Genomic DNA, 70,317 nt, shown 5'->3' with positions numbered 1-70,317 from the left:
TATTCTCTGAAGATCTGAAGATCTTCAATTTTCATGGCATTCATGCTTGCCATTTGCTTTTTGGACCATCCCAGTTAATGTAAGCATTGCGGTTTAATTAATTGTTACTTCTGAAGCAGGAACATGTCAAGTCTTTAAAATCTTGATTTCATCTTAAGTTGCCTTTGTTCCACACTTTCATCACCATTTATCTTCCTTGGAGAACTGCCTGAGTAGTTTAGCCTGGTCACTTTCTTTATTGCAGATGGTGGTTCCATTGCCGAAGAGAATACCTGTCAGAACAATTCCACAATAATAATGAACAAGGATGCAAGAATTATGTCTACAGAAAATAGCAGCATGGACCTGATGGCTGAGCATAGTGCTGCATGTACTGGAATGGAAAATGCTGATGCTAACGGGGTTCCAGGATCTTTAATTTCGCAAGACAACTCTTATGATGTTGGGAGATTTTTGTATCTTGAGGGAGTAGAATATGTCATGTGGTGTACATATGATGTCCACTTCTATGCCTCTTATGCACTTCTGTATCTCTTTCCCAAAATTGAATTGAGCATTCAGCGAGATTTTGCCAGGGCTGTCTTGTTTGAGGACAGAAGAAAAGTGAAATTCCTAGCAAGTGGTACATGGGGAATCCGTAAAGTCAAAGGAGCTGTTCCACATGATCTAGGAATGCATGATCCTTGGTATGAAATGAATGCTTATAATATTCATGACACTAGCAGATGGAAGGACCTTAATTCTAAATATGTCCTTCAAGTGTACAGGGATTTTGCAGCAACTGGTGACATGTCCTTTGGGAGGGATGTCTGGCCAGCAGTTTGTGCTGCAATGGAGTACGTGGAGCGGTTTGATCGTGATGGTGATGGTCTTATCGAGAATGATGGGTTCCCAGATCAAACATATGATACTTGGACAACTCATGGCGTCAGTGCTTACTGTGGGTGCCTCTGGCTGGCATCTCTCCAAGCCGCAGCAGCAATGGCTCATCATCTTGGAGACACTGCTTTTGCTGAAAAATTCCAGATTAAATTTTTGAAAGCTAAACCTGTGTTTGAAGCCAAACTGTGGAATGGATCATACTTTAATTATGACAGTGGGATGAGCAGAAACAGCCGATCCATACAGGCAGATCAACTGGCAGGCCAATGGTACACTGCTTCCTCGGGATTGCCCTCGCTGTTTGATGACACAAAAATTAGAAGCACTCTTCAGAAGATATATGATTTCAATGTGATGAAGGTCAGAGGAGGGCGTATAGGGGCAGTCAATGGAATGTTTCCTAATGGAAGGGTCAACGACCATTGCATGCAATCTCGTGAAATATGGACTGGGGTAACATACAGTGTTGCAGCCACTATGCTTCTTGCTGGAATGGAGCATCAAGCATTTACTACCGCAGAAGGCATTTTTACAGCAGGTTGGTCAGAGGAAGGATTCGGGTATGCTGTTATCATCTAATTGCTTTGCATAATTGCATTTTTGCCCTTGTGGCCCATTCTCGAGTCATTAGTCATCTTTTATTTTTTGATTAAAATTAGTCATCTTTAATTCATTAGGTTTTATTACAGTCTATTCAGGTTAATCTCGAAAAGCTGCTATGGAATTGGCATCAGGGTTTTTCTTTAAGTTATATATATATAAAAAAGTTAACATATATTAGCTTTTTTTTTCCTGGTAAAATAGCTGTCTTAATAGGCTTTAGCTTATCGCGATCAGATAATGAACCATTTAGTCATGTGGCACTTGTTCTGCATGCCAGCAATAATGTTGGCTTGTCCACCCCCATATTTTTGCCATCATATAAGACCAGTGTTGTATGTGTCAGATGCATGTGAGAGGAAGCATGATGTCTATGATCCTGATGAAAAATTTTTATTAATTATGTTCACACGTGCTCTGAATTTTGGCCCGTGCACTTCTCTTGTTTATCTAACTTTAAGAGAGCAAAAACTGGATTGAGATTATATTTTGCAAAGATGGGAATATTTATCAATCTATGGATAGTGTAAACAGGTGTAGAGTAGGCCATCCATGGCATGAAGATTTTGTTTGTATTTGTTAAAATGATAGAGAGATCACCCTTCTTCCCTTTCATCTGGACTGTAATCAATTACAAGGAAGTCCAGATTACAGGTCACAACCAAGCCCAAAGGAAGGGGTAAAAAAAAGAACGCTTGCAGCCCCGCTGCAAAGCCTTCCCATGGTATTCTGTCTTCCTTTAGGTGTCTTTCTCGTTTCCTCTTTTGTATTAACTCTGTTTAACTCCAAGATTGTGTTAATCACATGATCAACAGATCGATGCCCCATATTATGTTCTCCCATACTTGTAACTGCATTCACGGCGTGTTTTTTTTGTTTTTGGTGTACATGTAGGTACTGGTTCCAGACCCCAGAAGCATGGACAGTTGATGGGCACTACCGATCCCTTGTGTACATGCGTCCGCTGGCTATTTGGGCCATGCAATGGGCCTTGTCACCTCCAAAAGCAATTCTCAAGGCTCCCAAATTTAGTACAGACAGAATCTACACATCGCCGCTTTATGCAAGAACCCTAGATGATGATGGTTTGAGGAAGAGGACATCTAAAAGCAGGTGTTTTCCTAGAACTGTTTGTCACTGTGCTAATTAAGGACATTGGTTGTGGAGATCTCCTAGTGAATGATTCAGAGGAGTTGCTGCTATTATTCTTTGTAGCATTTGGCAGGTGCAGTTAGGACCCATCCATCATGGCCAAGATATTTTAACTGTGTGACAGTTGCACGATATTGCTCATAGAGCTCCAGGATAGTAAATTAACTTCTTAGAGCCCTAATTGGATCTTAGCTTTTGGTGCCATGAGAATCAGAATATACAGCCCATAATTTAGTTCTAGGCTTGAAGATTTTCGTCAAAGTAAAACCTGTAATTATTTAAGGGTGATCAAGAGTCTTGTGGGAAATATTGTAATTTATCTTACAGAATGCAAAGGTTCAGAATAATTAGATCATCTTTCGATATAAAGTATAACATTATTTATTGTGTTGATGTTGTAATATGGTTGTAATTTGTCATGATACATAGCAGTATCTAAAGCAGTCAACCCATTCGCCATAAATTTTGGTTTGATTCATAGGATCGATCCGAGGGAGCCTTTTGTTTAAATAACTTGCAAAGGTTTGATTTTGTTTCTTCGGAAAATGTTATTATTTGATGCAGTAGTGGATGAACAACTGGGAGAAATAATTGTCTTGGTTGCTCCATACTCTTCAGCAATTTCTTGTGCTTATCTCCATATTGAAATGGGAGTTGGAAAAATAATTGAAAGTGAATTCTGTATGTTTACTCCAATATGAAGGAATCAGTTTGATTGTCCTGTTCAGCAATAATGCTATGCTGTATAAACTCTTGCCAAGCGGTCAGATCTTTTGGTATATAAAAATTTTCTGCTAGTCTTGGCTCCGCAAGGGCTTGTACAAAACGGTACATGTTGCTGAGCTAACTCTGCTGTACTTGAAACTGAAACAACTCAATCCATCGGATCGCGTCTATCGATCATCACAGCCCTCCGTTGTCTTATATCAGACAGGCGTCGCGGAGCATTCTCTCTTGAACGTCTCAATCACGAATCTGTACGTAATGCCGAACCCATCCGTTGGCAACACCATCGCACACACGGATGTCACGTGTTCGACCGAATGCCGCAACGAATGATATTATATGCGTAGGTTTGGAATGTGCCCGCGGCCGCTTCGTCCGCTCTCTTACTTCGCAGAGGTTGTTCCACAGGGAGAAAAAAAAACAAAGTAATTACGCGAAGAGGTTGTTTCAAGAACACCACCGCTCGTACACCCACCACCCTCTCGGCGCGAGAGCGCGAAACCCTAGAAATCGCTCGGAGGAGGTAAGAAGGTTTGGTGTTGGTGCCTTTTTTTTTTTTTTGGTATAAAAAAAAGTCTCGTATTTTCATCAAAAGAAAACAAAAGCCAAGGTGGTGTTGTCAACTTCACACAAACGTAAGCTTTCCAATGCCAGTCTTAGTATTTCCTCTTAATACCGTTCGATAGGGCTACGAGGTTTGGTAATAAGTCACCATTGGGGCTGTTGTAGAATTCACGCCTGGAGATCTAGCTTCATAGAGTTAACGGAGGAAGCCATGGTATCTTCCTAATTGGTCTTCTCACTCATCTGCTTTTGCTAGCTACTTGCTACAACCGTTTTTGGGAATGAAACTAGTTCTACAAATGTATTTTTGAAAGTTTTGGTGATTGGCGATCTAGTTGGCTCATCATTTTCATATTTCAACTTCAGACGAACATAAGCTTTCCGATGCCAATCTTTAGCATTTCCTCTTGTTGGGGGGAAAAATGGACCACCCCACAAATACAATTAAAGCGCCCAAATTCGACAGCAAGGCCGAGCTCGTGCAGGCTGCCGAGCTCAGAAAGCCGAGCACAGAAGACTGTCGAGCCTAGAAGGCCGAGCTCCAAAAGCTGCCAAGCTCAGAAGGCTGCCGAGCTCATCCAGGCCGAGCTCAGAAGGCCGAGACCAGAAGGCCGAGCACAGAAGGCTGCCAAGCTCAGAAGGCTGTCGAGCTCAGAAGGCCGAGACCAGAAGGCTGCCGAGCTTAGAAGACCGAGACCAGAAGGCCGAGCACAGAAGGCTGCCGAGCTCAGAAGGCTGTCGAGCTCAGAAGGCTGTCGAGCTCAGAAGGCCGAGACCAGAAGGCTGCCGAGCTCAGAAGGCCGAGACGAGAAGGCCGAGCACAGAAGGCTGTCGAGCTCAGAAGGCCGAGCACAGAAGGCCGAGACCAGAAGGCCGCCGAGCTCAGAAGGCCGAGCTGACCTCAGAAGGCCGACCTCATCGTCCACATACTGCGGCCATGCCCTGCAGCAGCCTCACCGCACCATGCTTTACTTGCCGGCCACGCCACGACATATCAACCAGGGACCGTACCCTACTACGACTGTCAACGTCTCACCATTTTCAAGAATGTATTGCACTGCGCGCCACAAGCAAGCTCTAGTTACACGCCATCTCCTCCCATGATGGAAACGGGCCATCCACGGCAACTCATTACTTCCACGCCCATGTTGAATCGTGACGGTAACCCATTAATTCGTCCAGTCACATTACAGGTAACCTTGGCACTCCCCCTATAAAAGGGGAGCTTCTCCCTCTAAAAAGGAAGGGTTGGGGACTTCTACATACAGTCCATCTCCTTCTCCAAAATTAAGCCCCCCTCTGACTTAAGCATCGGAGGGCCGGCGCCGGAAACCCCGGCCACCGGCTTTTTGTAGGTCTACCGGAGGACGCCGCTCGCCGACGGACCGCCACCCGCCATTCCAGCATCGTAGCTCCTCCTTCTCAGCCGACGGTCGCCCCCGGATCCAATTTCCAGCAACAGTTGGCGCTAGAGGAAGGGCCCGAGTCGTGACCATGAAGCTAAGGAGCAAAGGGGCCTCCAACGCCTTCCGGCGTCCCGCACCAAGTCCTGGACACTCAGTCTAGAACTCGCCACCAAAGCCTCCGGCAGATCAAGTCCCTCAGGTCCAACTAGAGGAGTTCAACCTACTTGTTCAACAAGTACAAGCACTCACTGCGGCCGTTCGAGGCCTACAGCAAGTAGAAGACCACCCTCTATTCCCTCCTCACGAGCATGAGTCCTCAGGACGCCGCTCGCAACGTCATTTTTCTGTAGAGCGTCGCCACCACCAAAGCTCCCACCGAGCTTGACCTTCGAGCCGGGAGGGCTTGTCGCGCATCTATTATCCTGCGAGCTCGCGCCGAAGCCTGACGCCTCGAGCCTGGGAGCACCCATCTGAGGCGGGGCCTGCCCCATGCCGAGCTGCAACAGGAGTCCCACCCGAGCTCGGCAGAAAGGTCGAGAAACTCGAGCGGCAGATCGAGGCGCTCCACAGCCAGAAGGCAAGGCGTGAAGATGACTTTGAGTTCACCACCAAGTCACCTTTCTCTCGCCAGATCGAAGATGAGCCAGTCCCACCGAGGTTCCAAATGCCTCAGATAGAGCCCTACAACGGGACCACCGACCCCCTTGACCACTTGGAGAGCTATCGAGCCCTTATGGCATTGCAAAGGTCCTCGGAGGCCGTGCTCTGCAAAGCCTTTCCTGCAACCCTCCGAGGAGCGGCTCGGCTTTGGCTCTCCGGTCTGAAGCTGAGCACTGTGTCCTCCTTTGAGTAGCTCGGCAGACAGTTCGCTGCCAACTTCGCTGCCAGCCGACGCCAGCGGCGAACATCGGATTCTCTCCTCAATATCAAGCAAAAGAAAGGAGAGTCCCTTAAAGACTACATCGACCGTTTCACCGCTGCAATGTGGAAGGTTCGCGATCTCGACCAGTCAATTGCAATGTCAGCATTGAATACTGGAGCTCGGTCCTACAAATTTGTCTTCTCGATTGAGAAGAGCTTTCCTGCCGACTTTGTTGAAATGTTGGCCCGAGCTCGCAAGTACGCCAAGGCTGAGGAAGCCATGGCCTCTCGGCGAGAAGCAACCGAACGACCTGCCAAGATGCAAAAGAAGCACCCCGAGGAGCGCTCCCAACTAAGCAGCAGATCCCCCTGGCGCGAGGAGAATCCTCCTCGGCCCAAAAGTCCAGCTCGGCAGTGGTTTTTCCTCCAAAAATTCGAGGAATACACTCCCCTCACATCCACTCGAGCCGAGATCCTCATGGAGATTGAGGGTCGGGGCTACCTCCGACCTCCCCCAAAAACATGGCCGTTAGAGTTGCAGAAATACTCGAAGAAGTACTGCCGCTTCCACCGAAATTACGGCCACGACATGGAAGATTGCTACCGGCTCCGTGACGAGATCGAGGCACTCATCCGCCGAGGTCGACTGGGTCGGTTCGTCCGTGACTAAAAGGAGGGAGCCAGAAGAACGAAACCCCAGAGCCCCCTTTATGAAGACCAAAAGGGTGTTGAAACCCCTCATAGCCATACTGTAGTTATTGCAAAGTCTGACGTAAAAGGACTTGTGGATAATAAAAGCACTACGGACATCTTGTTTCTTGATGCCTTCCAATAGTTGTAAAACAACTGGAGAAGATGAGCAACCCTCTGGCCGACTTCACAGAAGGTCCCGTACTGGCGAAAGGGGTTATCGGCCTGCTAATCACGGCTGTGCGCGCGGCCCGAGAGAGTACTGTGAAGCTAAACTTTCTCGTAGTCCAGGTCGGCTCGGCCTTCAACGCTACTATTGGCCGACCAGGCGCTCTCCGAGCTACGGTCCCTATCTGCCACCCCCTCGTGCAGTTCTCCGCTGGCCGAGCTTAATATGGAGAAGAAGACTCTCAATATAGCTCCTATATACTACATGTCGACGACTTTGTGGCCTTGGGGGGCAGTGGCGCAGCCTAGAACTCAACGCCTGCCCCCTAAGGGTCTCCAACGACTCTCCGCCGGTGCTGAGCCAAGTCCTGAGGGACTTTGGAGCTCGGAAGCCGTCAAAATGCCTCCAAAAGGTACAAGACGTTACTTCGGTTTTAAATAATTTCAATATTCAATATATTCCCAGGTTGGAGAAGGCAAAAGCTGACATGCAAAAATCTACATCTCCAACGTCGCCCCGATCTGAGTGGAGGCGCACGGTCGCCAACGGACAAGGTCCGTCGTCTCCGGATATCTACATCTTCAACGTCGCCCCGATCTGAGTGGGAGCGCACGGTCGCCAACGGACAAGGTCCGTCGTCTCCGGATATCTACATCTCCAACGTCGCCCCGATCTGAGTGGGAGCACACGGTCGCCAACGGACAAGGTCCGTCGTCTCCGGATATCTACATCTCCAACGTCGCCCCGATCTGAGTGGGGGCGCACGGTCGCCAACGGACAAGGTCCGTCGTCTCCGGATATCTACATCTCCAACGTTGCCCCGATCTGAGTGGGGGCGCACGGTCACCAACGGACAAGGTCCGTCGTCTCCGGATATCTACATCTCCAACGTCGCCCCGATCTGAGTGGGGGCGCACGGTCGCCAACGGACAAGGTCCGTCGTCTCCGGATATCTACATCTCCAACGTCGCCCCCGATCTGAGTGGGAACGCACGGTCGCCAACGGACAAGGTCCGTCGTCTCCGGATATCTACATCTCCAACGTCGCCCCGATCTGAGTGGGGGCGCACGGTCGCCAACGGACAAGGTCCGTCGTCTCCGGATATCTACATCTCCAACGTCGCCCCGATCTGAGTGGGAACGCACGGTCGCCAACGGACAAGGTCCGTCGTCTCCGGATATCTACATCTCCAACGTCGCCCCGATCTGAGTGGGGGCGCACGGTCGCCAAGGGACAAGGTCCGTCGTCTCCGGATATCTACATCTCCAATGTCGCCCCGATCTGAGTGGGAGCGCACGGTCGCCAACGGACAAGGTCTGTCGTCTCCGGATATCTACATCTCCCTGCTGAGTCGACCACAAGCCAAATAAGGCCACTGAGTCGACCTGAAACACTTAACTCCAACTGCATGAGAGGTACACACTACTTGGCACGCACATCTCCATATATATTTGGCTATATTACAGGATGATCGACGACTGGACTACTTCCTTCGCCCGAGCCAAAAAGCAGCTCAAACTCGGAAGTCGGGGGTAGTGTTGGGGGGAAAAATGGACCACCCCACAAATACAATTAAAGCACCCAAATTCGACAGCAAGGCCGAGCTCATGCGGACTGCCGAGCTCAGAAGGCTGCCGAACTTAGAAAGCCGAGCACAGAAGGCTGTCGAGCCCAGAAGGCCGAGCTCAAAAGGCTGCCGAGCTCAGAAAGCTGCCGAGCTCATCCAGGCCGAGCTCAGAAGGCTGAGACCAGAAGGCCGAGCACAGAAGGCTGCCGAGCTCAGAAGACTATCGAGACCAGAAGGCTGCCGAGCTCAAAAGGCTGCTCGAGCAGAGAAGGCTGTCGAGCTCAGAAGACCGAGCACAATAGGCCGAGACCAGAAGGCCGAGCTCAGAAGGTCGAGCTGACCTTAGAAGGCCGAGCTCATCATCCACATACTGCGGCCATGCCCTGCAGCAGTCTCACCGCACCATGCTTTACTTGCCGGCCACGCCACGACATATCAACCAGGGACCATACCCTGCTACGACTGTCAACATCTCACCATTCCCAAGAATGTACTGCACTGCGCGCCACAAGCAAACTCTGGCTACACGCCATCTCCTCCCATGGTGGAAACGGGCCATCCACGGCAACTCATAACTTCCATGTCCACGTCGAATCGTGATGGTAACCCATTAATTCGTCCAGTCACATCACAGGTAACCCTGGCACTCCCCCTATAAAAGGGGAGCTTTTCCCTCTAAAAAGGGAGAGTTGGGGACTTCTACATACAGTCTATCTCCTTCTTCAAAATTAAGCCCCCTTCTGACTTAAGCATCGGAGGGCCGACGCCGGAAACTCCGGTCACCGGCTTTTTGTAGATCTACCGGAGGACGCCGCTTACCGACGGACCGCCACCCGCCATTCTAGCATCGTAGCTCCTCCTTCTCAGCCGACGGTCGCCCCCAGGTCCAATTTCCAGCAACACCTCTTAACGTTGTTCGATAGGGCTAGGAGGTTTGGTAATAAGTCACTATTGGGGTTGTTGTGGAATTCATATATGCCTGGAGATCCAGCTTCATAGGGTTAACTGAGGAAGCCATGGTATCTTCCTACTTGGTCTTCTCACTCATCTGCTTTTGCTTGCAACTTGCTACAACTGTTTTTGGGAATGAAATCAGTTTTATAAATGTATTTTTGAAAGTTTTGATAATTAGTGATCTAGTTGGCTCATTATTTTCATATTTCAACTTCAGATGAACGTAAGCTTTCCATTAATGCCAATCTTCCCATCCTGGCCTACCCTTGAGAGTGGCAGTGACAGACAATGGGCTCTGTATGATTCTGACCCTTGAGGGTGGCAATGGAGTTTGATCAAACGTGAATCTAACCCCTGAGACTCGCATGCATCCGCAGCAGCTATATGCTGCTCGGCGAGACTTTACACCTCCACCTGGTGTATATCGGGGCCACAGATAGAGCTGGAAAGGATCGTTCTCAGAGAAGGTCAGGCGGCAATCAGGCCTTAGGAGAGCAAAGTATGGTATCCTCACAAGCATGCATCTGTAGATCGTACACAGCCAACACTGCAGAAGATCATCAAAATGATCTGATGAGGCTTGGATATCTACCAGCTCCGGAGGCCGTTCAACTAGAATCTACAATGGATAATCAGAATCAATGTAATTGTTATGCGAATTGGATCGAGTTGCACGAGGCAACTAGATTATATCTATTGCTAACCCGGTTCTAATCACGAAGGGCATGTATCCTCTAACATTTCAATCCGCCCAGTCGAGCAGATGTCAGTGATCAGAGTTGGTGCGTGTCCAAAAGGCATCATATGACTATTGCAGTTGCACCTAAATCTCACAGACTAATAAATGGCTCCAAATTCTTGGACCATATATAGAACGGAAGCTGGCAGATTTGAAGTCTGCGCGCATGTCGAGTTTTCTTGGATCGAGCAGCTAAACGCGGACCAAGACATGGTCTAATTCCATAAATATGTCGATCTAAGCTGACCGTTGTCCGAGCATAATTTAGTTTATCTGGCAGTTACTAGCGAAACACCTCATCCTCGTGCGTTGCAATCTGATGGCCCTTGTGCATCATCCTTCCTTCTTGTTTCTCGCAAGGCGTGGTCACTTCTTTCATGGAGGTCAATGAATCTGATCCGTGGCCCACAGTTTCTGGGTTGAAGTCTAGAAGTGTGTTCTCCGTTCATATTTTCTCTCTTTCTTAATGAAAAAAAGAAGATCGGGCATCAACTTGGCTGCATAAATTTCAGCATGGCCCCATGCTTACCGTGCGGATCATGGCAGCCGTCTTAGGACATCAAGTTGGCCTCTAAATTTTCGGTTAGTAGTTGGTTGTTGGGCCAAGGTGACAGCCCATACAGCTCGACTCCGACTCATTTCCAGACAAGTGGACCGTCGACTCTAGCTTGTCCGGAAGCTGAGATTTTCGCTTTGATTTGGCTGGAACTGCACTGTTTCAACATGACCGAACGGCCGGTCATATAAATTCTCGTGAGATCACTTGATGTGGCTCAATTCTCGCATGACCAACCGATTTAGTTGGAAAGTTGGCAGCGATGAGAGTGCATTAAAAAAGCCCGACGATGCCCTCGCCTCTCCCCTACAAATAGTCTCCCCCCAGCTCATACGAGCCACTCCATAGAATAGAGGAAGAGAAAGGCCGGTCTCATCCTCTCCTATCACCCTCATGGAGCTCTTGTCGCTGGCATCCGCCATCCTTCTCCTCTGCTCTTTATTCCTTGTATGGAGAGTCTTCGACGGGAGGAGGAACCGGAACTGCTACCTCCTCGACTACATCTGCTTCAAGGCGTCGGACAGCCGCATGATCTCCACCGAGCTCAGCGGCGACATCATCTACCGCAACGAGAACCTGGGCCTCCCCGAATACAAGTTCCTCCTCAAGGTCATCGTCAACTCCGGCATCGGCGAGCAGACCTACGGCCCGAAGAATATAGTCGACGGGCGCGAGAATTCGCCGACCCACGAGGACGGCATCTCCGAGATGGACGACTGCTTCAACGCCACGCTCGAGGAGCTCTTCCGCAAGTCAGGCTTCGGCCCGTCGGACATCGACATGCTCGTGGTCAGCGTCTCCATGTTCTCCCCCGGCCCCTCCCTCGCGTCGCGGATCGTGCAGCGGTACGGGATGCGGGAAGACATCAAGGTCTTCAACCTCTCCGGGATGGGGTGCAGCGCGAGCCTCATCGCAGTCCAGCTGGTCAGGGATGTCTTCAGGGTGCGCAAGAAGATGCTGGCCGTCGTGGCGACATCCGAGTCCATCAGTCCGAACTGGTACTCCGGCAGCGACAAGTCGATGATGCTGGGGAACTGCCTCTTCCGTTCCGGCGGCTGCACCATGCTTCTCACCAACGATCCCGCGCTGAAGCGCCGCGCGAAGATGCGCCTCGGGTGCCTCGTGCGCACCCACATCGGCGCCAGCGACGACGCCCACGGCTGCGCGATGCAGAAGGAGGACGACGTCGGGCGCGTCGGGTTCCACCTCAGCAAGAGCCTCCCGAAGGCGGCGGCGCGCGCCTTCTCGGACAACCTCCAAACGCTAGCTCCGCAGGTGCTCCCCGTGAGGGAGCTCCTCCTTTACATCGCCCGGGGTGTTCGGCAGATGCTGAACGGCGGCAGCAAGGACCCGACGGCGGCCGCGAGAGTGAACTTCAAGGCCGGGGTGGAGCACTTCTGCCTCCACCCCGGGGGGGCGGCGGTGATCGAGGGGGTGGGGAGGAGTCTCGGGCTCACCAAGTATGACCTGGAGCCTGCGAGGATGACGCTGCACCGGTGGGGGAACACGTCGGCCAGCAGCCTGTGGTACGTGCTCGGTTACATGGAAGCCAAGAAGAGGCTGAGGAGGAGCGACAGGGTGCTGATGATAAGCTTCGGGGCGGGCTTCAAGTGCAACAGCTGCTTGTGGGAGGTGCTGAGAGACCTCGAGGATGGGGGCGTGTGGGAGGATTGCATCCAGAGCTACCCTCCTCAATCCTTAGTCAATCCCTTCATGGAGAGGTACGGCTGGATCAATGACGGCTGAGCTCTCCATCTGTAGTTCATTACCCTTTTCCTTTCCTTCATGTTTTTGGAAGATGATGAATCTATATATATATATATATATAGATTACAGATGTCTTCATGCGTGGTGTGGTCTTTGTTTTTATTTCTTTTTTCCTTCAATTCCCCCTCTTTGTTTGATTTGTTCGATTACTTTGAATAAGTTACCATTGGACCTATCAAAATCAATAAACAAACAAATAACTTATTATTCTGTTGATTGGGTTGGTGAGGGCTCACCATCATCAGAAGTTGCACGACGTATTATTAATTTTGGGAGTGGAGGTAACAGGGATATCGCAGTTTTGTCGATAACAGCTGATTCGCTGTATCCGGGTTCCATGCAGGGGGGCACCCCACGAGCATAGGTGCTCTGCTCTCGGCTTTTAATTTCAGAAATTAATGCTGGGTCTGAGAGCATGTGTGACCGCATACATCTGTTGTTCTTAGGCTCGACTTGGGTCTTGCCCACATGGTTTCTCCATCAAAAGCTTATGAACATTAGTACACAGCCACTTACTTCGCTATACAAGCACTGTACCGTTAGTCCTTCTTTTTTTGAAAAAAAAAAAAGAAGATTTCCTTTGGATATACTACTTACTGCATTACCGCTTTCTCTGCAAAAAAGATATACTGCATGCCATCCTTAGTTCCAAGGGATTCGCATCCCTCTTGGGACCACGAAAGGACCGATCGAGCCGCAGAACAGAGCGGGGCCACATATCCATGCATGTGAACCACAAAGCTGAGGCATTGTTAATTAGATGATTAATTTTCGAAATTCCGGGATATATATCTACAAAGCTTGCACATAGAGAAGGTACGGAGTGGTTCTTTATCTTATCATTGCCTTAAGGTTTGGAACTGAACTGCAAGCATATATATAATTAAGGATATTGCTAAGAGTTAGCAGTCGAAGGGAGTTTGAACTGTGAAGAAATTACCGGTGCGCACAGAGAAGGAGCTGTGAGGGAGAGAATGCAGAGAATACGCCCTTGACTATATGGAGGATAAGGAATTAGGCAGCCTAGGGACTGATTTTTTTTCTGATCTTATTGTTGAGAAAGGAAAGCAGGCAAAGCCAAGCAGGCAAGTGGGCTGGGGGCAAAGGCACCATGAGAAGCATAGACTTGATGGTTGTTAGACTGTACTAAAAATTTTTATAATAGAATGGAAAAGAAAATGAACAATTATAATTTTTTTGTTAGTGGATCATAAAAAAGGACAAGGAATGCTTTAAGTTTTAACTGATGCTTGATACCTGCAAGACCTGCACAAGATCTTATTTAATGTACTGTCTCGCTTACAGCGTTCTTGAGTCGCTCCCAACAGTAGCGATCGCTAAAAAAAATAAATAAAGTTGCGTGAGATGATTCTATCAAACGAGGGACAGGTCTTGAAGGCACCATAACTGTTATTTATTGGCCTACCGGACGCCAATCTGCTGCAATGCAAGTATGCAACATTATAACCTGGTCCTCGTTTGGCCAAAAGGATATGATACATTGAATAAAAATATTTCAACCATTCGATATTTATTATCATACTTGTAACCCGTCCAATATAAGTATATGTCTTGCAAGTGAGGAAGCAACCGGGGGAGCGAAATTTGGAAGGCAGAGGTGTATTTTTTTCGAATTCCTCATTATAATTGCTATTAAATTAAAAGTTAAATTACATATTATCCTGGTGGCCATAGCTCTCTTCTTGGAAACTAGAGGCTTTAGATATTTAGATGATGCATTCCAAAAAACTAACGGTACACGGTTTAGTACAGATGGACCTTCCATTTTTTCTCTTCTATGTGTGCAAATATAAAATTAATAAGAAACTATAAAATAAAATAGTTGCTTGAACAATAATAAATATAACAGCAACTATCAAATCAGTACAGCTGGTTTTTAAAATCTTAATTTGCCAAATAATTATGAGCGTATGGCTAGAATCAGGGTATATTGGAATGAAAATCAAAATAGCTATATTTTTTTGACGCATTTGGTTTGTACCTCTAATCGAACCTAGAATCAAAATAAAATTTGAATGCTAGAAAAAAAGTATATATTGAATTCGGGAAGATTTGAACATTTTTATTTTTTTCTAAAATCGGAATTGGAATAAGACTTCCTTCAACTAAATGGCTGGGACGGAAGTTATTTGTTTTTATTTTTATTAGAGAGTCACTTTTTTCAACCGAACATGCTCTACCATGTCATGACATACAAAATAAAAAAGAGGAGATTGATTAGCAATGAATCAAATGTACGTTGTTATGTTAATGAAACAGAGAGGCCGGGGTTTACCAGCTTGTCTTGCCGGAAAAGAGATGGACGGCAATAAGGAGGAGAACTAAAAGAATGGGCTTGGAGGATTGAAAGAGAGCCTTCATTGCATAATGTCTCTCCACTGTTTTCCCACATGGAGTATGTCTTCATAGACTCCGGGAAGAACACAGAGGGAGCGAATCTTTTATTATTACTGAAAATATACTGTTCTTTTTTTTTTTTTGTTTTAGGTAAACTCAGAAATTTACTTCATTATTGATAGATATGCATGATTAATGTTCGTATCAGGACAATAAATGCCGCCTCAAGCCATGCAATTCTACCACCTTTCCCCGCCCCTGCCCTCCTCTATTCCCCTGTTTCCTTCTGATCTTATTAATGTCTTCCGGCCCGTGAAGCTGATCTTGATTTGTATTTCGTACACCTTCATCGATGGTTGTTGGTTTTACAACCTTTCATTCCTTTTAGAAAAAGAATATACATGAAGACACTTCCATATTTCAATGCCCACGTTTACTTGTTTATCCAATCAATATCTGCTGATCAAAATTTATTTCCCTCATGCCATTTTTCACAAACGCCCATGGAGACTTTAGGTCTTGGGTGATGTATCACCGAGGAAATGATACTCCAACAGCCTTTCAGGAGAAAAAAAAAAAGAGCATTATAATGTGGGCAATGCCACATTATAACTCAAAAAAATAACTCAAGAAATTCACTCGACCGTCTTCAATCATTCTTATTGCTTCATTATGTAAGACAATTCATAATGCAAATTCAAAGGGAGCAATGAGAATACAACAAACCAACGACTGTTTTTTGAGTTAAATTTTTGAGTACCTATAGTATTTTTTTGCTATAATATATACACAAATCAAAATAACAAAGGAGAGAAAGGGGTAGAGAGATGTAAGTTTTATTATGTTAATAAAATTGCATCCTTATTGATAATTCAGGATTAAAAAAAAAAAGAAGATTGGTAAGACTAGGGCAACGTGCAGCAGTATATCGAATCAATACCCCCAGTATAGCTGTAGAAACTGTCGTGTAATCCTTTGTGGTATTTTATCATGGAGGTGTTAAAAAAAGTATATATTTCTAGAATATGAAGTTTATATTGTTTTGATGTAGTCTTCTGTGCCGCATTGATCTAAAATATAAATATCCATTTTTGTGTAAAAAATGGGGCAGCCCATTAATTATTAATTGAAGAAATGCAATCCTTACATCAAGGATATCAAAATTAAAAGAAATCCATAGAACAAAGAAGTTAAGGGACCTACCATGGAAGGTCAATTAGGGGGACAAAGTAGCTGTATCAGAAGGAAAATGGTTGATTATAAGATAGAGATAGGGGCGACAACATGGTTGATCTTATCAGCTTGCATCTTTCGACATATGAAAAGGATGAATATAGCTAGAAGAACAAATTTGGAGAACTCGAGGAGGGCGTCGGTTGCATGCCCTAATTACACCACTTTCCTACTTGAACTACAATCTTTCATGCTTTGGATATACTCAATGTCCAGGCTTTGGCTTGACTATCATTTTAATTATATTTCGGCCCCTATTGATTAAGCTTTTAATATAAAACTTAATTTTGATGCCACTTTTATATTTAATCCCTGATCTTGCCGTACGTAAACAGGGATAAATATGCAAAACAATGGACTGAAATATGAATAGACACAAATAATAAAATACTAATTAAGGAAGGATTAAATATAAAATGGCGGTCAAAGAAAAGACTGATTTAAATTTTCTATGATGATTTTATTTTTTAAATAAAAATTTATTAAACTAATTTAGAGTAAATACAACCGTGGGAATGAGAAAATAAAAAATCTAACAATTGAGAAGGAAAATTAGATACTAATAGCTACAAAATAGATTCTGCATGAACAACAACATATGATGCCATCTAATTCTTCTCTAAAAATACGGTCTTGCGTCAAAACTTCGAAGAGATGCACCCATATGTAAACAATCCTGCATCAAGGGATAGCTATTGAATTCTAAAGAAGCTGAACCAATCAACCACTTAATAACTATCAAGCAATCACACTCCAAAATGATGCGAGAAGTTTTCAAAATTTTAATTGCACATGATATATCTTCCCATGCAGCTCGCTATTCTGCTATAGGAACTGTAGTTTCAAACAATCTAACTCCACCTGCTACTAGTACTGGACCACTCACACTTCTAATAATGAAGCTAGCTCTTGCCAACTTATCCCTATTCAGGATAGTACCTTAACAGGAATACAGAGCTTCGGCCGGGCCTTAACAGAACTTGTTTGCATCCCCGCGGGCTGCAACCCATGATCCCAAATAATTTTACAGATTCGGATCGGGGTGGGTCGTAAGATTGAAAATTCAAAATTACCTAAATTTTAAATAGTTTAGGTTCGGGTCGGGTTGGGTCTAAATTCAGTAAATTCAGATCCAACCCAGAAAATAGAACGAATCTAATTTTAGAATTTGGTCCGGCCTCATGGATCCTCCAAAATAGGTAGGATTGGGTCTAAGCAGGTTGGGTCGAGTTGGGTTACATGTCAACGCTACCCATTGCAGCTTTAGTAACGAGGCCTCAAAATTCTCTTGGACGTGCAGATCATCGTGCAATATGGCTGGGTGCACTTTGGCATTGGCTCGCAGTCAGAGTGAGCCTCGCTCTCGCTCTTTTCTTCTACACGCAAACAGAACAAAACAACCAAATAGCATCATAATCCACATATCTATCAACTTCTAACAAAACTATTTGAGTCATGAAAACTCACCTCCTTGTGCCTGTGAAGAAGAGATGAGGAGGACAGGGACGAACAGGGCCAAAAGCATGGGCTTGAAGGTTAGGAAATGAGCAATTATTGCAGCAGGTCCTTCGCAGTGCAAGCTCACTGTGACGACTTCATATATATATATATATGTATGTATGTATGTATATATATTATATGTATGTATGTATGTATGTATGAGGAGGACAGGGACGAACAGGGCCAAAGGCATGGGCTTGAAGGCAAGGAAATGAGCAATTATTGTAGCAGGTCCTTTGCAGTGCAAGCTCACCGCGACGACTTCATACATACATATGTATGTATGTATGTATGTATGTATGTATGTATGAAGGAGGGGGGACCGGATGGTTATCTATCTATTATATATGACTCATAATTTTTTTAAGAAAATAAACAATCATATTAACATGCTATTAACTTGATTTATCTTTCACTTAGTAATTTTGTTATTCTATCGTCATAAAGTTTAACCATCCAGCTTATATATGCATTTATATCTATATATTCTGCATCTAGTTTATATCTGTATCCATTTAATTTTAAATAAATATAGATATGAATATTCTAATATTTAATCCAATTTTAGCCTTATCTTTAGTGGATTTTCTGAGAGATTTGCTAAGAACGAAATCTTTGCATCACAATTTAAAAAACAATGAGCCACTATCGCAACAAGTCCTGATTGCTCATTTTGCCAACATATAAGACCAGAGACATGCCCATGGGAATGAACCTAGCTCTATGCTTTTACTTATTGGATTTTCTGAGAGGCTTAAATGCTTTACATCAAAAATTAATAAAACGATGTGATTTCACTTTTTTTAGGTACTTGTTGATGGAAAGTGATTGTATTAGCAAGATTACTCTTGCTGTTTTTGCAAAGAGAGACTTAATACTGGAACATATGTGCATCTAGTCGCATTCATAGACTTCGTGAATCACATCCAACGAATCTCCAGACAAGCAAAATGTTTCCGAAAATTCAATGAGCTAACTGTTGATCTCTCTCTACACGCGTTGTTTGCATCGAAGAATACTGTGCAGCATTTGATGACCGCCATTAGAAGATAGATAGTGATCAAATAGGATGGTCTTAAATTTGGAAATAGGACAACAACCCAGCCATAATCGGACCGGAACAGATGTGCATGCGTCTAGTCGCATTCCTACACCTCGTGAATCAAATCCAACCAATCTGCAGACAAAATGTTTCCAAAAATTTAAGGAGCTAACGGTTGATCTCTCTCTACATATAAGGGATCACACTAGCAAACAGCACGTATCTTCTGTGGTGCACTACTGTTGGCATCGAAGAATATTGTGCAGCATTTGATGACCACCAGTAGAAGATAGACGGCCATCAAACAAGATAGTCTTACATACCATACACGACATGTTTTATTTTTTCTGATGGCGGCCATGCAGCAATCTGCGGTGTAAACAACGACGCACCGGTGAGTATCCTAGGTGATGCGCAGATGGTATCAGTGTCAAATCGAAATACGGTTGAGATTTATATAAACTTAATAATATGATAAAGAAGAAGAAAGCTATCGAAGTCCATTAAAAACAGGAGGATTTTCTTTACTGTAAAATTTTACATTATTCCTAGCATACCGTGCAGGACACAGTATGAATCAGCAAATGCAAGTCTAAATGCCCAAAGGGCAGCAGCAATTGAGATAGATTCCCCGGGAATAGCTGCAGAAACCTGCCTTGTTAATTCCTTTTTTTTTTTTCGGTGAAAAAAATAGGAGGGGAGGGGGAGAGATGAACCTCACCCGCATAGCAGCTCCCACTGGGCCCTCCTTCTACCAGAGAATGTTCGATGCAGGCCGCAAGTTTTCGCGTACCCTCCCCAACCCATGGGCTCATCATCCATGTATGAGTACGTCACCCCAGCACCATCTCGGTACCAGTGGATTAGTAGCGCTCCCACCGGCAGCGTCCAGGCATAGGGCATCCGATCCTCAAATTTAATCGACGCCCGTGCGTTTCGAACTTGGGCCACCCCGGTGGAAGCCAACGCCATGTTCCATCTGTGCTACCACCTTGGTCAGAATGCTGTGCAACATGGCATGGTGCAGTTGGGCAGCGACTCGCAGTGAGCCCCACGGTCGCTCTTCTACGCAAACAGAACAAGCAAACGAGCATCGTAACCATCATATCTAGCTATTTCTAACCAAAACTATAAGAGTCATGAAAGCTTACATTATCTTGTCCCTGGGAAGAAGAGATGAGGAGGAGGAGGAGGAATAGGGCCAGAGGGATAGACTTGAAGGTTCTGAAACGAGCCATTGTTGCAATAGGTCCTTTGCAGTGCTTGCTCACTTTGACCACTTTATATAAGACCAGAAACATGCCTAAGGGAATGAACCTACCTACTGTTACCTACTAGATTTTCTGAGAGATTTGCTAGCAGGGAAATCTTTACGTCAATATGTAGAAAATAATGAGACATTATTGCAGACAAGGACTTGGCAGTGCTTGCTCGTTTTGACGACTTCATATAACAGCAGAGACATGCCCATGGGAACGAACTTCTATACTTTTGCATCAAAATTAAGAAAACTGTGGTTTCGCTTTTCTTTTTTCTGCATACTTGTTGCTGGAAAGTGATTATATGAGCAAGATTGCTCTTGCTCTTGCCGTTTTTGCAAAGAGAGACTTAATACTCAGATCTTTTATGGGACTGTTATTTTGTTTCAGTCCTTGCAAAGGATCGAGTTAGCCTGCCGGTGAGGCCTTGAGGTGGTGTTCAGGGAGACCTTCCCCGGAATCTCACCTCTGTTCGTGTTGGAGACGTATACCAACCATAGACAGGGCTCTGATGCTGCTATGCGTCCAGCGTAAACAGTGGAAAGTAGCTGGGCTGGTGAAATCTGATAGAAACTGATCCTCAAGTCTTCAAAGTTGACGGGCTCCTTCTTGAACTGGCGGTTTAACCTCCCAACCCACTCTATATCTCAGAGCCAGCTTTGCCAGGCGCAGATTTAACGCTGCAACAGGCTACTGATGACTTGGGCTAGGGGTCTCTTCCAAAGAGACCATTGAATAAGTAGGCAAATGGCACGCTCCCTAACCAGTTGCCCTTCCAAAATATGGCTTCTTTTTCCTTTTTTTTTTTTTTTTTTTGCCGCTGCCCAAATGGAATGAGGTACAATTCTAAAAGACCTTCATGTCTCTGCTGATGTCTGTCCAAATTGGGGAGACCTCTACCAACGATCTCCTCTCACTCTTTTTAAACTTTCTTCTAGAGTAGTATGCATTGTTTATCCATTTAAACCAAGGTGCCTCTGGTCCCTTGAGGAATTTCTAATACCGCTATCATTTCAAGAATCAAGAGAGTTTGAGCTTCTAATGGAATTGTTGGAACCAGATAGACCGAATAAAGCTGCAAATGTGCCAATTTGGAAACTTACAAGTAACCGAAACCACCTCTCGGTGAGCTCATTCTACAAATTTATTATTTGGCCTTTCTACAAATCCAGTTTGGAAGGGAGCGACACTGGAAAAAGCTAAAATCTTTCTTCGGCTCCCACTAAAGAACAAACTTCATACAGATGAGGTGTTAACAAAGAAAGGCTGGAGGTTTGGCTTGGATTGTCCCATCTGCGATGCAAACTCCTCCGAAACTGGTGCACGCTTATTTATTAGATATCCATTTGTCAGAAGTATTTGGTTTATTTGAAAGTTACACCCTAAGCTAAGAGGTTGGCCGACAAACCTTCTAGACCTTTGGACAGTGATTATATACTTGAGCATGAATGCAGAGCAAAGCAATATAGAGACAATATAAGCTCGCATGTTATAAGCTGAGATGAATACACAATGATCACATTGTAACCGAACAAGTACTTATTTCCATTGTTTATAAAGCACAGCAACAACCACGGATTTTTTTTTTTTCCTGTTTTATGTTCCTTTTTGACAGAGAGCAAGCCTACATGTCTTATCAGTGAATGGTAGGGTTCTCACCAACGCAGGTTGAGGAAGCAGCAAGCAAGCAAGCAAGCAACTGATGACATTCTCTTATCGGGCTCATTATGCCAGTTTAACAGCAACTGAGCGTGCTTTTAGATTCAGGAACACCGCCCTGATATTTTACAGAAGAACAACATTGTTCAGCATATATATACATACTATTGAACTGACATGCAATCCAATCAGAAAATTATTAGCTCGAAATCATGTGAGAAATTGTGGGGGCACTTGTATACACATGAAGTTACAAGCTACAACTGAAAACCCTAGAATTAACAGTGTTCAATCAAATTCTGAATTTCTCCCTATGTTTTCTTTATCTTTCAGTTTGTATATAGAGGGTTTCCCTCCTATTTTTATCTCAGAATACCACATGCCCTTCAACATAGCGGAATACTCTTTGTGGAGGTGCAAATCTTCGTCAGAAACCAATTATTAAACTAAATATAAACAGTATATGAAATTGAATTTTAAACACCAATTTGGATAGAACCTTTTTGCATTAACAATTAAAATCATGAATTTGCGGCACATACATTAAGATCAGCATTTGCAAAGCATGCACTAAGCATAAACATATTCTATTGACAATATCTCAGTTAAGAATGGCTGCAAGAGCAAGCACATTGCGTCGACCAGGTTGCTGATTAGATATACCGGGACATAGGACGACCCATGACTCATAAACAGTGTACAAGGGAAAAGCATGGATGTCATTACAACCACAGATATATATATATATATATATATATATATATATATATATATATATATATATATATATATATATATATATATATATATATGGGAAACTTGATTCTGCCTTACTTGTTGATGCGTCTGCCTATCTATCTATATATGTACATACTTGATGTGCAAGCACATGCTCTCATGCACATACATGCATATATCTTTGCCTACTCTCTCTCTCTCTCACACATACACACATGCACATGCGCACACGCGAAGCGAGAGAATAACTACGCATACATTCAACAATAAAATGCAAAAACAGGCGCATAAACCAGTTTTTTAAAAGAATTTTATAACCTATGCCCTTAAACAATAAATTTTCAAGTACAGTTGATATGGCTATGTAGAGCAGCAGGCAAACATGTTTATGTATTGATCTATTCGTGACATAATAATTGGAACGGGATAAAGTAGAGAATTCATTATAGATGAAGCAACCAGAGATGAGTGCGAAGGACAGACCAGCATGAAGCAACGAAGCTGTGGAAAAGAACACGGAACTGCAGAGGCATATATTGGTAGTTCACCCAAGAAACTATAGGCCAAAACTGCAAAACAAAGTCCATAAAATTCAGTTCAAATATACACTAGAAATCCAGTGAACACGGTCAAAACCCAAGTAAGGTTCCATTGAATAGATTAAGAAGTACCTTCCATGCGGTCAACTGAACAGTTGGATAATCCTTCCTGACCTTGCTCCTCACTAAACTAAATGGTCTTCCTGCATTTACCAATGGAGCAAGAATAGTGTTGCAGAATTTTTAATGCAGATGCAAAATACTCAATACAATCAAATTTCAGAAGGTTTGATAATAAAACACAGCACTCAGTCAACTCCTTATAAGTAAATGCAATTGCAGCCATGATTACATTCAACCAATGTGCCGACCTACAATCGGAAATGCAGTAGTCTCTTGTCATTCAAACTTAACATTTCGGAATTTACATCCAAGATATATCATGAACTTACATCCAAGTTATATAATTTTCTTCCTCTCTTCTTTCCATTCGAATCTTTCCTCCATCCCTGTTCCTTAATGTTTCTCCCTCGCCTCTTGGGAGAGTCCTTTTGATGTAACCTTTTCATTTCTTAATTAAATTCTGATGGATCTTCCATCTTTTACATAAAAAAAGAAAGGGAAAAAAAGTAACATCAATTGATGAATCCAGTATATCTGCATCTATGTGGGGAAAAAACGTAACCAAATACCGACATTTTTCAAAAGGTAAATTAGCATTATATTGCATGTAGTTGGCTGTATCAGATACAGAGACAAAAGTAGGAATACATGTTCTCCTATATTCTGCAAAGGATGTATACATTCTTAAAGATCATTTTTACATTTAAGTACCTAGAAAGACATCCAGCTAATGAAGATTCTTTCTCTTCCACAATACTCATAAAGAATCCTTCCATCCACCAACTTAACTTGATATTTTCAACGATATGGAATTCATGCCATTCAAATAATTTATTTATTAAAAGAGCAGTGGTGCTAGAACTCAACAAAGTATCCTATCCCTAATTCTTATATATATATATATAAACACCCCTGCTTCCTGAAGAGGGTGGTTCTGTTGTGCTGGCTGGCTGACAGGAGGTTGTTGTTGCTAGAACTAAATCTAATCTATAAGGCTAAAGAAAAAACGAATTAAGAAGGAAAAAACTAAAAGTAGCAAAATCGTCTGTTGACTGGAGGAGCACAAACAAACATCTCATTAAAAGGCAATTTCTGATGGCTTTTGTGTAATTATTTGTAATAGACGCTCTGCATCCATATACAATTGAATCAACATCAAGGGAACTTATGAAGGAGTGTTAAACATAAAATGACCCATATTGTTCCATACCTTCAATGACCAGCCCATAATACATCATAAAAAACATGTTGTTCCATGGTGAAGCAGTCAATTGTTCCAATATTACCTGTAAAGACGATGTTTCTTATGATCATTTATTCATTTACAAGCCCACATTGATCAGTGTTAAAATGAAAAAAGGAAGAAAGAATTGTTGGAAACAATCAACTACATATGCAAAATACAACTGCAACTTTTCATGTGTAACTGGCCAGTTAATTAGAATTAGAACATTTAGAACTTACTTTCTTAGCGACCGTCTCTTTGCCTTTCTTTCCCTTGAAAATAATCTCCATAAGCTTGTGCAGAAAGTGACCAAAAGGTCCTGCATAGGCAAAACCATAGAGCTGCAAAGCATCGATAGAATTAGGTTTCTTAGAACAGAATACGCTCTCTGTCATATGCAACAATGAAATATTTTCACACTGGCTGTGGAAAGAAATGCTACTCAAATTGTTGCTGAAAATGAAGCCAAATATTATCTGTTCGATGAGATCACATAGGTTAAGTTAGTTTTTCTTGAGAAAGGACAGAATCTAAATACTAAAAGGATATAAATGACCGATATCAGTACTAAAATCTTGCTTCCCAGTGCTGAATGCCTTTACCATACCACCGACCCCACTGTGTTTGGCACCAATCCCGGACTGCCACATCCCAGGTGACCCGAACGGTGATCATGAGAGGGTGATTGATGGTTAAGGAAAAAGCAAGTTATATATTGATCAGATCCGTAACCAAAAGTGTTGAATACCACTTTAACTAGTAAAAGCAAAATAACTTAATCCACCACATCCAAAGAAAACAGGACTCCACATAAAATATCAAAATTTCAGTGCTAATCTAATGATTCACCTTCAAAAATCATAATGTTAGTTGCACCAATAAACCAACGCAATCATAAATTCAAAATTAACTGAAATCTAGTTCTGATATCATTAACAAGCTAAAAATAATAAACACGAGAAATAGGTTCCTTAGACTAAAAAAAGGCCTCCGAACATTTGGAAAAATGCAGCACATACATCAAAGACGAACAGAATTCGGCTTCTTGGATCAAAATGAAGGGTGAGGGACATTGAAAGTGCACCATATGGAAGCTGAGAAATATGATCTAAAAGTGCTTCCAATTGGAAGAACTTGGCCTTAGATGAAACCAATGGCAAAGCAGCGTCTACTTAAAAAGTTATTCGTGTTATAGTGAGGACGATCTTAAACGCTCAATCCCCAATCTTCATCTCCCATTACAAAATATCAAATCCCAAACAGAAGCGCAATCGAACAAGAACCCAGCAAGAAACCACTTTTCTAAATTTTACATCGCAAAGAAATAATCCGAGCGTCATACCATGACAAGAAGCAACCTTCTCAATTGGAGCTTCTTGATCCCGGAGATTTTTTGAGCAATCGCATCGCTGCATCCCGCCAAGACCCCAGAAGTTATTGCCTACAAAGAGGAAGAATAACAGATAAACCCATCCCATGAATTCACCACCAAAAGTACCTTTAAAAAAAAATGCGAAGCAAAGATACAAAGAGATACGGAAGGAAATAAGAGGAAGAAAAAAAACCGAACTTCATGGAGAAAGGGGGAAAAAGATCCAACCTTCGTTCTAAGAGGGTGTTCTTGAAGCTGCCCGAGGTAGCGCTTCCATGCGTCCGACACGATCTCCGACATGGCTACCGAACCGGCGGCGCAGAGCACCCTCTCTCTCTCTCTCTTCTTCTTGGGTTTTGGTGGGGGTTTTAGAAGGGTTTTGGGGGCCTCGGGAAGAGGGGAAGAGGGAGAGGAGAAGGGAGTAAGGGTGGATCAAAAATCAAAAAGGTAAGAAGACGAAGAAGAAAGCAAGACCGGGGGTGGGGGGGGGTTGAAAGGGAGAGGAGAGTTAGGAGAGTATTTATTCGAAGCATCTAAGAAGATCGGGAGGGGAAGGAGGAAAACGGTCGAGGCCATGCACAGCAATCCTTCGCCCCCAACTTTCTTTTTTTTTGTCTTTTTTTAATTGATGGGACCCATCCATCCCGCGTGGTTGGAGTCAAGGACATTTTTTTACCCAAAAAAAAAAAAAGTCAAGGACATTTTTCTTAATGAAAAAATATAATCTGCTCTTTTTTTTTTGGTTAAAAAATAGGAGGAGGGGGAAGGAGCAGAACCCCACCCGCGTAGCAGCCCCCACTGAGCCCTCCTTCCATTAGAAAATATTCGATGCAGGTCACAGGTTTCCGCATGCCCTTCCCAATCTGTGGAAAACTCCACTGGGCTATCTCCATATAAGTACGTCACCCCAGCACCACCTCAGTACTGATGGAAGCAAAGCATATCCATACATAGCCATCTGAGCTTATCTGCTTTTGTTTCACAAGGAGTATCAAATGTCGTCTAAGTTTTTTCTTTTTTTTTAATATATTCATCACAAAGGTGGCTTGAAGGTGTATGTCAACCAACCAAAAGAGTACTGGATGGTAGAGAAGTGAGGTCCCCCTGGGCTCCATTTTGCGTGGGTGGAGGTAAGGGCATTTTTCCTAATTGCAAAATGTGATTAGCTTTTGTTTCTCTAGCAGTATCAAATGCGTGCGAATCCTTCATCAAAAATATGGAGTTGATTATTTTATAACGTGTATGGCAGCCAATAAATTCTAAGAGATCTAATGTAGAAACGAAATCAATCACCTTGGAAATGATTTTTGTAGAATAATAAATAAAGTGCTGCTCATAAAAATTTCTTATTAAAGATTATAACTATGGTCTCCGAGCATCATTTGCATTTGACTTGTATGCAATAGCGAGCACACATGACCGTCTTTTTGGACTCAGTTTGGTTAGCGCAGCAGATATGTGGTCAACAAAAAAATGAATAAACATCTTATATTTGATTAGGGTTGAAAAGGTAGCTTTTTATGAAAATAAGATTCTGACATTTTATATTAAAAAAAACACTCATGCGGGATATAAAAAAGTTCAATTCTGACTGAGAATTAGAGTATTTTTTTAAAAAATACTCTTAAGCTCTTAAAAAGAATGAGATAAAATCTTTTTTTTATTAAAGATATAACAGATATTTTACATAATTTTTCTAAAAAGTTAGCCTTTTAATTAAATATAGGCCGCTCTGTAACGTGATATTTTTTTCGTTATCAATTAGACATGCTAAAATCACTTTTCAAAATATCATATGTCCAGACATTAGTTTTTCCATGGACCAAATGAGTTCTTAAATTATTTGATAGAAAAATACCATCTTCCACCTACTAAGTGGCTTGCCAACGTTCATTAATCCCTCTGGGCTCGTTTGGTTCGCGGGAAAAGAAGGGGGGAAAGTGTGGTCAACGGGAAAGTAATGAGATGCCTCTTGTTTGGTTGGAGTTTTCAAAGGAGAGAGAAGGAAAAGTTATATTCCCATGGGAATGTAATTCCCACATTTCATGGGAAAGTCTTTCCCATGAGAAACATGGGAAAGTTACTTTCCCATGAGAAACATGGGAAAGTTACTTTCCCATGAGGTGGGAATCACTCCATTTTTACTTTTTCCCAAAAAGTCCTTTCAGCATTAAAGAAGCATTAAAGAGGCATTAAAAACCTAATTTTTATTAAGGGCATAATAGGAATTATATATAACTTTCCTAGGAAAGTGGATGGTCAACCAAACATAAGTACCTTGGAAATTTGTCACTTTCCCATGGTCAACCAAACATGCCAAAATTACTTTCCTAGGCATCTTCTTCCTAGGAATTTGTTTCCCAGGAATCATATTCCTAGGAAGGAAAATGCTTCCCGCGAACCAAACGAGCCCTCTAAGTCAACCAAGCATTGCTGGGAAAACGACCATATTAGGTTCTACCCAAACATGGCTAGTTTTTCCATAGAGTCAGAAGGAATTTAAAGAAGATAACTAACACCGATGAAGTCAAAATACAAATGGCCATATTAGGCTCTACACAAACATGGGTGCCATATTAGGGTCAGAAGGAATTTAAAGAAGATAACTAACACCAATGAAGTCAAAATACAAATCCGAAAGTAAACGCACAGAACACAATATCTAAATCCAGGATTTCAACAAAATCTTGCAACTGCCCTCGAGTGACAAAGACATCTTCTGACCAGCTCCGAAGTTTGTTTGCTGTGCTGCAGATCAGATCAGCTGCAGCGAGACGCATACTACAGCAAATGGAGGCTTGACACGAACCAAAACTTGCAGATGGGCCCACGAGATGAAGCATGCATGACGGACCTTCGCTAAAAGCAATTCCAATGGCTGATTTCAAGTCTTCTCAGTTGGGTCGGACAAGAAAAGTTGGCGAGCATGAGACCTGTGGACAGATACAGGAGAGCTGATCTGGGCCACTGCATGGAAAAATTCTCTTCAAGAGGTTTCAGTTAGCTCTACCGGTTGTTGGAAGCTCGCAATATTAGCTCCATCCCTAGTCCTTTTTAATCTAAAACCTTCATACTTGGAGCAATAGAGAACAAGTTGTTGCCCATATCACAATCACCAGTTATATCTTCAAAAAATATAAAGAACTAACTAAAGTGCCGATTAGTGTTATAGGTTTTCAAATATCAACCACCCTATAGTTAATTTAGATGCACCTTCTAGTAGTTCTGCTTGATTATTTATTTTGCTATAGGTCGTATTTCTGGCTCATCCAAACCTTCACCAACCTTTTTAATTTTGAGCAATTGGCAAATTACATAGCTTAACTGGTAGCACAGTGCTTGCATGGTGTGGGGAGTCAAGCGGCCGGAAGGTGAAACTTTGGAGACCATGAGGCATGGGGATTATATTTACGTCTAACCGATCTTAATTAACTGTCCATACATGCACTAATCAAAGGATAAGGTGCCCTTTGCATGCATGCTTGTAATACGATAGCTCTCAACAAATGAAAAGCCTGATGGGAAGTTCTCTGCTCTTGCTCAAAGATCAATAGATAATGGCTGAACCTAAGAGAATGACAAGGGACTTGATCATTTTGCCAGTTTTTGCCTTGAGGCTTCTTTCATGCGAACTCTGCTGCTGAACGCATACATCTCATGCCAACACTCTAGATTTTAATTGAGAGGGAGGGAAAGGAAAAACTCAATAAGCTGGATACCTCCTTTAAGATTGAGATTCATAGATGCATGGATCTTTATTTACATATGCTCCTCCCTTTGAAGGAGACGCTGTAATAGCAATGTTAATTAACAAGGCAAATGATCAGAACAAATTAACTGCAAGGACGAGATGGAAATGCTGATGAGGTGGTGGAAATTAGCGGTTGTTCTTTGTGTCCATGGCACGTTTGACAGCCTCGGCATTGTCTTTGATGTTTTCCTTTGCGTCTTCAGCCTTGCCAACCACTGCGTCCTTTACTTTCTGGGCGGTTTCTTTAGCGGACCCCCATGCATCCTGGGCCAATTGCTGTGCCTTAACGCTGAGATCTTGGGTCGTGTCAGCCACCTGCCAAGCCGGGCCATTAGTGTTTGTATTTTTTTGGTTGGTGAGCATGAAGTTTACTTTTGACCTAGAGGTGACATTTTGGTAGAACTTGGACAAAGGAGAAAGGAAAGTCATAACAACCTATATGCCCCCTATTTAACGTAGTCTCCAATGGCCCCATTTAACTCTTTCTGAGATATTGCAATATTGGGACCATTTCTTGGGTCACGTTATGCTTAGGCAATGCACAAAGAAGCCAACCTGCATTCTTTAAACTACATGCACAAGTCTTGTTCCAAGTTCCTATGATCAGCTTTATGAGTTGCTTAATTTTTATCCTGCTGAAGGCGACAGTAGTCGATGTCATTGCAAACTAATACACACACACAAGCACAAAAAAGGTAAAATAAAATGGAAAATAATAATAATAGAAAACATTGCAAGCTTTTCCTATTGTATCTGATGGCCTCCATCTCCATATTTTAGCTAATGCCTTTCCATCCCTCTTCTTATATCCCAGAACATGACATGACATCACATTTACGTTGGGGAGCGAAAGCAGTTTAATTAATTAGTGTGCCTAGCAAGATCTTGCATAAAGATGTAATTTTTTGGAAATTTCTCCGAGGTTCTTGAAAAATTTGTGTTCGAAATGGGATTGTAGCACTGGTGTGCTTTGGATACAAGTTGAGCCCACAGGCTCAGAGAACCAAATATGATAGAATATAACAAAAAAATTTAATGATTACAGAAAAAAATACTAGAGACCGGATATAGTATAATGCAATAGCAAAATCTCGTGATATGATTGGGATACTAAATTTGAATATGACAATTCGATCTCATAATTTTTTGAGATTATCCTAAGCTGATATACTAAAATTGTGCATGCGATCTCGACAAACCGCGCAAGCTATGCTTACAACTTGAAACCATAAACACTTGTAAAAATTACCTGACCGGCAGCCGCACTTGCCACCCCCCTCGTCTTGTCAGCAGACTTCTTCACCTCTCCTGCCACTTCCCCAGCCGCCTCATCGACGGATTTCCGAGCGTCACCCGCCATGCCCTCCTACCAAAACAGAAACCATTGATTGATGAATCATAAAACTTGGGATTCGCTAATTCTATATATCCACCGGAAGCCAATGAGGGTCACCTGAGAAGGTTTTGGAGTAGCAGCAGTGACGAGGACCCTCGAGCACGGGTTTCGTCGGACCATGGCTGGGCTGACATGGAGAAACTTGGGAAGGGCACCGGTGAAGGTCATGCTTGCCATCTTAGCTGCTGCTTCTTCTTCCTGCTCTCTGGTCTTGGTGTTGTAAGATGTTAGCTGCTTCCAAGGCCATTTTCACCACCATATATATAGGTGTCCGTAAGCATTCTGCTGTCTGCCACGTTGTGCATGGGGCATAGGTTTTGGATTTCCGTTTGTGGGGATCCATTATTCCCGCTTGAGTTAGTTATTTGCAGTTGCTTCTTCCTTGACCTGCTCCCTTTTAACTATTTTTTTCATCCTCAAAAAATTTATTTTTGTTTCTCCAATATTTTCCCAACATGAAATTATTACCACAGAGAGATTTATATATCTAAGATTAAACATGGATTTTCGATTTGGACGACGGACCATCAATTTTTAACATGAGAAAGATAAATTGCATTCTTCTTTTGAGACAAGCGCAGTCCATATATACTACTAAAAATATCTAAATACCAAAAATCATATGTTTTAGTGCTCTCTAACCTATGCATTAAGTGCATCTAAGAATGTACAATGGAAATGCTATAATTTAAGCATTAAACACTATTAATTTCAATCTATACATGTTTTAGCATTGTAGATTGATGCGGGGTCGGAACCCCGACACCAGCCCACACACCGGCCGAGCAGGGAAAGCATCCGCGTCCTTGCCGAGGTATTGTCCGCTCTGGGATTGCCGCTTCGGGTCTCGGCGGGAGGTCGCCCAGGGCCGTGGCCCAATGACAGTCACCGCCGAGCCCTGACGGCGCGGGGGGCCGCGGAGGTACTACCCCTACCCTCACGGTTTTGTCCTACAAAAGGGCCCTCGGTCGAACGAGAGAGTGCTGGAGCAGCTCAGCTCGGTAGAGCAAGGTATTGTCCGCTTTGGGATTGGCGGGACGTCGCCCAGGGCCTTGGCCCAATGACAATCACCGCGGGCCTTAGCCCTTTCCACCCGCACGGTTTTGTCCCCCCTTAGGGGGGCCCTCTTTACCTCCGGCCCTTGGGCCTTCGGTGATGGCGACGCTCTGAAGGAGAGCAACGTCACGAGCGCCGTCGTAAGGACTTACACCCATGAGGAGGGAGTACATAACTCTCCTTCTCCAGACCTCAGCTTTTATTTCTCTTTCCCTCCAACTCGTTGATGTGAGACTTTCGCTACTACTTCTCACTAGTTGCCCCCACGTACGTCGTTGTAGCGGGAGCCATGCCTGATTCGAGATAGCTCGGGAGAAAGTTTCTTCCTCTGCTTAACATGAACCCGTGGAGGCGGCACAGGAGGAGCCTCCACTTGTTGCAGGCTTTGGGCTGCAATGGCTAGCGCTTGGACTTGCTGCACTAGCGCGTCGAAGTGCTCGGGTTGGACTTGTGGAGCTTGATCTGCCGGAGGTCTTGGTGGTGGATTCTGGACTGAGCGCCCGGGGCTTGGAGCATGATGCCGGGAGGTATCAGAGACTCCTCTGCTCCTTAGTTTCATGGCCACAACTCGGGCCCTTCCTCTAGCGCCATCTGATGCGGGGTCGGAACCCCGACACCAGCCCACACACCGGCCGAGCAGGGAAAGCATCCGCGTCCTTGCCGAGGTATTGTCCGCTCTGGGATTGCCGCTTCGGGTCTCGGCGGGAGGTCGCCCAGGGCCGTGGCCCAATGACAGTCACCGCCGAGCCCTGACGGCGCGGGGGGCCGCGGAGGTACTACCCCTACCCTCACGGTTTTGTCCTACAAAAGGGCCCTCGGTAAGGAGAGGTTATTGAGCCCCCCATTTAAGGCACAGACCTTTCCGCTGATTAGCCGTTGTGGGACTAAACTGGGAACCCCATCCCACTGTGTTGTGGGATGGGGTTCCCAGTTTAGTCCCACATCGGCTAATCAGCGGAAAGGTCTGTGCCTTAAATGGGGGGCTCAATAACCTCTCCTTACCGAAGGCCCAAGGGCCGGAGGTAAAGAGGGCCCCCCTAAGGGGGGACAAAACCGTGCGGGGGGGAGGCAGCTGCTGGGCCAGTTCACCCGAACCCCAAAGCGGACAATACCATATCGCTCTGAGCTGAGCTGCTCCAGCACTCTCTCACGACCGAGGGCCCTTTTGTAGGACAAAACCGTGAGGGTAGGGGTAGTACCTCCGCGGCCCCCCGCGCCGTCAGGGCTCGGCGGTGACTGTCATTGGGCCACGGCCCTGGGCGACCTCCCGCCGAGACCCGAAGCGGCAATCCCAGAGCGGACAATACCTCGGCAAGGACGCGGATGCTTTCCCTGCTCGGCCGGTGTGTGGGCTGGTGTCGGGGTTCCGACCCCGCATCAGATGGCGCTAGAGGAAGGGCCCCGGCCACGCACAGACCTTCCCGCTGGGGGGGCTGTGTTGTGGGATGGGGTTCCCAGTTTAGTCCCACATCGGCTAATCAGCGGAAAGGTCTGTGCCTTAAATGGGGGGCTCAATAACCTCTCCTTACCGAAGGCCCAAGGGCCGGAGGTAAAGAGGGCCCCCTAAGGGGGGACAAAACCGTGCGGGGGGGAGGCAGCTGCTGGGCCAGTTCACCCGAACCCCAAAGCGGACAATACCATATCGCTCTGAGCTGAGCTGCTCCAGCACTCTCTCACGACCGAGGGCCCTTTTGTAGGACAAAACCGTGAGGGTAGGGGTAGTACCTCCGCGGCCCCCCGCGCCGTCAGGGCTCGGCGGTGACTGTCATTGGGCCACGGCCCTGGGCGACCTCCCGCCGAGACCCGAAGCGGCAATCCCAGAGCGGACAATACCTCGGCAAGGACGCGGATGCTTTCCCTGCTCGGCCGGTGTGTGGGCTGGTGTCGGGGTTCCGACCCCGCATCAGATGGCGCTAGAGGAAGGGCCCCGGCCACGCACAGACCTTCCCGCTGGGGGGGCTGTGTTGTGGGATGGGGTTCCCAGTTTAGTCCCACATCGGCTAATCAGCGGAAAGGTCTGTGCCTTAAATGGGGGGCTCAATAACCTCTCCTTACCGAGGGCCCTTTTGTAGGACAAAACCGTGAGGGTAGGGGTAGTACCTCCGCGGCCCCCCGCGCCGTCAGGGCTCGGCGGTGACTGTCATTGGGCCACGGCCCTGGGCGACCTCCCGCCGAGACCCGAAGCGGCAATCCCAGAGCGGACAATACCTCGGCAAGGACGCGGATGCTTTCCCTGCTCGGCCGGTGTGTGGGCTGGTGTCGGGGTTCCGACCCCGCATCATAGATCATGCTCAATAAAGTGAATTCTCAATATAAAAGCTTCATCATACACTTTAGTATACTAACAACATGGAAATAATATATTTTTGTGTCTACGTGATGTATAGGTTGGAGACCACCAAAGGCATATGTTTTTGATTGTTAGATAATTTTCAGTTATATAAATCCTGATCAACTGTGCAAATTTTCGATCTGAATACTTGATAATTGATTTTAGATCTGGGAGGAGTAGATGTCTTCACCTCTTAAGAGATAAAAATATAATATGGGATGGGCTTGAGCCAAAGATATCCAACATTTTCTATGTAAAGCCACCATCACAACCTAGCTGGAACAATGTAAAGCTTGGCTATTGGGCTACTCAATTTGCATCTCTCCCTCTAAAAGGGGAAAGAGAAAAAAAAAGCCTCTCAAATAAGTAAAAAGCTTAGGATATATGGGTTTTCTAAAAAAAAATTATTGCTCTCCTCCTTTTCCAAATATTTCACTTTGCCCAACAAACTCTTTGTGTTGTTTATAATGTTATATCCTCTAACTTATTAAGATACTACCTTGAGGATCATATATCTTGATTTATGTCAAGTATTTAAATAAGTTTAAGAAAACTCTCATTTAGGAGCTAAGTAACAACATTAGTTGCCAAATTCTGTACAATCTATCTTGCAGCTAAAAATTTTTCTTATTAGAATATATAGGTTTATAAACTCGTTAGGTGGTTAACTCATTTACAGATCATATAACAAATTTTTTGGGGACGATCTTGCCATAATTTAACATGAATCTTTTCTACGGATAGCTTATAAATGTTTGAAACATCAATATTTACTGCATTATTCACTAAAAATTAGATTACTGCCCTAACATAACAGTGCCTAATAATCATGTCTATCAAGCCCTTTTTTTCGCTAGCAAGATACTTAGAAGCAATGATTAACACAAATAGTGTTGCAGTGGTCGGGTTGACCTGAGACCCAACCCAACCTATTTATACTCAATCCAGCCGGTTTTTGAGGACTCGTAGGGCTGAATCAGGTTCAAAAATTACACTCATTCTAAATTTCGAGTTGGGTCTGGATTTTCTAAACTTTGACCCGGCCTCGCCTGACGCACTATATACATTATGTGGACCTAAGTTGGGTCTCCTATCAGTTATTCGACCCGATGCGACCCAAACCCATTTGACCCATTTATCCATGAAATAGAAAAGGGGTAAGTGAGTCGGTCTCGCCATCACTACCCACCCCCAAGTCTCGACTCCTGAGGTCTCTAGTTCTCTCTCCCATTTCCCAATATCTCCAGCATCCTTGAAATCCGTCATTCTTTCACCTCAATCCAACTATCTGATTGCATCGGCTGCCTTCATGTAAATCTCCTCCACATTGTTCTAGCTCCTTGCAATCCAAGAAGGAGCTCTCTAGTGAAAGATCAACGGCTCAAGAAATGGCCAAAGAAGTAGCCGAGCATGATAGCAACGATCACCACTCGCTCCGCTTTGTCGTCCGCTATACTGAACCTTGCCATCCTTGGCGCTTTGCCTCCATCCACATCTGCCCAATATCGCTTCTCCAACGCCTACTACTACTTTTCGACCTGAAGTTCTTCGTCTTTACCACGTCTACTATTCCCAAACTTGCGTATACCTACTTTTTCTCTTCAAGCTTCTTAATCTATTTCCATTCTCTTCTTTAATTAAGACCACTGTAATTTTTCATCAAGGTGAGCATTCTTGCATTTTCATTTTTCACTCGCTTTGTACATCATCTTGGGTGGTATATTACATCAAAATTTTTTTTTTTTTTTTTGCTTGATGTCATGCCCAATGGATATGCACCAAACCCTAAAGAACCATGTAAGTGTTTTTAATGGGTTTGTTTCTTCGTTCTCTCTTTTCTTGATGTCTAGTTGTTTCTTCTCTTCTTTCTAAGCAAGAAAGTTGAAGTCTTTGCCACTTTTATATCTATATGATACATATCTTTGCGTTCTTTTCAATATCAATAAGTATTACATATAATATAATTAAGGTTTCTCTAGAACTATTTTTCTTATTTGGTATTCTATTTTATCTTCTTTTTTTTTTCTGAATATATGTCGGAGTCTTTGACCCTATCCGGCCCGAACGACCTGCTTGGTCTAAAAAATATTCAACGAATCCAACTTGACCATCTATTGGGTCAGATTTTGGTCCTACATTAAAACCCCAACACAAAGCCAAGTCAGGTTGAGGTCAAGCAAGTCCTGATGTCCTGAGGTCCTGTATTAAGAAATACATTAATATTATCAAAGTATTATGAAGATAGATGACAACATTATGACAACCACATATTCAACTATTAATACATACTCCATTTATATATACATATATTAGTAAAAAGGGAGATAATACAACTAATTCAAGCAAAGGAGACAAATCTCACCATCTATTTTACGGTGGCTATGTTACCAACTTTCAAACCAACCAAACACAAAATGATTGGAGATAACTTCCTATATTATACAACCAAACACCCAAAACCATGAGAGTCACTTTAGGCAACCATTACACAAAAAACCAAATAAAATACTCACTTCTAAAAAGAACATTTTCTGAAAGTCAGTTTAAAAGAAAAAGAATGTGAAAGTCAACCAGGAAGGGCCCATACCGGGGCATCGCACTTGATGAAACCCCTGCGCACCTTTTGCTCCTTTTGTGTTTCCTCCAGCTTCTTTTTGAAGGAGAATTTAGAATAGATTCGACTTTTAATACTTCTTATCACCATTCATTTTGCTGAAAAATATCATGGCACATTTCATTTCCATGAACTATGGCATTTTTCAGTCCACAATTCCTCATCCACGGACAGTGTCAAGGAACGCAACTACAAATCATTTATTGTCAAGTTCCTGCTGCTAAGAGATGATTTGCATAAACAAGTCAAAATACATCCATCCCCCTCATGAGACTGCACTATTTCTCCAAATCAACACCAAATTATATTGTTTATAATTTAACGAAAAAAGTGAAAAAACAAACTACAACCCTCCTCCAGTGTACCAGTCCTAGCCATCAAAGCATGACAACCCATCCTTTCACACACATATACCCCTCCAAAACTATCCAATCACCTCCCTCTACTTTTTATTGCTTTCAAACAACCAACCAACAAAATTTAGAGGACATTACTTCTTCGTTTATTTTAACCTGAAATTTTGTGAGACAACGCTGTCAGCAACACTGCAAGGATCCATGCTTACTTCCACAACTTAACAGACTTGTCATGGCTAGCAGAGGCCACCATTCCAGTGGCTTGTGACTGTGCCAATGCCGCTATCAGACCTTCATGTGCCTGGACCGTCATGGTTTGGTTCTCTATCACATTCCACAGCTCCAATGACTGCAAGAATTGAAAGAATAAAGAATTAAAATTAGCAAAAGCACATACACAATCAAATAAAAAATCCAAACAGAGTTTGTACCGCCAGCCAGCAAAAAAGAAATCACAAAAATGACTAAAATTTTTTGCCAAGTATGGCAGGTAGACCTAAACAATGAAGAGCAAGGGGAAGAAAAGGAAAACAAAGCTGAGCTGCTTCATGGGCCACCTTGATTTTGCTTAGTGTTCTAGATGAGAAAGCAAGATGTCATGGTAGTGGATAACAGCAAACATAAAGAAGGATGTAGCTTCTTCCACTTTAAAGATCATGTTCAAGGCTAGCAGTGTAGCAAAATGTAACATGAATATCTGCACGTGCTAGCAGAGCACATATGTCCATAACATCATAGACTCTGTTTAGATGCACGTAAAGTGCTGGTTAAGGGAGAGTTGTTTAACCAGCCAAGGACCATCCAAAAAGGTGGTGGATATTCGGTCAGACTCAAAAAAGTCCCCAACCTAGCTAACTTTATTTCAGGGATGAGGGTGAAATAAAGTTAACCACTCAAATCTCTCTCTCTCTCTCCCTCTTTACAGTTCACTTTTTTTCACAACTTTATCCTACTAACCATAGGAGCACCAACCAAGCTGCGAATGGCCTTAGAGGGCATGTTTGTTTTAGAGGAGTTGAGCTCTAGAATGAGAATGGGAATGAGTGACTCTCTTTCCAACCGTTTGGTTGGAATGATTTCCATTCCAATTCTGATTCTAGGGAGGAATGGGAATGCTCCGATCCCATCTCTCTCTGAGTATTTAAATCCCATTCTCATTCCAATTTCAATTCTAATCACGAACCAAATGTATCGGAGAATATAGCCATTCTGATTCCATTCCAATTCCGATTCCGTCGCAAACCAAACACACCCTTAATTCATTGGTTAGCCGGTTGGGGATGGATATTCGTGGTTAAATCTATTCAAGGGGTGTTTAGCTATTCAACATCCAAGCACAGCCTAGGTTCATAATGAACAAGATAAGCAATTTTCAACATATCCAGATATTCAAAGCACCAAATAGAATGAATAGTCTTTTTTATAATAAATATTATCCAACACTTCCATACCAATTATACAAAGATGGATTTGGAAGGACAAAAGATCAGATCAAATTTTAACATGAGAAAAAAAATAAATGGGCCCTAGTTTCTTTAAGTTGGCAGTAAGTCCTAAGGTTGTCATGCATAAGCAGAGCATGGTGGAGCAGCCAAAGCTACACTTAAAGCAGTTAAAAGTACACTATACAATGCTCCTATCATGGTTAATTTATTAATAGATGGCAATTATAGATATTGGGTGTATATCACCTTATTTTTGTCAATGCAGTTGGAAATAAATCACACTTACCTGATACCCTCCAATAACCAAAAGGTTAGTATAGTTTGGATGAAAAACGCACGAATGAAACTTGTTTCCATTGGAGCTTAGTTCGTGAATGAAGTCTCCCCTTGATAACGACCACACCTTTACACAATCCTGACTAACACATGCTAGGTATTCCCCACTATTGTCCCAGCAAATAGATTGCACCTCCTTGGTATGGCCCTGAGAATATAAAACAGAAGGGGATTTACGAAAATGAATTGTGAATTTCATTGAATAGAAAAAGTTTAATTAACCCACTTGGTTATTTCAATTTTTTAAGAAAAAAGAAAAATCTTGTTATAGACATTATTGATCTATATTGAAAGACCTGCAATGTGTATGTCTTTCTGTCTGTCTCAACATCAAAAATGGACACCACATTTTCCGCTGCTGCTGCTAAATACTGGCCAATGTTAGGCTGAAACCTAACTTGTACTGTACCACCCTGTTTGACCAACAATATAGAATTAGATGTTAAAGAAATGAGCATACTCAACTACAACTAAAGGTAAACAAATGAAAGCATAATCACAAAATCAGACCTTAGAAACACGTGACAATGAAAACTGGTTGGCACTCCAGTATCGAATTTCACCATTACCATCGCAAGAGCAGAAGATATCTGTCTTCTTTGGATGAAAATCTAGAGATGTCACTTGGGCGTTGTGCCCAGTGAATACATTCAAACAATAGCTAGGCTGCAAAAGAGGCCAGAAAATTGCATTATAAAGCAGCTCATTTATCACAGTGGGATACTCAACATGCATTTTTCAAACTAGCAGAGAAAGTCATAAGCCATATTTTAAATAAAACTTCCAATTATCTATCTACAGATATCAAAACATTAAGATCTCTACTATGACATAGTGTAGAAAAAAATTATCAGCTCGAAAAAACCCTCAGAACTTCATAGCTGGAAGCACAAGGTACCAGTCTACCAGTAAATAAAGTTTGGGTTTCAATGTAGTTATTTGATCAAGATTTACCCAGCAGGCAGACATAGACAGATTGTTGATTAGATTCAGTAGAAGGATGGAAGAAACAATTATAGCTCAATAAAATATAATCAATGAGAAAACAAAATTGACCAGTTGGTCATGATAATGGCATTCTTAAAAAACTTTATTTGCCACAATCTGTTCAAAACAAAGCACCTAAAGAATCAAATCCACATTAGCAAGATTCAAGAAGAGAATTTAAGTTTGTAGTTGAGAAAGGGAAACGAGAAGTGAATAAGACTAATTTAAGTTAAAAATGTAATTATTTTAACACGACAAATTAGTGATTAAAGTTCTTAAACAACATCAACACAATGGTCTCACTGAAAGACTTTTTGTACACAAATTTAAGTAATTCAAACAATGATAACAAGTATCCATGTTTGTATCCTACATCATGTCCATTAGGGCAACCAGCCTATGAACCATCTTGCAAATCAGCCTGTTCATAGAAGTATTCTGTTCAATGGATCCGTAAATTTGATACTTGCCTAACTCAGCCTCTTTAATATGCTGTTAAACAAAGTCTGCACATCATATTTCCAGATTTCAAAAGTCTATTTTTTAACAAAAAGTATGGGCAGATCTTCGATGCACCCTTGGTTTTTTTTTTCACTGGAAGGCTTCAGAATTATTATCAGCTTAACTTAAGCCTCTATAATCTATAATGTGCTCATAAATAAAGTGTGCACATCATGTTTCCAGATTTAGAAAGTCTTTTAAAAAAAAATTGTAGATCTTCTGTGCACCCTTGATTTTTTTTGCACTAGAAGGCTTCATAATTATTATTAGCTTTAAGTATTGAAGGAAATGTATTGTCCAAATCACTCTGATAACTTTGATGCCTGATTTATAATCATGCATAAACACATTAGTACATTTGTCTCTTTTTCAACTGACAATATTATCTATCATCTTACAAAATAATGGAACCAGTTCTTCTCACCGTTCTTCCCAAAATCTGTACAGATTGATTTTGTATCAACCACAGAAATATATAGAGGGAGGGAGAAAGGGAGAGGGAGGGAGAAAGGGAGGGAGAGGGTGGGGAAGAGAGAGTACAGCAGTCCAGCATTTGGAAAGAAATTCATCAGTCCAGCATTTGGAAAGCCAAAATTATAGTGACATCTTGGCTAGGAAAGAATCTTCTATGCTATTCATACATATTAGTCTGATAGCTTCTTTATTAGCTCGTTTTCCCTAAAAATCTTCCAATATTTAGATGCCCGTATACTTTCAACATTTTTTAAGCTTTAGTAATGAAACAGACCTCAATATCCTGGCTAGTGATATCTGGCAAATGCTTGAGATATAGTAAATTCTTGCTCCGAAAAGAAAAAGAACTCTTGAGATGGTATATTGACATCACAACCTACTAAGGCTGCATGATTATGGTGAGTAAAACCAACCAAAACAGTTTGATTACTGCACATATACACTAAATAATTAGAAGAAACAGGAGACAAAAGTGAATTTTGTAAGACAACTAGGACTATTAGCCTATTGCTCGCATTAGAGAACCAAAAGTTATATCTACAAATAAAACAAGTCAATAGCAGCAGTTTGTAAAGTATGTGAGAAAAGACATATTAAGCAGGTTGGCTTCTATGCATTAGAAAAAGAGAAAAAGAAGAGAAAAAAAATGCAATTATAAGAAAAAGGAACACTTGATTATTAAATGTGTTTCTTTTAAAGTTGCAAAAGTTTACATCTGCTGCATTCCACAGTCGCACTGTGCCATCAAAAGAAGATGTTGCCAGCTGAGTTGAGTTTGGCCTAAAACGAACATCTGTAATAATTTGAGTGTGTTCTTCAGGAGTGCTCTCAGTCTGAAGGGTATCCATGTTCCAGAGAATAACCTGCACATAAAATGCACATTGATAAGAAAACCAAAACGTACCAGATTAGTACTGAAGAAAGCTAGGCAACAGGCGGGTCCATCATTATCTGAGACATGCATGCCAACAAAATCATGAAAACCTGTGAGAATAGAAAACTTTTACATCCGGACACAAAGTCTCTTCTATCATATTACTGCTTGTCATTATAAATATGTAACAAAAATGATTTATTTATACTGCCAATCAAAGAGCCAAAAGTATCCCATTTCTCTTCCCATAATGCCCTTACATATCTTACAATCAGAACATGGTACATTCCATTTAAATAACCCATCTGTTCAAGTTTCAAATCACGGTTAACACTACCTACTAAATATTATGATACTAATACAACCTTTATGATGATAAATCATTTTAATTCTTCTATTTTTTTGTTACCAACCAAGGCTTGCCATACCGGTGATGTACCGTACTATACTAGTATCAAACCGGTACACAATCTCATACCATACCGACACTCGGTACGTTTTGCCATCTCGTACCATACCACATACCGACACTATAATAGGATAGTAACGGTACAGGATCCAGTACCGATATGGCAAACCTTATTACCAACTATTTTGAAATCTTAAATATAGGTTAAAGTTATTAAACCATGAAATATTGGCTATTTGGGAAGGTGACTAATGCTTGGGTGAACCAAGATCTCAGTTCATCTTGGCCGAGAAGGGTGGGGAAATTTAAAAGGGCCTCCTCGATATTATGAAAATCGCAGCTGATGTATTGGAATCAAGAAATCAAAAGCTAGGCCAATATAATAAAACCAAGATTAATTACTGTATAAAAATATTGTTTTTGATATTTCTTAATCACAAAACTTATTCAGGATAGTAAAACACTGGAAAGTTTTGTTTGACAAGTCAACATCTATACCAGTCAAAATCTCAGGATCTGCCAAGATAATAAGGTTACAGATCTTTTGTGTGCACGTGTAACTTAAACATAGTACATTCCATTTAAATACACCCTTCAATAGTTAACACTAAATATTATGATACTAGTACAACCTTTATGGTGATAAATCATTTTAATTCTTCCTTTTATTTGTTACCAATTATTTTGGAGTCTTAAGTGTAGGCCAAAGTTATTAAACCATGAAACATTGGCTATTTGGGAAGGTGACTAATGCTTGGGTGAACCAATATCTCAGTTCATCTTCGACGAGATGGAAAGGGAAGTTTAAAAAGCCACCTCAATATTGTGAAAATTGCAGCTAGTATATTGGAATCAAGAAATCAAAAGCTAGGCCAATATAAATAAAACCAAGATTAATTAACTGTATCAAGATATGGTTTTTGATATTTCTTAATCACAAAACTTATTCAGGATAGTAAAAGATTGGAAAGTTTATCTTGACAAATCGACATCTTTACCAGCCAAAATCTCAGGATCTGCCAAGATAATATGGTTAGAGATCTTGAGTGTGCATGTGCGCATGCACCCCCAGGGAGGTGCCATCTGAGAGTGTGATTAATGCTTAGGTGAACCATGACCTCAGTTCATGTCAGCCGATATGGGAAGAAATTTAAAAAAACCGCCTCTATATTATGAAATTGCAGCTGATATATTGGAATCAAGATATCAAAATCTTGGCCAATATAATAAAACCAAGATTAATCACAAAACTTATTCAAGATAGTAAAGGAAATACTTGGAAGTTTCGCTTGATATACCAACAATGCACCAGTGAAATCTCTGGATCTAACAAGATAATAAGGTTAGAGATTGTATGCGCAGTTCTGATATACCCACTGTACCAGCCAAAATCTCAGCATCTTCCAAGACAGTAAGTTAGAGAAAAATCTATTTATCTATATTATACATCTATATATATGTATGTTATATGTATGTATGAATGGATGGGTGGATGGATACGCAGACATATATCGCAGCAGAGGGCTTCCATAACCAATACAAACTGATAAATCATCCAAGATGAAAGCTACGATTTAAGCATTTTCTGATGGTGATACTCATGTCAAAACATGACACTTGTAGAAACATCATTACAAAAGCCATATACAGTACCTTCTTTTCATGTCCAGCACTGGCCAACAACTTCCCATCTGAAGAAAAGTGGCAGCAAACAACTTTGCTGTTGCTTGTGCGGATAGAGCTAACCTCCGTGAATGTGAAACCTAGACAGAAAGTGCACCCATGTTTATGGTCTTTCTGCACAAATTTTTAGCTGAATACAAGTACCATAATTACCCTTTGAAGACCCTGGGTTGGGCTCTGCAGGACTTTTTTTGAGTGCTGCAAATATATCTCTGGCATCTCCATCATCATGCGATAAAAACGATTCTACATTGTCATCCAAAGAACCAACATCCCCAAAAGGCTCCAGATCATCCTGTTATTTAATGTACCAAGCAACATCAAGCCACATGGAATTCTTTCCACCACATTAAAAAGATTGAGAAAGAAAAGTTAACGAGAATACCATTTGATTTGAAGATGGCGCAAGACCTCCTGTTCCATCTGTACCATACATCATCAAGCTTTTTGGCATACTGTTGACATGACGTATATTTCCAGCCATTGCCACTCCATCACCAGTATTATGGGTTGATGGAGTTGATGGCGGGGAGTTGGGAGAAGGACCCACAGTATTTCCTGTTCCAGTACTATTTGCAGCTCCCGATGAAGAAGGCTGTTTCCTTTTCCTATTAGTCTGGATATTATTAATAAACAACTGTCAGAACTGAAAACCACAAACTTGGTTCAGAGTTAAGTTCTCGTCAATGATAAAATCAGTAATTGCACAAAAATAATAAATTACCCAGAGGGCAGTTGGCAAAGTGAATTCTTTTGTAGTACCTGTTGTAACTGCTGTTGCTGTTGGAATTGTTCCTGTGATTGTGGAGCAGAGGAATGCTGCATCGGGGGCACCTTCAACTACATTAAGATCGAATCATGGATGCAAGCAATTATTAAGAAAACTGGATGTTGACACCACTCATGATATCATAGAAGGGCTATAAGAACCAGCATTCAGACCCATCAGTTTCTAGAAAAACTTCACAGGATGGAAGGCAGTGCATGACACTTCTGGTGGAAAACATGCATTTCGATAGTATGTTTCAAAGGAAATGATTGCAGCAGTAAGTGTTCTCAAACAAGCCCATTATTTAGGGTACCATCCAGGCCAAGGATATGTGAGTGTGAGCACGTGTGGGAGTGTGGGAGTGTGTGTGTGTGTGTGTGTATGTGTGTGTGTGTGAGAGAGAGAGAGAGAGAGAGAGAGAAAGAGAGAGAGCCTTCCCGCTATATAGCAAATTAAATTGATATACCCCTCCATAGGTGCACTCAATTGGCTTCGATCCTGGGGTGATAACTACTTGGAGGTTAGGGAGGCACTGAGGTCATCCAAGGGACTACAGGTGCATCTTAACCCACAAAACAGTCAAAGCTGAGATCCCTTGTGTTCCAAATATACTTCACAAAATTTCATATGGTTTGGGCAGGGTTCAATTGACCAGCCTTTTGGTTGAAATTTCATTCTTTCAGAAACCAAATTTGATGCTAGTTCTTTCAGAAACCAAATTTGATGCTTATGTGCTTGGGTTATTGGTATAGCTAGTTTTTACATCACAATTTGCAACATATCTGCTATATCATTTTGATGTTTTGCTATTCATTAAGAATGAACTTAACCAGCAGCAAGTGTTAGCAGCAGTTAAAGGTTGGACAAGTTACTAAAAACCCATATTATGGGTCTCATTACCTGATCTAATAAGTAGCCCTTTATAGTGGTCAGCATCAATTGAGTGGAAGAATATGAACCCACACAAAGAACAGTTCATTGTAACAATGACAAGATATAGTTTGAATTTGATTCGATATCTTTTGCATAACTTGAAAGACCCCCATATCCTAATCAACAAATATCAAAGCTATACTAAAAATATGATAATGTGACATGAAGAATTCAGTCCTGGGGCCATAAGAAGGATGTGCGATTTAAAGTTATATGAGAATTCATTTCTACAATTGGAGTGTGAGTTCTACTATCCTTAGGTTTCAAAATTGGCAATTTACAGCCAAATATGTTGATGTGATCTCCTAGCCAAACCATATTCCTTAACTGCAGTTATTATATGAAACCAAGCCAAATATAGGCCAAAAATGCAGTCCGCTAAGCCTTATATAGCCACATATGCAGCCAACTCTTATGTTGACTAGTGTAGGATATTAGCTGTTGAGTGCTAACTGTTGTTATTGTCATCAATGTTGGTAGCTTCATGTATTTTATTTATTTTCAAATTCTCAAAATATAACAAACGGTTTAAGTGCTAGCATACCGCATATGCGCTATACAGGCCCTTGACTGCAGCCACCTCTTAAAGCATTATAATATACTAAGACTTGCATTAAAGTCACATTCTTCCACATAAGCAACAACTCTTTCTTGGTTATCATGTTTGTTGAAAACCTTCAATGATGAGAAAACACTATTTTGTGAGAAAACACAATATTATCTGTTCTCTAACTTAATCCGAGACATCTTTCAGGATAAATGAACTGGTTATTGCCATCAATCTTACAGTATGCAGTCACATCTTCCAATAATAGCATGATCATGACTTGCTTCTCTCTTCTAGGTACAACAGATTACGAGAAAACCCTCTGTTGTCGGGGTGTATCGACGAGGACAATAGGTACTTCAGAATTGAAACATTATGAATTATTATATGCACAAGCATAAAGATATCGGAATTAGAAAAAACTCAAAGAAAAGCATAACCAAAAGAGCTACTAGTACATTGCAGCGTAATGAATTAAAGTCAACTCTGAAGTTATCCAGTAAATACAATAATGAAATCGTTTGTCTATTCGCACTGATGAACAAGTACTTAAAATTATGAGCTATTGATAATTCCAACAAGTAATATATAATCAGGCGATTAACATTGAAAAAACAAAGGAGAAGAGAGGGATCTTTAAGGGTGCAGTCATACAGAAACTGACCTTCATAAGATATTCAGCTTGATCCTGTCTAACCTTTGGTGAGTTTGACTGAATTGGGGAACCTATGGATCCATCAGTTCCAGCAGGTTGCCCATCTTTGGCATTCAAGCCACCCCTAGGTAAGGCCCTAAATCTTCTAGGATCCAAATCTCCATAGCTAGACGAGTTACCAAGATTCCCTTGAGCTTGCACTTGTGCTAACAATTGTTGTTGTTGCTGCTGTGACATAAGCTGAAACTGAGATGGTGTAGATAGAAAAGGCTTCTGCATTTGTGGGCTTATACTTGGACGTGGCTGGTCAATCGCCTGAACAGGAAAAAAAATAACATAATGTTAGATGAAGTCTATCCAACCAATTGTGCAAGATAAGCAATTCTCTGTATAAAGCTTACAGTTAAAGGCCAGCCCTTCAATGGAAGGCCACTGACACCTTGGTTCAATCCTGAAAAAATGAACAATCAACAGGATCAACAGAGTTAAGCTTGAACTTGGCAAGGAAAATGCCACAGTCTTCCAAAAAAATTTTGCATCGCTTAAATAAAACTATATTTGACAAAGAAATATATAAATTAGAAGAAGAAAAGCAAGGATTGGTTGAACAGTGGAGTCATCTGTTTGTTACAATTTGCATTATAAGCATCCAAACCACCCAAACCTGCATTCGAATCCTCTTCTACATGATGAATTTACCACAACCAATGACAACGACAGATTAAAAAAAATAAGTTTAATATAGACAATATTTTTCCATGTCATGCATGGACTACAATATATGTAGTCAGCAACATAAAAAACAAAAAGAGGTGTTTCTGGTAAAACGAAAAAATGACCACCAGGACTAAATAATTTCAGATTTCAAGTTTTCCCTTAAACCAACCATAATTAACACTGTAAATTAGCTTGAAGTTTAAGCACGGCACAGGAATAGAAATTTTAGGTCATATATCAATTTTAGGCTGCTTTGGTGTTAAGAAATCATTATAAAGCTGGAGTAAGATGACATGTCCAAATATCTAATTAACGATTCTTGAGTAATAGAACTGTACATGTAAGACTGATGTCACCTCCATTAACTGACCTTTACATTGACATAATCACATCGATCTATAGGATATCTCACTTTGTATTTAAATTTCCATATCTATCTATGGAAAAAAGCACTGTCAAGCCCCTTACTTTTACTTTAAAAAATTAGGGAAAAAAATCACAACCACCATGCACGGAAGATTCACAAGTTATTCTCCATACAAATAACTGAATTGTCATCCCCTTGATTCTACAATCTGTATCACACTTTTCTTGCCCCAAAAGAGGGCTGCTTATATTAAAGAGCCAATAGATGTTCGAACTTCAACGTGAGCAAACGAGAAATGAATTCCCCAGGCTTATCTAAAAGTCCTGTTTCCCCATAAGGCAATTTAGAGTTGTATCAGGCCAAAAGAAAGATAAGAAAACTAAATATGACAATAAAAGAATATCAAGCATAGGCAGAACAGAAACATGGACAAATGGTTACATCAACTGTCAGTTTTAACATTAGGGGCTCGTTTGGTTCGCGGGAAAAGAAGGGGGGAAAGTGTGGTCAACGGGAAAGTAATGAGATGCCTCTTGTTTGGTTGGAGTTTTCAAAGGAGAGAGAAGGGAAAGTTGTATTCCCATGGGAATGTGATTCCCACATTTCATGGGAAAGTCTTTCCCATGAGAAACATGGGAAAGTTACTTTCCCATGAGGCGGGAATCACTCCATTTTTACTTTTTCCCAAAAAGTCCCTTCAGCATTAAAGAAGCATTAAAGAGGCATTAAAAACCTAATTTTTATTAAGGGCATAATAGGAATTATATATAACTTTCCTAGGAAAGTGGATGGCCAACCAAACATAAGCACCTTAGAAATTTGTCACTTTCCCATGGTCATCCAAACATGCCAAAAGTACTTTCCTAGGCATCCTCTTCCTAGGAATTTGTTTCCCAGGAATCATATTCCTAGGAAGGAAAATGCTTCCCGCGAACCAAACGAGCCCTAGAGGAAAAGTATCTTCGGAAAAGTTACAATAGCATAAACAAATAAACACATAATCTTCTGATTTGTTAGCACAAAATCTCGGCAATATTAGCAAGGCAACAAATATTAAAGTGGTAGCGTATGCTCTTCATATTTTTTAAAAATATTAAGGTGAAATTTTTCTAGACAACTCAGATAACACAATATGAATTCTTCAACTGATATTTTTCATTGTGAACACAGAATACAGGCAACAACCCCCTTAATAGAAAAGAAGGCTAAAAGATAGATCTGATTCATTCTCAATCTGTTTACTTACCAGCCCCACCTAATCCAGATTTTGACTGGATAATACCCTGTCCATATATTGAGGACGGATCCATTGGCACAGATCTTTGAGCTACAGCCAAGTTAGCCTCACTTTTAATGTCCTGATATAGTTAAAAACATAAGAGGAAATATTCAACAATCAGCCAATGTTGCAATATGTTTTAGCATTAGAAGAGATGAAAGTAGGGGAAAATGACGAAAAAAGAGAAAGCAACCACTTACAGTTGCCTGTTGAGTCCGTGCCTGAATTTGCTGCAGCGTTGCAGATACATTGCCTGGATTACCTTGCATTAGCTGCCTGTTGTAGTTAAATAGCAATAGAATGTTTAACCAGCTAGACAAGAATAGTGCTTAATTTTTACAGTATCCTAAATGAAAATAGTTTTACAAAGACGATATTACCCTTGATGGTTTGCTGCTGACTTGAGAAGGCCCATTCTACTAGCATCAAGAAGCTGAGGGGACGTCTCAGACTCCATTGAGTGCGGATTCTTTAATCGCTCTTCATACATTTTTGCAGCTAAGACACTGGCAGTTGACGAACCCAAAACTCCGTCAGAACTTATTGCATTTATGGGACCACTAAGAGAAGGGTGATTAGCATTAGCGCGCTGCATATGAGCATGTCGCTGCTGCATGAGTTGCAATTGCTGCATCTGTAACTGTTGCTGGTGCTCTCTTGCCTTGATTTGTTGTGCCTGTCAGCCAAAAAGGGGAGACAGTTTTAGTTGGAAAGACTGCATTACTATCACAGGAAGAAAAGAAATATAACGAAAAAGTTAGGTCTCCGTAGGCCCCACCTCTATATAAGCTACAGCAACTTCAGAATGCTTTTCATTAGTCCTTGCAATGAAAATATCCCAAAAAACAGACCACCATTCAAAAAGAAATCCTCCCGGAGCATCAATCGCTGTCAGTCAAGTTAAAGGTTACATGGCCACTATGCAGATATAAGAATTTCTCATCAAAATCAACAAATTTAAACAAATTATGTTGAAACAAAATTGTGAAGACGTGAAACCATGGGCCTCAGAGAATTAAAATCAATTTATACTTCGACATCAAATGTCTGGAACCAGAAACATCAGAATTGCATGTTGAGTGTACTTAGGAGAAGAGCAGGTGGTTGTTGCAAGGATGGATTAACTTAAAATTTTGGTACCGAGTTGGTAAAGATTATCCAAACAACATATGGATCTCATATAATATTATACATCCATAGATATGGGGCAAACATGGACATTCGTCACATGCAACAATTAGTGCCAGTACCTCATTTTTAATGGATAAACACAGAGAATATGACATAAATAAATACATATAATAAATGATTGGGGGTAGGGAGGGGGAACCAATTAGTCACCAGGGTTTGATTGCTTTATTTTCATAATAAAGCTTCAGCTGTAGATTTGCTCTAGATGTAGACATTTTGAAAATCAAGAACCAGAACCAAGAACTTCAGAATCACATGTTGGTCGCATATAAGAAAAGAAGAGATGACAGTTGCATGGATGAATAATTTGGACCCAAGTTAATAATTTTTTTCCAAACAAAATATAAGCATGTGGCATAAATGTTATGCATCATTAGTAGCTTAGTAAATGTGACAAAAAAGGGGCGTTTAACACATGTGCAAGGATCTCATGCTTAAAGGAAGACAAATTAAAGACAAATCAAAATAATAAATAACTCCAATTAAAAAAAAGGAAAAAACACAATTTGTTGATTGTGGTTAATCCCTTATTTTCCATCCTGTAGCTTTAGTCATAGAATCCCTCTGGTTGCTAGCAGAGATAAAAGCTAGTTGTCGCTTGTGATTAATTTCTTTCCTTTCAAACTGCAGCTCTAGACATATAATTACCCTGGATGTTAGGGGGAAAAGGAACTATTTGTCGCTAGTGATTAACCCCCTTTCTCTTCATATGGCACCTTTAGTCATAAAATTATTCTGGGCGTTAGCAAAAAAAGAAACTATTTGTCGCTGGTACATGATTCATTTCTTGTCCTACTGCAGCTTTAGCCATAGATTTGCTCCAAATGTTAAGGAAAAACATATTTATCGCTAGTGGTTAATACCTTTCAATGTATACTGCAGTTTTAGCCAAAGAACTGATCTAGATGTTGGCAGAAAGAAAAATATTTGCAACTAGCAAGGAATCCCTTTATTTTCAAACCATACATATAGCCATAGATTTGCTTTATACTTTAGTGAGAAAATACCTATTTGTTGCTAGTCATTATTCGCTTTCTTTTCATGTTATAGGTTAGCCATAGATTTGCTCCACATATTAGGGGAAACCTACCTGTCGATAGTGGTTAATACCATTCTTCTCCTAGAGCATGTTTAGTCATGACATTGTTCTGGATGTTGCTCATACTAGGTAGTATAGATATCATTATGGGAGAAGTTGATCGTTGAAATGATAATTGATACGACAGAAGTACAAGCTATCAATTCTTTTTCTACATTGGAATCCATAAAAGAAATCTATGGACTCATATGGATGTTTGTATCCAAATTTACCCTTATATTTGGAATCATAATAGGGGTACTAGTAATTGTGTGGTTAGAAAGAGAAATATCTGCAACAATACAACAACGTATTGGGCCTGAATATGCTGGTCCGTTGGGAATTCTTCAAGCTCTAGCAGATGGGACTAAATTACTTTTTAAGGAGGACCTACTCCCATCTAGGGGGGATATTCGTTTATTTAGTGTCGGACCGTCTATCACATCACAAATACCATAATGAAATGCATGATGGTCCCAATCCATCTTTTACATCAAAAGAAAAAAGAAGAAGAAAAGAAACAGAAAAGAAAGACTTGCTATATGATAACAAATTTAAATTAAAAAATTAAAACAACATACAGAAACCTACCATAATTAGCAAAAGGAGAATGTAAAAACAACTAATCTGACCATTGACGGGAAGATAAGTGCGTCTATCCTAACGTTCTTTTTCCCTATTCAGTAATAAAAGAATAGGACTCCATGGAATAGCAAGAACATAACTAAAAATAGGAACTCTCTTACCTACTGGATCAGCAGCAACTTTTCCCTCGGCCATAAAGGCCTTTGCAGTCGTTTGTAGATTCCGTTTTACCAGATAATCATAGATATAAACATCAAGCCTACGAAAACATGGGAAACAGATCAAGAACTAGAATTGCAATAACTCCACTACGAAAACTCCATGAAATCAAAGAGAAAGAATAGCAAGAAACATATCTATTACTATATACTAACATCTTATCTGCTTCCCAGTTACTATGCGCCATATTTTTACTCCGATCTACCACAAGGGCAAAAAGCGTTACTGCACTTCCATTACATCATCATTCTTCACCAAGCTGCAAAAGAATCAGGACACGAAAACTCGAAAAAAATCTCAAGGATTCAAAAGAAAGTAAAAGATTGATAATAAAATCTAATTAAATTGCAACATAAACACTCGGGTCAACCAGACACGAGACGATCACCGTCTACATTATCAATCTCGGTATCTTTCGCGACCTGATCGCGATATCTTCAAACCCGTCCCCAATTTCGACGCAGTAATTAACTTCGAATTAAAGCGAAACGGACGAAATTTTCCCGATGAAATCGAGTTCGAAACACCTAACTTGGTTTCCAAAACGCTTCAAAATTCCCGAAATCCCTACCTTTCACCCGCGATTCCTTCCGAGACCAAGAACACCAACGAGAAAGAAGGAGAGAATTGACCCTGGAGAAAAAACCCAAGCCGGAATTCCGGATCGGGAAGAGAAGGGAAAGAAGAAACAGCCCCTGGAGAGGACGAACAGCTTGAACAGAAGAGGAGACAAGCGCAGAGAGAGAGAGAGAGAGAGAGAGAGAGAGAGAGAGAGACGCTCCTTTTTTTTGCTAGTAGAGAGACGCTCCTTCTCTCTCTGTTTTCTCACCGCCCCGGAGGAGAGAGAAACCGAGGGAGATGGGGGTCCAGTTTTCTGGCTCGGAATTCGGCCCTCCCACTTGAGTACCAAGCCTCCAGCTTCGAGAACCTTCGGAGCCTCGGGACAGAGACTACGTCAAAGATAACAGACGAACGTCGTAACGTCTTGAGAGCCAACCGTTGCTTTCTACTAACTTGGCGGGCCCTCTAGCTAACATCCGTTACTTAGACAGTCGTTAATTTTATATTTTAGTTTTCACACTAATAAATACCACTTCATTTATTATATGGTGATTTTAGTAACAATTTTTTATTTTTGCTGCTCTTCAGATGACATCGTGACGGCGTCTGTCAGTGTTATAACGGAACGACGGTTCGGAGGGGTTCCGTTTCTTGGGACGTCCATGTTAACGAAACCTTGCTTCGGCGCCGAAGCTGGAGGCTCGGAAGCCACGCGTTGGAAGCTATCAATTAGCCGCTGATATTATAACTTTGACATATTGTGGCAAAGACCAAACACTGAATCAAATCAATCATCGAGCGCCGCGTACGAGAAGCCAAATTTTCAAGTTAATTTTCGTGCGCGCCAGTAATCATTGGGCCAAGGTGGCTTTCTTTTGTTGGGTTTGTAGTCGTGTGATGTATGAGGTTCGACGTCTTAGCTGTGACTGGCGCAGGACTCCTTTCACACTGGTGCTTTAACGTCGAGCCAGTCTGGTTGTAACGGAAGGCCGGATGTACCATCCGACGGCTGCGATTTGATGCGGTGGGGACATATGCGACGAGGATCGAAATAAAGTAATCCACGTTTAACAGCGCGTTCGCGATGGGACGGAAGCGTGGGATCGGGACGGTTGAGTCGGTGAGACCCACCAGGAGATTGAGAACGCCCGGGCCAACCCGAGGCGATCCGACCCGGTTGACCGCTTTGCCAGGCGCAAACGCCGGCCCTCACCAAAAGTTGACCCAGTCCGAGAAAACTAACCCAACCAAACCATATAAAAAAGATGAGATTTAATATCTTATGGCTTGTTTCATTAGTAAATCGTATCCTCCCATTCAAAAAAAATCGTAACAATTCTTGTTATAAGAGTTTCAACAGCAAAGAAAAGATCTCCAGAACTTCAATATTGATTTCAGAAATCAAAATTATGGCATGCGCTGTAACATTTGATGCAAAGTAATAAACATCGATAGATATCTCAGACTCTTATTCTTCTATTTCACTATTAATATGACAAGTTCAACATTTGTTCGACATGGTACATCATATTTCATTGAACCATGGCAGTAAAAGTATAATTGATTCCACAGGCGGACAAAGTTTGCAAAAGCATACAAGCCGTCATGGTTCGCATTCCAGAAAGACAGCAGACATCTCTGGCAGCAAAAGAACGGTTTAGATATTAATTTCTGCTATGAAAAAAAAAACAATGCAACCTGCGGCTCTTCAACCATGCTGCATGGGCAAATTTAAGCACCGATGCCTCTCCATTGCTCTCCTTGTGGCAAGTGTCGCTGCCTCGCTAGCACGAAGCATTCCAGTAGCCATGATCGCTGCAAACTCTTTCATGATCTCTTCCTGCACCCTACTCTGAGCATCTCCAAGGGGGCCACTGGCAGAAGGTTTCCTTCTCCTGTTGTGTAGTGGCAGATTCCACTGCAGGAGGGACTGCATCTCCTGTTTCTGGTTCTCCAGTTTCACAGTGTTTGCGCGATTGCTTGGGCTTGAAATGATAAGACTGAGCCATGGCAGCAGCAGGTGCGAACCGAGGAGCTTGAGGAACTGCACCAACTCTCAATGTTGATTCCTACAGTTGAATCATTTGTACCGCAGATGAACAATAAAGCATCGAGATTAGCGAGAAACTATCAGCACAATGCAATGGATATCTGTGAAGCCATACAAATGCTCTTGCATATTAGGGGACCCATTGGGCTGCTCATAACTTTCATTTGGAAGATTAAGGATGGAGTCCGGGATAGTGGTGCCAACCAGAAATTCAGCAACCTCATTGCTGAAATTTTTGCAGCTGTTGTGACTTTAGTAAGTTTATAGGTCTCAGCAGTGCAACGCAGGCCGATCTCCTGCAAATATTCCTCAAATACTTAGGCATGTGAGTCACCCCCAGCTCGATCACCCGGACAGGCGCACCATAAGGTGTCATTCCAGCAGGATCACGCTGAATGCCTCCCACAAAGGAGTATTCATATCCATATACCACCGCTCCTGAATGCGTGTTATGGTTCACATATTGCAAAAATAATGAGGGAAGAGAATTGCCTATTAGGATCCATCTATACAGATAATTAAGAATAGGTTAGTTTCCAGAGAGAGCAATCAAGTCAAAATAATTCATGGGCAATGATTATTGGGGGGAGACAGTGTCACGCCCCGAATCCAACACTCGGGTCCGAAACACAGGACGACTGCACACTCCCTAGGGCAAAGCCCTAGAAAATATGCTAGGCCTAACATATGGGCATAATTCACACAATACCAACAATTAAACTAATCCACTTTCATTAATTCTTTAATACTTCAATTATAAATTTTTCGATATCCATCACTTTCAGCAAAATAAAATAAATAAATAACTAACTAATGACTAGCTGCACAAACTCCACATCTCTCCCATTCGAGTCTATGCCTCTTGTGACTCTGAGAAAAAAGTAAGAAAATTATGAGCTTTTTCAGCCCAGTAAAAAACCCAAACTGCTACATCATAAATAATAAGAAAATAGTCAATTAATAAGGCTAGATAACTGAATATCATATGAATAGTCGGAAAACTCATAAACAACATGCACATCAGTTCTCATTATCATCTTTTCAAAGAAGCATATATATATACATATACATATATATATATATATATATATAACCAATTGTTCAACAACAATTTCTTATGTCATATTATCCGTTTCTTATTAACTTGAATCGAGGAGGAGAATCGGAGAAGGATGGTTGAGATTGGCGGCGATCCTCGGCGATTCCAGTGGTGGAATTCAAAGGAGGAAGAGGGGAATTAAATAGGCATTATCCTAGAGTTCAAGTCAAACTCGGATTGCCCTTGGAGAGTCTCCGACTCCGCCAAAATCAAGAGAGGAAGCAGACTCCCATTGGAGTCTCTCATCCGTCTAGATCGTGCCATTGTGCACAATCGAGCTGGGCCTGGCCTCTTCGGGCAGGCCTACAAGCCCGCAGAAACAGGGTTTGGCGCGATTGGCTTGGGCCTGGCATCTTCGGGCCAGCCCACATGCCCCCAAAAAAGAACTGGGTTATGACAGACTAAAAGAAAGAGCGGTGCAGAAAGTGCAGAACACAATGAAAAAGAAAGTAAATACAAATACAATGCACAAAACTTCCTCTTTATGGGTTCTCTAGGTATCAATAAAAGTTTGACAGTCTAACTTGCTACAAACTCAGAATCAGACTTGAAGTTCTAATGGTTGTCTCACCCCATGTGTACTAGAGATTAAAGTCAAGTCCCTTATGCATGTTCAATAAAATTTCCAAATGCAACAGCAATAGTCTATGGCATGCATCAAAATAGAACTTATAAACTTGATGACAATCTGAAGGCAAAACACCAGCTGCGAACTACTAGAAGCACCCTCCAGCAGGACAATACATGTGAGACATTATATCGCATTTCCTCCTGACTCGTGAGTTTTTTTTTTTTTTTTCAATGTCGCAGGCTGTAACCTTAAATCAAACAAATACAACTGATTTTGATTGAGAACAAAAGAAAAGAAAAGAAAAGAAAGGAAAATAGAGCACAGGGCTCAGTATGTTGAAAGGGGCAAGATTCTCCATAAATTATTCATAAGCAGTAATCGAAATCTTCAAAAACTATGCAAAGTTTTCTGGCTGCCTATTGTTATCATGCATAAGCAAATATAAGGCATAATTTGACTTATTTTGAAAGGACTGGCAATTATTTGATCTGTTTGCTGATTGACATTACGCATAAGCATGCACGCGTCATAATCAACTATAAAAAGTCAAAATTTTTGTAGCATATTATTTTGAGTATGAAGAATCTGTGCTGCCAAGCCAGAGTCTGATAGCAACACACATGCAACATGGCAAAAACTAACCAACCAGAGGCTGAGTAGATGTCCTTTATTGCAATTGGCTCGGAACAAGGCAGTAACATGGCAGCTGCGACTATGCCCACAAAACTATAGACTGCTACGGCATGGGCCCTAACTACACAGAGAGGATATCTAGCTTACCTAAACTAACAGTTCACTAACCATCTTCCTGACCCTTCACAGGTAATAATCGACAGCAACTCTGATGTCAGCTGACCTATATATGGATTTAAAGGATAAATCATGTGAAACAAAATATACGACTGAAAATACAAACCATATCACCTTTGATAAAATAGTTTTTTTGTCAATATGCTGCACAAATCATGTGAAACACAACATATGATAACAGTTCAAACAAAATGTGTGTCATTACAGTCTTTGACGAAGAAGTTTGATCTACAAGAAAAAAGGAAAGCCTTCTAAACACCCAAATCACAGAAGAGAAAAAAAGAGAACCAGGGAAAAACATTTTCAACCTTTGACTCTCATTGGGCGCCTTCCGCGACTTGTTTTGCACATTAAAGAAATCAAACAGAAGGATGAGATAGCTTGCAATAATGCAAATACCAAGCATATGGATTGGTGATCGATGAACTTGCAACAAGTATTCTGACCAGGGAAGGAAAGAGGAGAAGGAACAAGAAATCTAGAAGAAACTGTATGCCGTTCCACAGCCATAAACTTCATTCAAATAGGCAACTCTGAAGATCATACGACATAATCATGGATGTTAGATTGGTTTGGCAGGATTTAGGGAATTCAAATTAATCTTTCAAGATAATTATATTATCATGGAAATTACCAAATCTCTGACACATATTTCTGAAGATTGAGAAAAGAGAGCATGAGGCGAACAAAAATAGGCTAATGGGTACATGGAGGTAGAAGATCATTCTGAGGTGGGACAGAAAGTAAGACGTGCAGTGCTATTAACTTCTTGCTAAGTTTATGGTGGTGAGTAAGTCCCATGGTTGGGTTCTGATACTTGGCTAAGGCATAACAATGAATGCTAATTCTCCTATGTCTTTGGACAAGCAGTTTTCTATGATGGCCAATGCAGTAGGGATAGATTCAGAGCATTTCAGGTTCTTTGAACTCTTCTGTGATTACCATGAAAACCCAGAAGGCTAGATTTGCATAAATCCATCATCTGTCATTGACCATTGGACAGAAACTCATAAGTGATAGCACATGAATAATTCAGAAAATGTGACTGGCCATTCTACGGTTCCATCCAAATTTGCAGATGGAGTTAAAGAGCATGGTGGCATCTGCAGGGAGAGGAGCTTACCGTATGGGCATCGATGGCCTTGCCTAGAAATGTCAATTGAAAGCTGGCGAGCAAGCCCCTGGCTGAAATCATACACATTCAGGACAACTCTGTGACCGTCCTGAAAAGAAAGCTTTTACCAGTAAATCCGAGCAGTCCCACATGAATGATCGCCACATGCTTCAAAATTATGAAAAGTTTTATAAAGTAAGTAAAACATATCTACCTCAGCCATCCAACTCTTTCAACTCTTTGGCTGGAGATATAGGTACACCAAGTCACGTCCTACAAACAGCATTAACCATTTCATCAGACTGTCATAGAGATTTTGAAGAAAAAAGTTTCTTTTTCAAAAGAATAAAGAAAGAATATTATGCTGAAGTGTAAATGTCAAAGAATAAGAAAAGCGAAACAAAGACAACTTCTACAAGAACGAAGAAAAATAGAACACGGATTAGGTATTGATGTTCAAGGAAAGGAAATCAAAGGCTTTTCCTTTGGCAACCTACCATCCTTTTCTTGAGAGTAACAGGTGAAATTAAGAAATAATCACAACCACGTTGCCAAAAAAACAATTCAGACAAAGAAAACCCCTGCCATATTTCAACTCAGCCTATAGAACGCGGACTGATGTTCCAAGAGATTCCCTGCAATTTGATTCCAAATTCGATTTTTTTTTTTTGGCAGCACAAAAAAAATTTCTGCGGCATCAGAGATTAAATTTAAGAAAAATCCAATTACTTTACAGTAAAATCAATAAATTCTCCTCTCATGGCCTAAAATCTTGTTTCACCAGAGTGATGATCAGGATTGCCAACAGAAAACATCACTGCAAAACAAAAATACCCAAACCCAAAACTGCTTCTCTGGATCAACTAAATCCCTGTAAAGGACCCCATCCACGCTGCGATCAGACACACTGGGAAAAAAAAAAAAGAACAGAAATTTCGAATTACCTCCATAGAAGAAAGAAAGGGCTAGCTTTGATCACGCGCGAGAACAAGGGAGGAAAAGGAATACATTAGGATTAAAAAAAGGAAAGGCTTTTTTCTTTTTTCTTTTTTCTTTTATGGAGAAAAAAAACACCTGAGAGGGGACGAGGGACCAACACGTGTCCGGAGAGGACTTGGGTCACGGTTCCCCCAGGTTGGGGGGAGATCTTTGACCGTTCCATGGAGAATGACATGAAGATCTTGCAAGATTGCGCAAATTCAGACAACCGCATAGAAAGCGAAAGTGATGTTTTCCTCATGAAAGGAGAATTCGAATCCGCAAACAGGCATAATTCAAGTGATTCATGAATGAGATCATGGATCTAAAATGTTGTATGTCTCTCGATGCTACAAAGGACTAGGACCTATGCATTTAGAAATGCCAATTTTGTCACGCCCCGAACCCGAAGCCCGGGGCGCGAGCAGACGCCGCGCACCTGCAGGGCGGACCCCGCAGGCGCGCAAGGCAGATAAATCAGATCAATCATCAATAACTAAACAAAGATAAATTCCAGTTTTCAATTCAAATGTCCATAAATATATACATATGTCAAAAGGAAAAGTCCATATCCATTAGCTAACTATATCATGACCACTCCATCCCGTAATCCCTATAATCACATGTCATCACCTGAAAAAAAAAAATAAATAATAGGAGTGAGCTAACAGCTCAGTAGGCGACATCATGCAATAAAGTCATCATATAACATGTCATAATGCATATAAAAGCAGCTAAACTCATAAATCCAAAAATCCACACAATAATCTGTAAACCCGATCCGAGACTCAAAATATCTCAACCGCATGACTACGGCCACATCACCCAGTGGCATGGTTACACCGAAGTGCCAATACAACTCTCCGAAGAGCCGCTCCACTGAGCCAACGCACCACTGTGCCGCACCTCCTGGTGCCAATCTCACGCTCCGCAGAGCCAACGCACCACTGTGCCGCACCCCCTGGTGCCAATCTCACGCTCCACTGAGCCGCTCCGCAGAGCAAAACGCACCCCTGTGCCGCCACTATTCTATCACCGGTGGTCACGGTGTCGGAACCAGTTCCTCAGTACAAGTCGACAGGGCCAACGTATCATCCCATTGGCGGGGTCTAGACTATAGTCACGCGGTCTTTAAAAATCAATAAATAAATTTTCCACATCGTGAATTTCCAAATCAAAGTCATGAACATGCTCCCAATAATAAGTCACATAGCAGTTTATAAAAAAAATAAATATTTAATTCTAATTCTAACACATAATGCCAAGAATAAACCATAACATCAAGATATGCAAGATACATGTTATAATTCGACTTTAAAGCAATAAGTCACCTACCTGGGTTCGCTTAAAAGACCCCTGCCACAGATATCACGAACCCCTGATTAAACATAAATATTAATTATTTAATTAATTAAGAAACATAATTTAAACTAATTTCAACCCCTTAAACTCCTAAGTTCATAAATCCAAGAATGGGCCCCCAAGATCAAACATATACCCTAAAATCAGAATCCTTTAGACCCAAGTCAATTGTGGCCCAAAACAGATTAGGCCCAATTGAACCAAACCGGATAACAGGTTCAGATCAGATCTCAGGCCCATACCAAACCAGCCCACAAATCCAATCAGACCCAACTCAGCCCAAAAACAGGTCCCTAGCCCAACCCAAACCAGGTCTGACCAGACCAGATTAGATTAAATCTTAACAAACCAGATTACACTCAAATTAGACCAACCCAAGTCTAGACCAGATCCACAGTCAGAAGATGGTTCAATCAGATCAAAGTTCATTTGTGTCTGGTTTGTGACACCAACAGGGCACGAAAATCGATGCAAGGAAACACCCAAAGTTCATCTGTGCCTGGTTTGAGACACCAACAGGGCACAGAAAACGATGCAAGGAAAGCACCCAGCCGGAAGAAGAAGAAGAAGAAGAGGAAGAAGAAGAAGAGGAAGAAGGAGAAGAAGAAGAAGAAGAAAGAGAAGGAGGGGGGGGTGGCTGGTGGCTCCGGTCGGTCCTCGGCGGCCGACCGTGGCCCTCGGCGGCGGTGCTCGGCCAGCCGCCGTCGGCCACGCCGCTGTCCCGAGCCGGGCGGAGAAAGAAGAAGGGAAGAAGAAGAGGAAGCAAGGGAGGAAGGGAGGGACCGAGGCTAGGAAGCCCGGCCTCCGTTCGCCCACCTCCGGCCGAACTGGTTTCGGCCGGATTGACCCCGACCGGCCACCGTTGGTCGGACGAATCCTACAAAAAAATCATCTCCGAAATAGGGAAGTGAAACCGAAAACATACTCTCATTCCTTTCCCCTTAAATTCATAAAAAAAATAGTAAATAAGTTATCTTCCTCACCTCCGGTTGTCGGGGAATGGATTCCCGACGGCGTTGGCGGCTCCGGCGGCACCTACGGCTCCGATGACCGTCTCTAGAAGAGGGAAAAAAATGAGAAGGAAAAATGAAATGGAAAAGGTTTGGGGCTCTCAGAGAAGAGAGAAAGGGAGAGAGAGAGAGGGAGAGGGAAGAGGGGAAGAGGGAAAAGGGGGGTGGTGCGGAGATCTCGCTGGCCGTTCGGCCGGCGTGGTCTTCGTGGGCAAACCACGATGACCCAACTGAAGTCGGCACTCCTTGCCGACTTCAGTTCGGGTCTTCACACTCTAACCAACTAAAAAGAAATTTCGTCCTCGAAATTAAAAACATACCTCAATCCGAGAACAAGGCTGGATACTTCTCTCTCATCTCCTCCTCCAGCTCCCAGGTGGCTTCTCTCTCACTATGATTGCTCCACTGGACCTTGACATATGGGATAGTGCGTCTTCTCAAGACTTGGTCCTTCCTATCCACTATACGGACAGGCTGCTCCACATATGTAAGATCGGCGCGAAGCTGCAAAGGTGCCACATCAATCACATGATTTGGATCAGCAATATACTTCCTCAGCATGGAGACATGAAATACAGAATGAACTCCCGATAGAGCAGGTGGAAGTGCCAGTCTATAAGCAACAGATCCAACTCTCTCGAGAATCTCGAAGGGTCCCACATATCTCGGACTGAGCTTGCCTCGAACTCCAAACCGCATGATCCCTTTAGAAGGGGATACTCTGAGGAACACATGATCTCCGACCTGAAATTCCAATTCCCGCCTCCTGATATCTGCATAGCTTTTCTGTCTACTCTGAGCTGCTCGGAGTCGTTCTCTGATCAACTGAATCTTTTCCACTGTCTGCTGCAATATTCCCTGAAGATTTCCGGCTCAGTGCATCTGCTACTACATTTGCCTTTCCAGGGTGATAGTGGATAGTCAGATCATAATCTTTTAACAACTCCAGCCACCTCCTCTGTCTCATGTTCAGCTCTTTTTGAGTAAAGAGATATTTCAGGCTTTTATGATTAGTATATACCTGACATGTCTCTCCATACAAATAGTGCCTCCATATTTTCAGAGCAAATACAACTGCTGCAAGCTCGAGATCATGTGTGGGATAGTTTTCTTCATAAGGCTTGAGCTGTCTAGAGGCGTAGGCAATAACTTTTTCATTCTGCATCAGCACACAGCCCAAACCCTTCTTGGAGGCATCACTGTAAATAGTATAATCAACACCCGTGACTGGCAGAGTCAAAATAGGTGCTGACACTAGCCGGCGCTTCAATTCCTCGAAGCTCTTCTCACACTGATCTGACCACTCGAATTTCACTCCTTTGCGAGTGAGTCGAGTCAAGGGCCCAGCAATACTAGAGAAGCCTTCTACAAATCTTCTGTAATAGCCGGCTAATCCAAGGAAACTGCGGATCTCTGATACATTTGTCGGTCTGTTCCAGTCAACTACAGCTTCGATCTTCTTCGGGTCAACCATAATTCCTTCTTTAGATACCACATGTCCCAAGAACATCACCTGATCCAGCCAGAACTGACATTTCTTCAGTTTCCCATACAATTGATTCTGTCTCAAAATTTCCAAAACAATTTTCAAGTGTTGCTCATGCTCAGTATGACTCTTGGAATAGATTAAGATGTCATCAATAAACACAATTACAAATTTGTCCAAAAAAGGTTTAAATACCCTGTTCATCAGATCCATAAATGCAGCTGGAGCATTTGTCAACCCGAAAGGCATCACCAGATACTCATAATGGCCATATATGGTGCGGAAGGCAGTCTTGGCTATATCAGACTCCTTTATCCTCAATTGATGATATCCAGATCGCAGATCAATCTTTGAAAACACCTGGGCACCCTGAAGCTGATCAAACAAGTCATCAATCCGGGGCAGGAGGTACCTGTTCTTGATAGTCACTTTGTTAATTTCCCGGAAATCAATGCATAGCCTCATACTGCCATCCTTCTTCCTCACAAATAACACTGGTGCACCCCAAGGAGAGACACTGGGTCGAATGAAACCCAGATCCAATAGCTCCTGCAACTGTTCCTTCAGTTCTTTTAGTTCAGCAGGGGCCATTCTGTAAGGAGGTCTAGATATGGGTGCCGTACCAAGGTTTAGATCAATGGCAAATTCCACCTCTCTAACTGGTGGTAAACCAGGAAGCTCATCAGGGAAAACATCAGGGTATTCCCTGACCACGGGTATGTCTTCAATTTTCTGTTCCGACTGTTCAGAATCCATGACGGCTGCCATATACACAGAGCACCCCTTCCTGAGAGACCGAATACCCTGTAAGGCTGCCACTATCTGAGGGGAGACACACCCTCCATCACCCACAAAATAAAACTCTTCAATGTCAGGGATTCGGAAAGTCACCCGCTTCGAGAAGCAGTCAATGGTAGCGTGATATATAGCTAACCAATCCATACCCAGAATTAAATCAAATTCATGTAAGTCCATGACAATAAGGTCAGCTTTCAAGTCTCTACCCTCTACAATTACTGGGCAAGACTTGCATATCAGTGAGGTGATCATCTTACCCCCAGCTGGGGTACTAACACATAATTCTCTCTCCAAGGGTGAGCAAAATATGTCATGCTTATGCACATATGTGGATGAAATAAAAGAGTGTGTGGCCCCTGAGTCGAATAGTGCATATGCATAAGTAGAATGTACTAATAAGGTACCTGTCACTGCCGTGTTGGATGCCTGAGCATCCTGCTGTGTCAGTGCATATACCCGTCCCTGGGTGCGAGATCCTCCTCCCCTCTGCTGCCTGAGGACAGCTGACTGGGTAGCCTGTACTGGAGTAAAGGAAGTCTGTCGTTGAGGAGCTACAGAATTCGGTGGCCTCTGCGCAGATCTAGTACGAGGACAATTGGAAATCCTGTGACCCGGCTGACCACACCCGAAACAAACTCCAGAAACTGTCTGAGTCTGAGGGCACTCAGCTATCCGGTGGCCCTGCTGACCACACCTGAAACATGCCCCAATACCAGGCCGTGTCTGAAGACACTCAACAGCTCTATGTCCAGTCTGGCCACACTTGAAGCACATTCCTGATATCCCCCTGCGATCCGATGCAGTCCTCCCATATGGAACTCGCTGCCCTGCTCCTGGACGGAACTGCATAGGTCGGCGCAGATGCCGCTCACCGTCAGAATCAAAGTCCCTGGTCCTCTTTGACTTCCCTTTCTGAGCATCCTGTGTCTCCTTCCAGATGATCTCCATATTTTTAGCTCTGTCAACTAGGTCATCATAATCAGTCGAGTGAACAGCAGCTAAACCCTGACGCAGGCGAGGCCTCAGTCCTTCCTCAAATCTACTCATCCTAGATTTAGGGTCTTGGACAAGAGATGGTGCAAAACGTGACAGTCGATCGAACTCAGCCTCATAATCCTCCACAGTCATACTCCCCTGAGAGAGACTCAGAAACTCCCTCTCCAACTCCCTGATACGACTGGAAGGAAAATACTTGGAGTAGAAGGCCATGCGGAATCCCGGCCAGGTCACATATCCTGCATCCTGCATCATAGTCCTCTCCACAGACTCCCACCAATGATGAGCCCGGTCCTGAAGCATATAGGTGGCAAATCTGATCTTCTCCTCCTCAGTACAACCCATGGCCCTGAAAGCCTTCTCCATCTCATCTATCCACCATTCGGCCTCTTGGGGATCGGTAGTTTCCTTGAAGGCCGGAGGAGCCAACTTCCGGAATTCTGCAATGCTCCTCCCCTGATCCGACGAGCTAGCAGAGGGATGCTGTGGATGTGGGTCCCTCTGCTGTCTGACCAGCTCAATCACCTCCCTGACCAGTTCCAATACTGGGGTCGATCCTCCCGCCTGATCCTGTTCTGGTCGGTCTAAAACTGTCGGAGCAATCTCCTCTTCCTGAACTCGCTCAGCTGGGCGAGGAGTCGCCGGATCATCTCCCATCGTCTCAATCAGACGACGAGGTGGTATACGAGTACGGCGGGGCGGCATCCCGATACAGACATAATACCACAAGTTAGGGTTAAGTCAAAAAAATCTTCCTATGAGTTTACTACCCCACTCTCATTTCCTCACATGTGTCCCTATGCTCCTAGGGTTTTCATTAGTTATTGTTTTTTTTTTTTTTTTTCTGATGTCCCTAGTGATCGTTAACCTAAGCTCTGATACCAATAAATCTGTCACGCCCCGAACCCGAAGCCCGGGGCGCGAGCAGACGCCGCGCACCTGCAGGGCGGACCCCGCAGGCGCGCAAGGCAGATAAATCAGATCAATCATCAATAACTAAACAAAGATAAATTCCAGTTTTCAATTCAAATGTCCATAAATATATACATATGTCAAAAGGAAAAGTCCATATCCATTAGCTAACTACATCATGACCACTCCATCCCGTAATCCCTATAATCACATGTCATCACCTGAAAAAAAAAAAATAAATAATAGGAGTGAGCTAACAGCTCAGTAGGCGACATCATGCAATAAAGTCATCATATAACATGTCATAATGCATATAAAAGCAGCTAAACTCATAAATCCAAAAATCCACACAATAATCTGTAAACCCGATCCGAGACTCAAAATATCTCAACCGCATGACTACGGCCACATCACCCAGTGGCATGGTTACACCGAAGTGCCAATACAACTCTCCGAAGAGCCGCTCCACTGAGCCAACGCACCACTGTGCCGCACCCCCTGGTGCCAATCTCACACTCCGCAGAGCCAACGCACCACTGTGCCGCACCCCCTGGTGCCAATCTCACGCTCCACTGAGCCGCTCCGCAGAGCAAAACGCACCCCTGTGCCGCCACTATTCTATCACCGGTGGTCACGGTGTCGGAACCAGTTCCTCAGTACAAGTCGACAGGGCCAACGTATCATCCCATTGGCGGGGTCTAGACTATAGTCACGCGGTCTTTAAAAATCAATAAATAAATTTTCCACATCGTGAATTTCCAAATCAAAGTCATGAACATGCTCCCAATAATAAGTCACATAGCAGTTTATAAAAAAAATAAATATTTAATTCTAATTCTAACACATAATGCCAAGAATAAACCATAACATCAAGATATGCAAGATACATGTTATAATTCGACTTTAAAGCAATAAGTCACCTACCTGGGTTCGCTTAAAAGATCCCTGCCACAGATATCACGAACCCCTGATTAAACATAAATATTAATTATTTAATTAATTAAGAAACATAATTTAAACTAATTTCAACCCCTTAAACTCCTAAGTTCATAAATCCAAGAATGGGCCCCCAAGATCAAACATATACCCTAAAATCAGAATCCTTTAGACCCAAGTCAATTGTGGCCCAAAACAGATTAGGCCCAATTGAACCAAACCGGATAACAGGTTCAGATCAGATCTCAGGCCCATACCAAACCAGCCCACAAATCCAATCAGACCCAACTCAGCCCAAAAACAGGTCCCTAGCCCAACCCAAACCAGGTCTGACCAGACCAGATTAGATTAAATCTTAACAAACCAGATTACACTCAAATTAGACCAACCCAAGTCTAGACCAGATCCACAGTCAGAAGATGGTTCAATCAGATCAAAGTTCATTTGTGTCTGGTTTGTGACACCAACAGGGCACGAAAATCGATGCAAGGAAACACCCAAAGTTCATCTGTGCCTGGTTTGAGACACCAACAGGGCACAGAAAACGATGCAAGGAAAGCACCCAGCCGGAAGAAGAAGAAGAAGAAGAGGAAGAAGAAGAAGAGGAAGAAGGAGAAGAAGAAGAAGAAGAAAGAGAAGGAGGGGGGGTGGCTGGTGGCTCCGGTCGGTCCTCGGCGGCCGACCGTGGCCCTCGGCGGCGGTGCTCGGCCAGCCGCCGTCGGCCACGCCGCTGTCCCGAGCCGGGCGGAGAAAGAAGAAGGGAAGAAGAAGAGGAAGCAAGGGAGGAAGGGAGGGACCGAGGCTAGGAAGCCCGGCCTCCGTTCGCCCACCTCCGGCCGAACTGGTTTCGGCCGGATTGACCCCGACCGGCCACCGTTGGTCGGACGAATCCTACAAAAAAATCATCTCCGAAATAGGGAAGTGAAACCGAAAACATACTCTCATTCCTTTCCCCTTAAATTCATAAAAAAATAGTAAATAAGTTATCTTCCTCACCTCCGGTTGTCGGGGAATGGATTCCCGATGGCGTTGGCGGCTCCGGCGGCACCTACGGCTCCGATGACCGTCTCTAGAAGAGGGAAAAAAATGAGAAGGAAAAATGAAATGGAAAAGGTTTGGGGCTCTCAGAGAAGAGAGAAAGGGAGAGAGAGAGAGGGAGAGGGAAGAGGGGAAGAGGGAAGAGGGGGGTGGTGCGGAGATCTCGCTGGCCGTTCGGCCGGCGTGGTCTTCGTGGGCAAACCACGATGACCCAACTGAAGTCGGCACTCCTTGCCGACTTCAGTTCGGGTCTTCACAAATTTAGATGCTCATAATTAAAAAAAGATATGTAGGAAAGTGGTAATGTTTGACAAACATCATGAAAAATATAATTATAAAGTGTGTAGCATTGCTAATAAGTGTTTTCAAACCATTCTACCAAAACTACTATTTTGTTGGAATTAATTTTATGAAGATTAGCAATCGAACACCAACATTGATGCACAAATATACATACATACATAAAGAGGGGGAGAGAGAGAGGTATAGACTAGAATGTCCTCAAGTGTTCTTCACTTAAAACTAATCAGATCATGATTAGATGATGGAGATCCAATATCAATGTTTTGAGCCGTTGGATATGATCTACTATTTTTAAACCATTTACACATCAAAAATCTTATATTTTGGAGACCCTTAGCCTATGCACCGAGTAGTCGAAAAAAAATTTTAAGATCAAATTCTATGTAGAAGAGATAGGAAAAAAACAAAGAAGAAGACAAAAGAACTTGTAAGCAAAAGGGAGAGATTGATTCTTGTCCCCTATTCTTTTTGTTGGAGCGAAAAATAATGAAAAGAAATCAAGGAATCATAGATAATTGGGAAAAAATAAAAAAAAATATACACATAGCCGAGCAAAAGATCCATGTTTTGTGATCGGAATTCGCAATTGGAATTTGAGAAGAAAGTAGTTTTTTTCCTATTTTTCAGAGAAAAATAGGAATTATGTTGATGACATGAATTTCAGAAGAAAGGAGATGATGAGGAATGGGTGACATGAAGAGCGGTGTGGACTAACGGATGGGCTCTGACAGATTCCTTAATTATGAGGTGGCAAAAATTTGGGATAGCAGAGAAAAGAGGAAAAACAAATACATCGGTGTTTTATGATCTAAATTCATGATTGGAGTTTGAGAAGAATTTTTTTCTTTTTTTTATAGAGAAAAATAAGGATTATTTTAATGACTTGTGTTTGGGAAGAAACCATATAATAAGGGACAACAAGAAAGAGATGTGTGAGCTAATATATGAGAATTATGGGGTGGCATTCTGATAGAAAGCTAAATTGAATCAAAGACCAGTCTAACAGGAAGCTGGACTTAATCTTCTTCTCATCATATTGCTTATTGTTTTATGTACTTTTTCTCACTGGTTGTTATTTATTCCCCTCCTACCTTCGTATTGTACATTCCATCCGTATCCTTTGTCTCTCATGTATATATTTCTGTCATATATTCAATAAATTGGGGGGCTCATTCTCCCTTTCTCTCAAAAAAAGAATTATGGGATGGCAGGAATTTAAGATAGTAGAGAAAAGAGGAAAAAAAAAAGATACATGTCCGAGCAAGAGTGATGTTTTTTGATCGACATTCATGATTGTTTGAGAAGAAAGTGGGTTTCCTTTTTTTGTTTAATAGAAAAATAGGGATTATTTTGATGCTAGGGGCATTAAGTATGCTTGGGTAAGCCCTCTATGGAAGCTCCTGAAGGTTGAATACTTCCTCTCGCTATGCTGGAAGAAGAAACATACCAGAGAAAATCATGGAAAAAACTTAGAATACATCTCTTGCAGGTTCCACCATTTGGAAGGCAATATGCTTCTCTGTGGAACAGCTTCACCGAGCATCTTTGTTTGGATTGGAGGAGTAGAAACTTCCAAAAACAATCTCAGCCCATATCTTGTGTATGTTGGAGAGAAAGGAACTGTAGGATCGTCTTAAGCAAGCAGTCATCCATGTCTTCTGCTGCATTTTCAAGAAGGAAGGTGTACGTGAGCTAACGGGAGGGCTCTGTTGGATTTCTTAATTATGAGGTAGCATAAATCTAGGTATGAAATGGAATATCATTACTTTCTTTGTAATGTAGAGGATCCGAACCCAAATTGCCACCCACAGCTCGCATAAAAATGTTATTCCAGGAAGATGACTGGTATCCTAAATGCAGTTGAAAATGATAAAAATCTTTGCATGAAAGGAAAACAGACATAAGAATAATTTGGCAAAATGGTTGGAACCTTTTAGAGTATTAATAATAAAACGGTGCCATTTGTAGTGCATAAGCAGTCAAAGGCTCTCAGTGGCGGCTTCGAGTGCCTGTAGTACGTTCCATGGTCAAGTTTCGATTCTTCTTTTTATTATTTT

The 70,317-nt window shown here is 42.2% G+C and overlaps 6 protein-coding genes and 2 long non-coding RNA genes across 15 annotated transcripts in view; 2 read left to right on the top strand and 6 right to left on the bottom strand.

Moving 5' to 3' along the window:
- Positions 1-3,018, top strand: part of LOC103711828 (non-lysosomal glucosylceramidase-like) — a 10,169-nt gene extending 7,151 nt beyond the window's left edge. For 3 of the 5 annotated variants that reach the window (XM_008798115.4, XM_026806489.2, XM_008798113.4), the window contains exons 18-19: positions 245-1,442; positions 2,377-3,018. In XM_008798115.4, the coding sequence (XP_008796337.2) occupies positions 245-1,442; positions 2,377-2,632 (1,454 nt within the window). In that variant the 3' untranslated portion in view covers positions 2,633-3,018. The remainder of the gene's footprint in view (positions 1-244; positions 1,443-2,376) is intronic. The other 2 variants (XM_039114996.1, XM_039114997.1) reach the window with 2 other exon arrangements.
- Positions 3,019-11,155: 8,137 nt separating this feature from the next.
- LOC103711829 (3-ketoacyl-CoA synthase 12-like) lies at positions 11,156-12,841 on the top strand. The gene has a single exon (XM_008798121.4). The coding sequence runs from the start codon at positions 11,261-11,263 to the stop codon at positions 12,611-12,613; it is 1,353 nt and encodes a 450-aa protein (XP_008796343.1). The 5' UTR covers positions 11,156-11,260; the 3' UTR covers positions 12,614-12,841.
- An 8,651-nt stretch (positions 12,842-21,492) lies between these two features.
- Positions 21,493-26,238, bottom strand: LOC103711830 (peroxisomal membrane protein PMP22-like). Its single transcript, XM_008798122.4, has 7 exons — positions 25,911-26,238; positions 25,653-25,751; positions 24,550-24,651; positions 24,296-24,371; positions 23,095-23,165; positions 22,907-22,992; positions 21,493-21,803 (listed from the first exon to the last, which is right to left on the bottom strand). The coding sequence occupies exons 1-7, from the start codon at positions 25,980-25,982 to the stop codon at positions 21,752-21,754; spliced, it is 558 nt and encodes a 185-aa protein (XP_008796344.1). The 5' UTR covers positions 25,983-26,238; the 3' UTR covers positions 21,493-21,751.
- A 3,164-nt stretch (positions 26,239-29,402) lies between these two features.
- Positions 29,403-31,198, bottom strand: LOC103711831 (uncharacterized protein At4g13230-like). Its single transcript, XM_008798123.4, has 3 exons — positions 30,887-31,198; positions 30,683-30,799; positions 29,403-29,748 (listed from the first exon to the last, which is right to left on the bottom strand). Exons 1-3 carry the CDS (start codon positions 31,004-31,006, stop codon positions 29,560-29,562), a joined length of 426 nt encoding a protein of 141 aa, XP_008796345.1. The 5' UTR covers positions 31,007-31,198; the 3' UTR covers positions 29,403-29,559.
- A 5,503-nt stretch (positions 31,199-36,701) lies between these two features.
- LOC103711896 (transcriptional corepressor LEUNIG_HOMOLOG-like) lies at positions 36,702-53,082 on the bottom strand. 3 transcript variants are annotated; one of them, XM_039114995.1, is made up of 18 exons: positions 52,808-53,082; positions 52,392-52,495; positions 52,179-52,276; positions 49,942-50,051; positions 49,544-49,839; positions 49,364-49,439; positions 49,131-49,242; positions 47,202-47,251; positions 46,810-47,115; positions 44,659-44,715; positions 44,282-44,512; positions 44,050-44,191; positions 43,867-43,976; positions 41,644-41,793; positions 39,479-39,634; positions 39,265-39,381; positions 38,919-39,116; positions 36,702-37,536 (listed from the first exon to the last, which is right to left on the bottom strand). In XM_039114995.1, exons 2-18 carry the CDS (start codon positions 52,421-52,423, stop codon positions 37,393-37,395), a joined length of 2,385 nt encoding a protein of 794 aa, XP_038970923.1. In that variant the 5' UTR covers positions 52,424-52,495; positions 52,808-53,082; the 3' UTR covers positions 36,702-37,392. The 3 variants fall into 3 exon arrangements, with proteins under 3 accessions (XP_038970923.1, XP_038970922.1, XP_038970921.1); XM_039114994.1 differs by having other exon boundaries at positions 44,659-44,736; positions 52,768-53,081; XM_039114993.1 differs by having other exon boundaries at positions 44,659-44,736; positions 52,808-53,081.
- Positions 53,083-54,224: 1,142 nt separating this feature from the next.
- On the bottom strand, positions 54,225-59,487 carry LOC103711832. 2 transcript variants are annotated; one of them, XR_003386597.2, is made up of 4 exons: positions 59,386-59,487; positions 58,656-58,714; positions 58,451-58,550; positions 54,225-55,717 (listed from the first exon to the last, which is right to left on the bottom strand). It is a non-coding gene; the product is annotated as an uncharacterized LOC103711832 (long non-coding RNA). The 2 variants fall into 2 exon arrangements; XR_005506687.1 differs by having other exon boundaries at positions 54,225-58,550.
- A 2,478-nt stretch (positions 59,488-61,965) lies between these two features.
- LOC120104293 lies at positions 61,966-65,776 on the bottom strand. Its single transcript, XM_039115216.1, has 2 exons — positions 62,813-65,776; positions 61,966-62,649 (listed from the first exon to the last, which is right to left on the bottom strand). The coding sequence occupies exons 1-2, from the start codon at positions 65,774-65,776 to the stop codon at positions 62,113-62,115; spliced, it is 3,501 nt and encodes a 1,166-aa protein (XP_038971144.1). The 3' UTR covers positions 61,966-62,112.
- A 288-nt stretch (positions 65,777-66,064) lies between these two features.
- On the bottom strand, positions 66,065-67,003 carry LOC120104221. The gene is made up of 2 exons (XR_005506686.1): positions 66,908-67,003; positions 66,065-66,204 (listed from the first exon to the last, which is right to left on the bottom strand). It is a non-coding gene; the product is annotated as an uncharacterized LOC120104221 (long non-coding RNA).
- Between the last annotated feature and the right edge of the window lie 3,314 nt (positions 67,004-70,317).

The sequence above is a fragment of the Phoenix dactylifera genome, chromosome 17 (assembly GCF_009389715.1).
Source record: "Phoenix dactylifera cultivar Barhee BC4 chromosome 17, palm_55x_up_171113_PBpolish2nd_filt_p, whole genome shotgun sequence".
Taxonomy (NCBI): domain Eukaryota; kingdom Viridiplantae; phylum Streptophyta; class Magnoliopsida; order Arecales; family Arecaceae; genus Phoenix; species Phoenix dactylifera.
The sequence above is the reverse complement of the archived record's forward strand: the minus strand, read 5'-3'. Positions and strand labels throughout refer to the sequence as shown.

Excerpts from the sequence above, each read along its gene's own strand:
- LOC103711829 (XM_008798121.4), top strand. The coding sequence starts at position 11,261 with ATGGAGCTCTTGTCGCTGGCATCCGCCATCCTTCTCCTCTGCTCTTTA.
- LOC103711830 (XM_008798122.4), bottom strand. The coding sequence starts at position 25,982 with ATGTCGGAGATCGTGTCGGACGCATGGAAGCGCTACCTCGGGCAGCTT. Across the intron at positions 23,166-24,295 it reads TTATGGGCTGGTCATTGAAG|GAAGACCATTTAGTTTAGTG; the intron begins GTATGGAACAAT and ends TGGTAAATGCAG. Across the intron at positions 21,804-22,906 it reads AGCTTCGTTGCTTCATGCTG|GGCGGTGTTCCTGAATCTAA; the intron begins GTCTGTCCTTCG and ends GTAAAATATCAG.
- LOC103711831 (XM_008798123.4), bottom strand. The coding sequence starts at position 31,006 with ATGGCAAGCATGACCTTCACCGGTGCCCTTCCCAAGTTTCTCCATGTC. Across the intron at positions 30,800-30,886 it reads CTACTCCAAAACCTTCTCAG|GAGGGCATGGCGGGTGACGC; the intron begins GTGACCCTCATT and ends CTGTTTTGGTAG. Across the intron at positions 29,749-30,682 it reads CAAGTGCGGCTGCCGGTCAG|GTGGCTGACACGACCCAAGA; the intron begins GTAATTTTTACA and ends CCGGCTTGGCAG.
- LOC103711896 (XM_039114994.1), bottom strand. The coding sequence starts at position 52,423 with ATGGCGCATAGTAACTGGGAAGCAGATAAGAT. Across the intron at positions 50,052-52,178 it reads AGTTGCTGCTGATCCAGTAG|CGATTGATGCTCCGGGAGGA; the intron begins GTAAGAGAGTTC and ends CTTGACTGACAG. Across the intron at positions 49,840-49,941 it reads TTGCTGTAGCTTATATAGAG|GCACAACAAATCAAGGCAAG; the intron begins GTGGGGCCTACG and ends TTTGGCTGACAG.
- LOC120104293 (XM_039115216.1), bottom strand. The coding sequence starts at position 65,776 with ATGCCGCCCCGCCGTACTCGTATACCACCTCGTCGTCTGATTGAGACG. Across the intron at positions 62,650-62,812 it reads TGTATGGAGAGACATGTCAG|GGAATATTGCAGCAGACAGT; the intron begins GTATATACTAAT and ends GGAAATCTTCAG.